This window comes from Stylophora pistillata, chromosome 2 (genome assembly GCF_964205215.1).
Source record: "Stylophora pistillata chromosome 2, jaStyPist1.2, whole genome shotgun sequence".
Lineage (NCBI taxonomy): Eukaryota > Metazoa > Cnidaria > Anthozoa > Scleractinia > Pocilloporidae > Stylophora > Stylophora pistillata.
The window spans coordinates 20,516,230-20,587,931 of NC_142520.1; the positions used below are offsets into that span (position 1 = coordinate 20,516,230).

The 71,702-nt window shown below is 37.6% G+C and overlaps 4 protein-coding genes and 2 pseudogenes across 9 annotated transcripts in view; 4 read left to right on the top strand and 2 right to left on the bottom strand.

The window, feature by feature from the left end:
• The first annotated feature begins 2,486 nt into the window (after positions 1–2,486).
• LOC148737682 (uncharacterized) lies at positions 2,487–13,784 on the top strand. The gene is made up of 3 exons (XM_088747417.1): positions 2,487–3,323; positions 3,428–3,531; positions 3,729–13,784. The coding sequence occupies exons 1-3, from the start codon at positions 3,286–3,288 to the stop codon at positions 3,905–3,907; spliced, it is 321 nt and encodes a 106-aa protein (XP_088603543.1). The 5' UTR covers positions 2,487–3,285; the 3' UTR covers positions 3,908–13,784.
• A 15,110-nt stretch (positions 13,785–28,894) lies between these two features.
• LOC148737683 (leucine-rich repeat and transmembrane domain-containing protein 2-like) lies at positions 28,895–48,851 on the bottom strand. Its single transcript, XM_088750016.1, has 5 exons — positions 48,679–48,851; positions 40,154–40,219; positions 39,347–39,406; positions 38,358–38,478; positions 28,895–29,489 (listed from the first exon to the last, which is right to left on the bottom strand). Exons 2-5 carry the CDS (start codon positions 40,197–40,199, stop codon positions 29,414–29,416), a joined length of 303 nt encoding a protein of 100 aa, XP_088606142.1. The 5' UTR covers positions 40,200–40,219; positions 48,679–48,851; the 3' UTR covers positions 28,895–29,413.
• On the top strand, positions 32,331–33,530 carry LOC148737684 (uncharacterized; annotated as a pseudogene).
• A 2,018-nt stretch (positions 48,852–50,869) lies between the features above and the next one.
• LOC148737685 (tetratricopeptide repeat protein 38-like) lies at positions 50,870–56,708 on the top strand (annotated as a pseudogene). Its single transcript, XR_015996177.1, has 4 exons — positions 50,870–50,986; positions 52,908–52,982; positions 53,826–54,806; positions 56,347–56,708. The product of XR_015996177.1 is annotated as a tetratricopeptide repeat protein 38-like (transcript).
• Positions 56,709–59,803: 3,095 nt separating this feature from the next.
• LOC148737686 (tetratricopeptide repeat protein 38-like) lies at positions 59,804–65,979 on the top strand. Of its 5 annotated transcripts, none has more exons than XM_088747412.1 (9): positions 59,804–59,888; positions 61,105–61,733; positions 62,100–62,170; positions 62,982–63,076; positions 63,776–63,854; positions 63,969–64,031; positions 64,128–64,203; positions 64,308–64,334; positions 65,387–65,979. In XM_088747412.1, exons 4-9 carry the CDS (start codon positions 63,006–63,008, stop codon positions 65,395–65,397), a joined length of 327 nt encoding a protein of 108 aa, XP_088603538.1. In that variant the 5' UTR covers positions 59,804–59,888; positions 61,105–61,733; positions 62,100–62,170; positions 62,982–63,005; the 3' UTR covers positions 65,398–65,979. The 5 variants fall into 5 exon arrangements, 4 of the variants coding, with proteins under 4 accessions (XP_088603538.1, XP_088603540.1, XP_088603541.1 ...); XM_088747413.1 differs by lacking the exon at positions 59,804–59,888 and adding an exon at positions 59,917–60,350; XM_088747414.1 differs by lacking the exon at positions 64,308–64,334.
• Positions 65,980–68,553: 2,574 nt separating this feature from the next.
• The window catches only part of LOC148737687 (uncharacterized), an 8,457-nt gene continuing 5,308 nt past the window's right edge, over positions 68,554–71,702 (bottom strand). The window contains exon 6 of the mRNA XM_088749331.1: positions 68,554–71,702. This exon is cut by the window's right edge and continues 270 nt beyond it. The gene's annotated coding sequence lies outside the window, so the exon portion shown is untranslated.

Genomic DNA, 71,702 nt, shown 5'->3' on the forward strand with positions numbered 1-71,702 from the left:
CTTCAAAAGAAACATTTGCAGCGAAAATAATTTTTCTTTTAAATTTTATATGATATTTCCTTGATATATCAATCCGGAAAGTAAACACAGTGAATTTCATTCAGGCGTACATGTATCTAGAATATAAATTTTCCTTTCGTCGGAGGGCACATTTGTGCAAGTGTATTTTCTTATATTTCCTGACGAGAATTTATTACACATTGTAACAGTGAGTTGTAATTTAATCAAGTAGATAAAGAGGTCACGTGCAAGAGTGTTCACCCCAGGTTTGCAGATTTAAGATAGTGTATACGGCTACGATAATTCCTACCCTTATAAAATGAACCCAGCTGCTGGCGATACTTCTGGAGGTGAGCACATTTGGATGACCCCGCGGAGAAGCTCTTACGGTTTAGAACTTATCGCCGATCTTGTAGATCGAATCTTTGTCAAGTTAAAGAGCAATATTGATACTAAACTTGGTGCCTTTAGATTCCTTTCCAAAGTATCATTTCCGGATAAGGATATCGTATCCTTTCCGGATACCTGCGGACATCGCCTTATTTTCCCCTTAGGATTTATGATTGCTTGACCCGTAATTGATTTAGGTAAACTTTATTACTTTGCGTCCTCACAGACAACAAAGTTCTGTGGAATCCTTTCGTGTTTGTAGTGCAAATGTAAATATCTCACGGAGATTTTCTTTAGGTGACAGAATGTATCAAAGAGTTGTAATTAAGGGGGAGACGACGTTAACTTTAACAATTTACGATGAATCGCTCTCTATTTTAATGGTTGATGATTTAATTCTAGGTCCTTGACGGTTGAATTTTATTAGGAAGATATCAAAACTTTCTGTTTTTTAACATAAATCATTTCTCCAGTAATTTTCAGATCAAGCCTTTCTCTGGAGAAATGCATTGAGGCCTGAGTCGAAGACCCTTGACAATTGTTAGATCCAAACAATCTCTTAATTCCTGTCAGCATAGTCACAGAATCAGATGGCGGAAGAGATTAAAAAGCTGCGGAGGATTACCGTACGTGAACACAGGCTCGCGCCTGCGCTCTCTTGCTCAAAATTAATGAAAATTAATCATGGGAAGGTTATGAAATAAATAAACCCCGTTCTGACTTTCTGCTATGTCGGCTGATAATGTCGTTGGCTGAGAGATTATCCTCAAAATTTGATATTTGCCCTCGATGCTTCGCTTCTCGGCTAAATATTCATTTTTCGGACAATCTCTCAGTCGCGGACATTATCAGCCGACATACCAGCCGCCCGAAGGGGTTTATTTACTAAATACCACAGGGATTTTTAAAATGAAGAATTGAATGGGGGACGGTGAACGGTGTACAATTATGATAAATTCTGAATGTTTCGTTCAGTAAATAGGCGTTGCCTATCATGATAGATATATTTTAATTAACACAACTCGTGATTTACATTAATTCCTCACAACGATTTAAAGTGTAAGCTCGTGATTTAAACCAGTTTTTCAGAAGAGTCATTAAGAGAGAGAAGTCGATTTTTGTATCTGTTCGCTTACCCGAATCTGCTAACCTGAAGTGAGAAACCTGTTTTTACGACCCGCCACAGAAGTAACTTTCCAGTCATGTTTTCTTGAATTTTGCCATGAGACTAAGACTAAATTTGCGTTTTCTGATTTCCAATTACAAATGTACTTCTCTTAGATTGAATAATCATTAAAGTTTGGATAATATTATACGGTTTGTGGTGGTCGTCTGAGCTGACCAGTTCCGAGTAAGGAGACACTGAAAAAAAAATGCATAAATGTTTCATATTTCGCACACCGTGCACTCTCGTACTATCCCGGTATCTATTTTATTCGTGAGCTTTTGTGCTTAAAAGATATTGGTGTGAAAAAAAAAAAAAAGATTGGAATAATTTTCAGAATTTTTAACCGGAAATATTGTAGTCGTTGCAAATATAAAGTAGTAAAAATAATCTTTGTTCAATTAATTAATTTATTTATTAATTATATAAATACGAGGATCGTTGCTAGGTCAAGTCCTCACGTTACTATCTTAGAGTTAGAGCTCACGTGACGAGGCGTTCACGGCTTGAGCAGATTCAAACACGAAGGCGCGCTATAAAAAGGTTGGCTCCGCCCCTTAATTTCAGCTCAAATGAAAGAATCATGCAATATTGCGACCAACGGTCCCACCATAAGAGAAACGGTGTGCATGGAAGACACTAAAAGTATTATTTTGGGTCAAAAATTAGAATATATTGAGTCTTGTTGACTCTCATTCCCATAATTTAGCTTATTTGGATTTTATTTGGCACCAACACATCGCTCGGCCGTTCAAAGTGCGATCTACGGTCGACTATGCAGTCGTACAGTTGTCTTTTCAAAATTCGCGCCGTGTAACTTCGGCTTACATCCCCAAGCCCCTTGTACACATCGGTTGGCTGAGCCTTCAGACTATTCCAATTGAAACTAGCGGCGTCATAAATACTGCATGCGCAATATTGTCTGTGACAATACATCTAAAGAATGAATAAGTTCGCAAGTAAGTGCGATTAGCAGCCAGAATTTCACAACTCTAGTGGTTGTTCGGCAACATTCTTAGGTGTCGCTGCTTGAAGGATATTTATTGTGGAATTTGTGCGTCAAGGCTGACGGAAATAACCCTTCTATGCCCAAGAAAAAGCGGCCAACAGATCGAGCTCTTCAGTTCTCTTTCAACATGGAGCTTCCTCGAACTCAAGAGAGCAGACTAGACGTCTTGGCGTCAAAGACTGAGTCAAAATGGCAAAATGCGCGTTAAATCTAACAAAAGCGACCTCAAGTACACATAATGTGGAGCTGATGGAGGCTCTTCTGTTAGCTTTTGAGGAGAAAATGGAGAGGAAAGGACTTGCATGGAGCCAACTGAGCTTATCATCAACTGGAAGCACAGCTAGTCCGGACCCCTTTCTTGTTTCTACACAATCTATCACACGCTTTTCTTTTCCTTTAGCGTCTTCCACTCCATCTTCGCGTATTTCTTTGCCTTTCTCTGATCCTGTTTCTCCAATTTTCACTCCACATGCAGAACATACACCACAAAGAATGTAGATCACTGCGACTTTAGCAGAGAACGACCCCATATATCTCTGCAGCGAGGGAGCTCTGCGAACTTTGCATTATTTTTTTTGGTAACACTCTCTCCACAGTATGCTGTTATTGTGGAAAACTCATCGATTGCGATTCACTAATCTTCAATGGACAAAGTCATGTTGTGTCCTTAACAGTTTCATGTGTATGTGGAGATTCATTCAAGTGGCCCTCCTCCTCTATTATGGAAGGATCTCCTCCAAAGTACTATGTAAATTTGAGGTAAGTACCTTTTCGTTTTCAGCGAGAAATTTTCTGAAATTCGCTCTCTCAGTATTCTTGAGTTTTGTTGTAACTAGTCACTTATCTGCCTCTCTTTTTCATAGATTGATTCATGGAGTATTGTCCTGTGGCGTGACAGAGCCACAGTACACAAGTTTCTCTCGAGTAGCCAACATTGGGTCAGAGGGAGAAAAAACCTTTGACACAGGTTATTAATGCACTTCTCTAATGCTCCTAAACTCGTGTTGTATTTCTTCTTGCAAGCAAATGGCAGTCAACAACAGTTTACAGGAAGCCAAATGATGATCTCTCCACCAAAATACCTCAAATGGACTGAGCAGTTTCTTATTTGGTTTCTCTCTTACCTGAATTCTAAAATACCTCTTTTTTAAATTACTTCAACAGTCTTGAAAAAGTATTGTTATGCAACCATTATGAATAGGGTTTGCAATCAGTCCATGTCTGCTGCCCAGGAAGAAGTGAAAAACACCCCTGGTTATGTTGCAAATGGAGAGGTACAAGTTGGTTTCAATTTTAATTTGTCTTTGGCCACATACTTATACACCAGTCTTTGTATTGTGTAATTGTTCCTTTCTGCAAGCCAGGATCTCTGCAAGCAGTCAGTTTGATGCATGGGATCTAGTAGACTTCTGCAAAGTTCTGCTGACTAGCACATCTAAGCATACAATATCTGATATCAAATTGCAAACCCTGAGAGATTTGTGAGTACAGAAATGTGTTCAATGTTATGTTTTGATATCTACCATTTCTTCCTGTAGTGTGTTATTACAGATGCCAGGCATGATTCGAGTAGATCAGCAGCAGACATGACGGTGTAGGCCTCTTTCTATTAAGATGCTTTTAAAATCTTTGTATGATATGTTGAACCTTGATACACTCAATGCTCTTCCAAAAAATATTTTTATTTTTACTGATTCTGTTTAGCACCAAAAAAGTTTTAGGGGTCGTAAACTGGAGTAGGGCGTGGGGACGGGGAGCGTTGCGTGACTCTGGCCCGAGCAGCTGCGAAGGAGACTAGTGAAACTTCAGCAGTGAGCAGTGAATTCCCTATGACAAAAGAGCTGCTGACTTTTCTAACGGAGACCCAAGGTATGATACATTTGCATCCTCAATAATATCCTACCATTGATGTAATATGAGTATGGAGGACAGGAAAATCTTTTATAGTGTGACTAAAGTAATTCTACTTTTTTTTTGTTTGTTTATTTATTTCTCATGTGAACTTCTGCATGAAGAATAGTCCACTCAGTGAGCAAGAATTCCATGCTAACCTGCTGATTGTTGCTGACCATTATCAGGTAATTTGAATGACTGTTTATTGAGAGAATGCGTAGTAGTCATAAGGTACAAATAGTTTTTCTCAGGTTCCTCCTTCAAAAGAACGATTTCACGAAACCAAAATTATTACTATTAATTTTTGTTGTTATGAACACATTGTGTTATGTAATTCCAACAAGACATAGCATAATTCATGAACTCAAAGATTACAGAATTTTCTGTAAAAATGGAAAACCAGAAGCATTATACTTACTATTATTAATACTGATCTATTAATTTGTTTTTCTATAATTTTCTTTATTTATGACTCAGGGAAATCATGTCAATTCCCATGCAAAGTCACGGTGCAAGCAGAATGGCTACGTAATGAGCAAAAGGTTTTACCTAAACCTGAAGCTGTAGCTGCATATAGGAAAGCCATTATGGGCACCTCAATATATAGAGATGCATAAATTATGATTACATGCGGGCAATTAATTGGCACATGCCACTGTATGTCTTTGTTTCTGCATGAAAAAGTTTGCCTTTTCCAAATTAACCATGTTGCAGTAAAGGATTTGAAAGAGTTGCAAAAAATGCATGTTCCAGTTACAGAAAAAGCCACTCAAAATCTGTTACCCTCTGCAGTGTAGGGAAACATACTGGATTGAATCTCTCCATTCAGTGATGCTCGTTTATGCTGCTAAGGGGATCTATTATGAGGATGACACGTACAACATGCACATGGAACTAGGCTTTCTTGATTGGGTAAAAGACTTATGCTGTTGTTAATTCTGCACAATTGCTTTGGCACTTTTTGAATGCTATGCTTACTCTTTCTTATTGACTTGTTTCTCTTGCAGAATGAAAATGTGAATAGAGAAGTATTGTCCCAGCAGATGTACCAACATGCCAGGCATCCGAATCGTCCGGCAGAGATCAGGGTGCTTACTGCAAAAACATTCAAATTTAGGGAAACCATCTGGTGTACCTTTTTTTATCTAAATAACTAATGTCCATTCTGCTTACCAGTGATTCTGACTTCCTGTGATAACTAAATAAATGTGAGCCCAATTGTCTTCTAAAAGGTGTGAAGTAACCAGGGAAGAATAATTACAGCAACTGCTGGTACTAAGTAGTGAAGCATTCATAAGTATTAGGTATTAGTCAAGGGACTTTCCATGCAGTTTTATTGATGACTGTGTATGTTTCATGAACTAATATTCAATTGTTATTTATAATTGCTCTCCTTGACATGGGCGTTTGTATGAGAATTTGCTTATTCCCTTGTATGCCCCATGTAAGGAATGCTTGGAGGGTTAGGAAACCTTGACCTCACGTCTTTTATAACACAATTGGGCATCTTTTCCCACGCTGCATTTACTTGGTCCCCAAGCTCCACTTTTCTGGCCTGGTAAAGAGGGTCTTTCCAGAGCCTACACTTCTTTAGAGATCTTTAATAGGTCTTATAATTTTAACGACGTCGCACGTGATTCTATGTGCGCTTCTCTATACTAAAGAGCTTTTTTCAGTCGTTTATTTCACATTGGATAAAGCTTCCCAACCTTTTTTTTTTAATATATATTGAGTGGCTATGGCCTTTCACTTCCATGGCAGAAGAAAGAAAAATCAGGCTTTTCGACTGACTGCTCCACGAAACGACTCCTCTACAATAGATACGCTATTGGATGGGGCATGGGATTTTTTGGCTGCCAATGCAAGCTACAAAACCAGTGACCACTTTCATAAATGGCTGCCGGATTAATATTCTTTTGTTTAAATTTAAATTAGCCTTTCTGGCCTCGCTTGAGATAATGTATTCTTTTGAATTTTGTACTGGAGAACGAGGCCACAAAGGCTTATTTAAATTTAAACGAAAGAATATTAATCTGGCAACCATTTATGAAAGTGGTCTATGAGGGGCTAATTTCTTCAGGGTATTTCTGAGAGAGCCATTAATGATTATCAATATTCAGAAGATGTACTGAAACAGTCTGTGCCACTTCAATATATAAATCTTGTCTGTAAAACACAAAGTTGATTTTTTAATACTGAAAAAGAAGTCTGGCTGGTACATAACATTAAATGTCTTGGAGTTGACTTAAGGTTACCCAAGCTCAGTTTCTCAGATGATAATGTTGACAAGTTTGTTAAAAGTTTAGACATTGGTCATGTCACACAGATCCCAGGGGCATCAGATGTTTCTCGCACAGTCACTGGCCTGGTGTTTATGATTATTGATTTGCACATGAGAGTTCCCCATCTTTCTTGTAAACTTGTCTGGTTGAATGAAAATGAAAATTATTTAATTTTTCAGTTCTCAGATGATGGAGCTCCTGAAACAAATGAGCTGACAATGTCAATTAGAAGTATGGTGTGCTGGAACTTTGGTGATCAGGTGTAAGTGTAAAAGACAAAGATCAAACAATGCATGACCTCTGGAAGCAGCTCACTGAAGAGATGAAAATGTTTGAAGGTAATGTTTTGACTGTTTGTGATAAAGGGTGCACTGTTGAATTTCAGCCAGGAACAGGCATGTCGTGGCAGAGCTGGGCTGCTAATGAACTCAACCAGGCAGCTACATATCCTTCTCCAAGTGCAAATGTTCATAAAGGAAACATGAACACTATGGGGGTAGCTTTGGAATGGGTAAAGATGACACCTGAAAACCTTGCACTAAGGAAATGAGAACCTCTAATACTGAAGAGGTAAACAATTTTCTTGCCTCTCTTCCCCCATACCTTTCAGAAAAAAAATAGAAATTCCAGAAAGTTACAGTTCACGGCTGAAAATGGCATCCAACAGTTTGGTCTTCCTAGGATTGGGCGTTTTCCAGACAGGTTAAGGCCAGAACCCATGCATTGTAAGATCAATGCCTGGCAACATTATATTGATCTCCTGTACTTAGAGGCAGTGGAAAGAGGAAAGTTTGATCCTTTTGTTTCTGCTCTGGGAGCAACTATAGGGAACAGAGACTCTTGAGAGTTTCTGGTACAGACAGTGTTGGGGAGCATGCTAGGAAGCAGGGGATGTTACAGAAATCAGAGGTGGACCTAAAGCAATACCTGCAGAAGAGAAGTCTTCCTCATGTAAGGCATGCATCACGTGGGGAGGGGGGCGGTGTGTAAACTAGGATACTGGACTTCAAGAGTAAAAGAACATTTAAGTGATGAAGCTAGAACAGGTATAACAAGTTACCAGTTAGGCTTATTGGCAATCAAGCCATTGCATTGGCTTGATATTACCATTATCATAGGTGGTGAGTATCTGAAGAATGCAGGGGGACTTTTTAATAGAATAGAGACCAATTCTGCCCAGGTTGCAGAAATGGAAGAAATGTGTAGTATGTATTTTAACTTGGTGTCTTTACTTTTTTCATCCAGTTGAATGGAAGTTGCATAAGCACACAGGAGATGCTTTCAGAGGTGATATAATGCGAAAGTTGCATAAGCACGTGTAGGCTAGATCACGAGGTTGTAACAGGAGACGCGTGGGAGATGATAAATTAGTTTTTGTGTGTGAGAGCAGAAATTAAGAGAGACATTTTGAAAACTAGGAGGAGAATAAAACAGGATTTGTTAAGGACAATTTTTGAATATGTGAGTTAGAGTGTACCCCATGAGTTTGGTACATTTGTTGTGTTAATGTCACAACATGGACAGTTGGATATGCTATTCCCTATCATGCAAATTTGGTGTTTACAAGGTATAGGGTGGGTTATGGCATTGTCTCTTTACAGGCTAAAGAGGCCAAACATTCTGGAGTGAGGGAAGATTTGACCTTAACTAACCAGTCAAATGTAAGCACCACCACTGGTAAATGGTGGCAAGTAATGCGAAGTAATTATGTTCACTCATTTTACCTCCAGTACATCAACCAATGCCCTCTTCTTATACCTCACACTACCAATGATGTTCTCCACCACACTGTTACCAACCAAATGTTTGAAATTGTGGTGGAAATAAAGAAAATGATCTGCTCAGTTGTCAAGTTTGTTTGTCTAGTAGTGACCTGGTGACTTGTGTAAGCAGCAGAGGCGCGACAGAATCAGTGATGTGTGCACTAAAACCCATTGTCTGTAAACAGTGCAATACTCGCTTTGCTGATAACTTATCACTGTGGTCTCATCTAAAGTTCTGCAATGCCACTGAGGTAAGAAGTGTAGCTATCAATCCAACTTTGATGACAGTACCTGGTTTAAAGGAAGCTTTACATAGAGGATTAAGCACTGCAGGTAATAAGGAAATTCTAGGTAAGCGCCTTGAAGGTGCATTGGCTTGGGAAGGGTAGTTGAATTAATTTTTAATCAACAGTGTAACTTTCCCAAAAATATTTGATGTGAAGTGTATTTTTCTTGGTCAAGTTGGTGCACAATAAGGCACACTTCCTATGAGAATGATAACTAGGCTCTCAACAAATTCTGTGTACCAGTAATGTGAGTAATATGCCAACTTACTAAGAAGATTATTTTAAAATTGGTGCAAAATTGTTTAAATTAGCTATGTTTGCTAGACAGGTTAAACCTGTTGGAATGCAAAAGTAATGTTGTCACTGATATCACTTGGAATGCACTGATATATTGCATACAAAACTTTATAAACCAATTTTTTTTTTTAATTGACTTCCATTTTAGAGGCAGGGTTTCTGCTCTAATGTATTTCTGGATTTGTGTACATAAAGGTTTGACCACTAAACCCTTGACATGCTAACAACAGTATGCATATTCTCCATACTGTTCTCAATACATTTTCCAAGGTGCTGACAAGGAGAATTTCTTTAACAATCAAGAGCTCCTTTAGTTAGTAATTATTTCCTGCATTCTTGTGACTTTGTTTAATTTGGGGTTAATATTGTAAGAAGAAATTAGATGCTGGTCACTGTTAGGGGCCAAAGGGTTAGTAACTAATGACTCAGCATTTTGCTTATGTTGACACAATGCTTCTCTTTCAGTAATGGATTTGTCTTCTATTGATAGTTTAGTCTGATAGTTTAATGATATATATTAATCATATCTTACAATATTACAAAAAATATGCACTGCCCGCAGTTAGCAAAGGCTAGTCGAGGGGGGCAGTGTTTAAAACGTATATTTTAAAATATAAAATAACAAGATTTACAGAGCAAGAGATTCAAAATTCTAGACAAATTACAACTACAATACATTTAAGATATGGCAAGAAAACAGAACAAGCTGGGGTCTTATAGTTGTGCTATTAAAGTAGACAAATCAATATAATTGTCATATTTTTCGAGTGTCTAGAGGAGGAAATCATGAATTTTACTCTTAAAGTTGTATTTTGATAGCTGGCGCACTTCACAAGACAAGCTATTCCAGATTCTAACACCATTTCTTGAAATAACTAAAAGTTACAAAAGGTTGCAGCTTGATAGTTTTAAGAGCAGGATGAAGTATACATAGATAAATGAAATTTGTATTTAAAATGAGTAATTCTCTACACTGATAGAATAATTGCATAGATGAATCAGACATCATTGTTAGTCAAATAATTAACAAGCTTTTAGCTGTTATGTTAAGGTAAAACCATACTTCTATTTATTTACTCCAGTGTATTTCTTTCTACAAGATATAAAGATTAAATTCTAAAATATATTTTTGTATCAATAAACATATTTCCTTCCGAACTTTGTTTCAGATTACATTCAGGGTTGTAATTCTTTTGCTATATGAAAGTTTCGTGACAAGGTCTTACCAAACATTAGCAAGTCTTGCTGTTACCTAATTAATTGTCAAGCTAGATCGTATTCAAATTCAATAGCTTTTGTAAATTTGAGTGTTTTCCAAATCCTTCTCGATCATAGCGTAGCACGTAAAACGAGGTTGTTACCCTTTGATGTTTTACTAAATAAATAATTTGAAGAGGCGTAGTTTGCGTGACAACAATAGGGAGTTTAAGCAAATCGCTACGGCTGGCGCTGCTACGGCTACCGGAAGTAAAATTGTCCAGAAACGAGTCATTGCGCATGTCAGTGGTTCCCATCCAGCCGTAGCGGGAAATCCTTCTACGCGAGTGTGAAGGTTTCGGCGTAGTCTGTGGTACGTGAACTTATCTCGCTTCTTTCTTCGCTTTATACATTCTCCTGAGCAATTTTAACTATTGAAATACACTTAACATCTTTAAAAATAGCTTATCGGGAATATTTATCAAGCTTGCTGTCCCTTACCGAGTGAATCAGCCTTTATTTTTGCCGCCGGGTTTGTCGAAGGATCGAAGCAGTGTGCACATGGAGAACGCAGCGAACGCAAAGTGCAATGCGTAGGTAGAAAGTCTAACTTTTCCTTTTCAAACCTCAAAGACTACTTGAAATTCAAATAGCTGAAGCCAAGGAATGACGAGGGTTATGAGGGACCGTGTAGAAACTTTGCTTTGGTGTTTATAAGCTCCAAACTGGCAATTTTACAACACGTAAGCTCAAATATTTTAATTCATTCATTCACTGTGCACAGGATCGCTTACAATTTTTTTTTCCAAACGTTGGAATCCCTCGTCCCTTTCAACGAAGTCATTTTGAGTTTTTAGACGTGCAATAAACTACCGCGAAGACAGTTAATTTATTGGTTTTACACTTCTCAGCCGTACTAGGTTTGTAGTTCGCGTTGCTTAAAGTTGAATTTTGGCGGGCTACGGCGACGTACTCTCCCCAAGCCTCGTCAACCACGATAGCCGTAGCAGCGCCAGCCGTAGTGATTTGCTTAAACTCCCTAATAATTGACTCGCCGCAACCTCGTTCCCAGGGTCTCTTATCTTCCCGCCCCCTGGAGCGAGCGAGGAGAGACCCTAGTTTAGGCTGGTCACGTGTTTAGAGAGCAAAGAAAATTCCTTAGGGACGAGTCGTTTGTTTCCTCGATTTTTTCCTCATATCCTTTGTCATCTTCAAATCGACGCTATCGTTACACAGGTCGCCACGTTTTATAGCAGCCTTCAACTCGCTATATCTCGGAGTTGGTATTGTAACCTTAATTTAAAACCCAAACAAGTCCAGTGTTTAGAAGCGATGTATTCGGGCAGAGATGTTGTGGCCGTTTTACCGACGGGATACGGTAAATCTTTGATTTTTCATCTTCTTAATTCTTCACTCTTCGAGAAGTTAAACAGTCAACGACCTGTACCTTCCTTGTCATTTCGTCCAGTTGTTTATGTTGTTTCGCCTTTGAATACCTTTCTTAAAGATCAAATAAGAACGAGCACCGGCAGCCGTAGGTTTTTTTGTGACTAAGGGCCTGATTACATGAGCCGGGCTGGCCCTGTTAGTCGGGCTGATTTGTTTTGTTTTGGTGTTCGCCAAAGCGTGAAAACAAAAGAAATCAGCCCGGCTAACCGAGCCAGCTCGGCTCATGTAATCAGGCCCTTAATTGAACACTGGCACGTCAAATTATGTAAACAAAGGAAACCGAACAGTTACGTGCAATCGCCTGCGCATGTTTTTCCTCTTCTGAAGGAAATAGGTACTAGAAAAAGAGAGATCGGTTAGACGAGCACAAAAAATAAATCTGTACCAATTTTCCTGGTCATCGACAACATCTTCGCAAACATATCTGACAGCGGCTGAGTCAATCGAAGGTAGCTCATTCTGAAAGAAATTTGTCACCTTTCTAAAAATACTCGCAACTCAGAAGCGGCAAAGAAGAATCTGGGACCGTCGAGACGTAGCAAAAAACAAATCTGGCAAAACACTATCGAAGATACAGTTGTTTACCTCTTTTCCAGCCAAAGACTGCATCTGTGTTGGTGCTTTTACGAAATTTAGACCGCGACGGCTTCTGTCAGATTCCCTTGCATCATAGTCTCCCTCGCAGCCGTTTTTAGTCTCGTCACGCAACGCTTCTCCCCACAAACGGCTGCTCACATTCGAACAACATTCCTTTCCCTTTGTTGTCTTTGCACCAATGAGATCGCTGACATTGTTTCTTATGCGACCAATCAGACAGAGCACAAGAGATTGTAATCACTATCGTTATTCCCGCGTTTTCAAATTCTGGATTTCATCGTAGTTTCTTGCTGGAGGAAACCCTGAAGAAGGATTTGCAAAGTGATCGTTCTTTTATTTGTTCCACCTCAGTTGAGACAAAAGAAAAAATTTATGTTTTTGGAAAAAGTTCTTTTGATTTTCCGGCGAATATTAGTTCCTGTCAGGATGTGAATGTGAGCTGCTATTCAGCGACCAGCGAGTTGTCGGTTTGTAAAGCTTGCTACCGACGATTGATCAAGTTCAAAAAGGCCTCTGTTCATCTTGAAGAGTTCAAAGATGAATTGAAGGGAATCTTCAAGGATCGAGAACTTCCCAGAAAGAAGTGCTTATTGAGCGTTGAGAGCGACGGTGGAGAAATCCAAGCTTCGTGCCGTGGGAAATCCTCGAAATGTTTACAATTCGATCCGATCAATACGACTTGTACCTCTAATGCTACAGCCAATTCTAATATTTCTACCACGATCAGCCAAGAGGGACGTTATACTCCGGCAAGATTTCCTGTTGGTTCTAATGGTGTATTGATTTAGATGCCTCAAAATTATCACTGGATAAACAAACACAAGAAAAACATGCTCAGGGGTATCAGAGCTAGATAAACAGTAAACAAAACATTTTTTTTGTTGCCTCATGGGAAATTGAATTCTGTAGTCCATGGCTTTTGAGAATTCACAATGTCTATTCAGTATGCCACTGCAGTGTTAAGTAGTCTATGAATAGTCTGGAACAACACAAATGTACAATATATGAGAGCCTAGTGACAAGTATGTGCCAATGATGACAAACTGTTACAGCCAAAAAATGTCAAAACAGGACCCTGAAAAAGTCTGTTAGCCCAGATTTTAACCCAAGAAGTACCCAGGTGCTGCAACTACTGATATAAATGAAGTTGATATAAATGTCTTCATACGAATCTGATCTATTTAAAAGTCTGAGAGATTTGCAATCTCACTGAATAATGACTAATAGCAGTCTAACATTTTGCTCAATATGCAAGAAGGATACAATTTGATACTGGCAGCAGCACCAATGAAGAGATTCAATTTTCAAAGAATCAATTGGTCAATATAACCCATGGAATCTTTCATAGCATTCTTAATCAAACTTCAGACCATTATCATAAATTACTTTTCTCTATTACATGTACATGTATACAGTATTTTCTTCACAAGTGAAATGTAACTAATCTCAAACAGATGTTCCATCTTTTGTGACTTCACATGACAAAACTTTCAATTGCTATGATAGAGTATGAGTAGCACACAATCTATGTCACTAATCAGACATTGAAATTGACCAGTAATCTGATTTAAAAATGTGATGAATTTATTAGATCACTCATTTTCTTACCACAATTTAGGAGGGCCAAAGAAGCTGTACTGTTCTCCCCAACCCCCTCCCCCACAGTGATTTCCACCACTCTGTAAAAGGACTCCAAAATGTTATCCTTATTGGTTTCAGGAGTGCAGGAGTGCAGGAATGCAACATTTCAACAAGCACATGTTTTGAATCATTTCCAATAAACATTAAAGTAGAACATTAATGGTAGCATAAAGTAAACCACATTATCTTATAGTCTGGCAATAAATAATAGTTCTTTCTGTTTTTTCCTGACTCTGTTTCAGTTCATCAGTAAGCCAGCCAAAATAGAATTCCAGTTCCATGTCCTTATCCATATACTGCACAACATCAGCAACATTTGATTTATTTTGACTTTCCTTAATTTCTACAGCATTTATCATGTTCAGAAGGTTGAAGTAAGACTCACAGAAGGCTTCCATTTAATTATCTTGTGATGTTCCCCAACACATCAAAAGGAAAATAGACAGCATTAATCTATAATGAAATTTCTAATAATAATGATAATATAATGAAAACTTTAGTAATTTTAATAATTTAATAATAATAATACTAATGTCATTCAGTGCTAAGGAACATGTAGAAAGCTGTAGTCTCTAGCTCCTTTAACATTGCCAGGACTTTCACGGTCCTATTGGACTGAGTTCTTCAAATGACGTTAGCTTCAAGCATAGGTTTTTAATAGGTTGATGGGACATTTATCTCCATTTTAGGGTCTAGGGGTCTACCATCTTAGAACTTTTAGGTTTTATTTGTGTCGGGACAGATTCTGTCAGACTAAGTTCCCTAAATGACGTTAGTTTCAAGCATAGTTTTAATAGGTTGATGGGACATTTACTTCCTTTTAGGGTCTAGGGGTATAAAATTTTAAAGAGTTTAGCTTTTATCTATGTAGTAGTGACAATCAAATAGGCTACACCATGGCACCCAATATCAATTTTATTGGTAATCTGAAGCACTCAGAAGTGTATACTGCGATGATAATGTCTTGTATTTAGACACAATATTTTTACAGGTGATCATGTGTAATATAACACAGACAGAATAAAATAACGATAACCAAAATAAGACCACAGTGTAATACTAATACTGACTAAACTATTTACATTTTCTATTTACAATATTTACATTCTTATTGTCCTTTCCTTTATACTGCTTAATTTAAAACATACATGTAAAATAACATTTTGCTGCAGACTCGTTTTTATTGAAACACTTACCACTGCCTTACAACATGCGCTTCATGGACGGCAATGGCACAGAGTTTTTTGGCATGGAATACACAGAGTTCGTCAGCATAAATCTCCAGCGTTCGTTCCTTAACCACGCTTCAGGGGAGCCGTAAACTAAGGAATATTCGCCGCTTTCGACACGAGTGCGTTTACCACCTCAAGTGAACTTATGTTACCAGCTTTTAGCCCTAGCTCCCTCAAATGGGACACTTGGTCGTTCATAAGGCTTTCCCCAATGGTGAGAAAACGACGACGATATGACCAGGCTCTTGTGAGGTAAGATCAAACACGAGTGGTAGTGCTTCATACAGGAGAGATTTCCCGAAACCAGTAGGAAGATTGACAAATACATCCTTTCTTTCCTCAACTATTTTCCTAATTCCAGTTTTTTGCTGCGCATTTAAACTAGAAATTCGAAATGTATTACTAACAACATTAAACGCTTCTTCAAAGGACGCCATTTTCAAAGCTTTGAACTCGAAGATGAAACAAATAATATGATTGGTTAGACTATTTTGGCGCGTACAGTTCTCAACATATGTAACCCAAATAGTGATTGGTTGAAGTAGCGAAAAGGAATGTTGTTCGAATGTGAGCAGCCGTTTGTGTGGAGAAGCGTTGCATCACGAGACTAAAAACGGCTGCGAGGGAGACTACTTGCATCATAGCCAGGGTGCGTGAAACAGATTGTGATATTTCTGTACATCGCTTCACCGTTTCGATAAAACTCTGACTTTCACTGATCACTGTTTTGAAAGAAATAAAAATTTGAAATCTCCAAAAAATCTGGGAGACACGTGACCAGCCTAAACCAGGGTCTCTCCTCGCTCGCTACAGGGGGCGGGAAGATGAGAGACCCTGGGAACGAGGTTGGACCCGCCGGTGTAACTTTGAAGCACGCGACCATCCTCAGGAATTTTCTCCAAGTACCGCTTCTTGAGAAAATTCTCTCCCTGAAATCTCGCCGGAGATCAAATTTTCTCTGCAGTGTCGAGCCTTTGGAAACTGAGCGTGATTTTCTCACCATTCTTGGTCTCTCATCCCGTAGTTAGGTTTATTTTTTTACAAAACGAACCCTCCTTACGCATTGTTTCTCCGCAGAATACTTCATCTTGGTATTCCAAAACCGGTCTCCTCTTTCTGTTTCAGCCTCCATGCCGAAATGCCTTTAACATAGTTTGTTTGATGTGTTCGCGCTGTCATTCTTTGCCGCCACTTTTAAAGAGGCCTTTACTTTTCGTGCCAACTGCCGCTGACGATTTCTGCGTCAGCGCGCATCAGAGTTGCGGGAGGAAACCGTAGGCAACTGACCATCATTTGCTTTATAAACTCATTTTTTTTTTTAACTGACTTCCATTTTAGAGGCAGGGTTTCTGCTCTAATGTATTTATGGAATTTTGTACATAAAGGTTTGACCACTAAACCCTTTACATGCTAACAACAGTATGAATATTCTCCATACTGTTCTCAATACATTTTCCAAGGTGCTGACAGGGAGAATTTGTTTAACAATCAAGAGCTTCTTTAGTTAGTAATTATTTGCTTCATTCTTGTGACTTTATGTTTAATTTGGGGTTAATATTGTAAGAAGAAATTACATGCTGGTCACTGTTAGGGGTCAAAGAGTTAATAACTAATGACTCAGCATTTTGCTTGTTATGTTGGCACAATGCATTTGTTTTACTAATGCTTTGTCTTAAATAAAAGCTACAAAAGGTTGCAGCTTGATAGTTTTAAGAGTAGGATGAAGTATACATAGATAAATGAAATTTGTATTTAAAAGGAGTAATTCTCTACTGATAGGATAATTGCATAGATGAATCAGACATCATTGTTAGTCAAATAATTAACAAGCTTTTAGCTGTTATGTTTAGGTAAAACCATACTTTTAATTATTTACTTGAGTGTAATTCTTTCTACAGGATATAAAGATTGAATTTTAAAATATATGCTTGTATTAATAAACATATTTCCTTCAGAACTTTGTTTCAGACTACATTCAGGGTTGTCATTCTTTTGCTATGTTAAAGTTTCGTGACAAGGTCTTACAAAACATTAGCAAGTCTTGCTGTTACCTAATTAATTGTCAAGCTAGATCGTATTCAAATTCAATAGCTTTTGTAAATTTGAGTCTTTTCCAAATCCTCGTTCATAGCGCAGCACGTAAAATGGGGTTCTAATTATTGGTTATCTAGACCTAGTGAAGCTAACGCGAGAGCCACCAAATCGATTTTACCGCCGTTCGCGTAAAATCAAAATGCAATGGACTTTAAAGTATTTTGTCAAAATATAATTCATCGAGACGGCTTTCATCGAGACGGCTAGGGGATTTTCAACTTTTTCATATTGCACACCTCGAGGCGCTATTAGGGAGGGCCGCTCTTAAGTAATTAAGTTTAATTTGATCTACGAAAAAATTCGGCCAAAGTCGCTCACCATGTAAAAGTTTGTTTAGAATTATGCTATTTTATTACTTTCTTTGTATTTATATCGCAAGTTATAACCTCAAATTTCTGAAAAAAGGAGCTTCTTCCTGTTCAATGTTGTACACTTTTCTCATCGACAAAATATTTCTATCAGATTTTAAAAACAATTTTCAACTAAAAGACTTGGAAAAAGGACAAAACGGAAACAACACACCAGACCCATATTGCACCCTAATTCTAGCGCATCCCTCAATCCAGTTTAACAGAAATATAGACGACGGTAAATGATAAAATTCAAGCACGGCTATAAAGAACCGGATGTCCTCTATAAAGGCCTTAGAGAATCCATGGGGGTTCGTGAGTTATCTAACACCGTCCTGTATTTTGTAATAATGTGCAGAGAAAAGAGCTGAGGTGTTCACCACTGGTATTTTGTTACTTAATTGAGATAAAGAAACGTGGTTCAGAGACACTAGAATATGGGGTCTGGATTTAGGAAGGACTACTACACGGGATTCGTACCTCCTCCAAAGTCTTGAACTTTTTTTTAAGATCAGCAAGATTTCTAAATTTCGCGTAAGGGATAAGGAGTGAGCAAATTAACAGCAATGGTTTGCAGCGGGAAATATTGGATTAGTCATATAAAACGTCATGATATTAAAAATAGCTTGTTGAAGATTACATAAAACCTGTTTTATTGTGCACACACAGATTCATATGATACGATCAGTCTTATTTCGCAGGACAGGGAGGCCGGAAAAAGATCTGTATCTCTGTTGAGGAATCAGCTGAAGCTTTTAAAAATCAAAAGAAACCTGACATAGTAGTCTTGCATTCAAGCTGTATTAGACAAACTTTGCATATCTTATGATTAGTGATGTTCATTCTTAAGGGTGGATAAGTAGGATTATTCGCAAACGGATTTGCCTGAATCGGAATAAGCTGAAAGTTTGAATGTTTTAGATAAGGCTGCTATCATATTCTATTCTATCCTATTCTTTCCGCTATTGGTTTTAAACAATTTTCTTAAAATTTTTACCTAAAATCTGAACAAAATATTTCTGGTTCAAGACTGAACACCTTTTTAATACGTTGAATGTTCCCACCGTCCCAGGCAAAATTAAAACTTAGAAGTAAAAAGCTTAGAAAACTTCAAAATAACTTGTAACAAAAGGAAACAAGGTAACCAAGTTCTGGTTACATTGTAACTGAAGAGTCAGAAAAAAAATGTCAATCAGAAGCTTTCCTCTTTTCCTTTCATTTTGTCAAGGAGCCTTTGAAATAGCGTAGCAAATTTTCGTAATAAGGTGCTGTGATGTAATATAAAAAGCTTAACCCTGTGGAAAGGAAGCTTTTTCTTTGGCATTATGAAATGTAAAGAAAGATCATTTTTCCCAATTTTTGCAATAAATTGACAAATGTCTTTCATCTCTTTTCTATGATGATGTACATAGCCAACGGATTTTTCTTAGCTACTGCATGTTTTTTAGAATTTCCTAGTTTTAAGTGTAGGTGCGGCTTTATAAAGATGTACAATCCACCCAGTTAGAAGAAGTGGTCCGGGTCATTTCGAGTCCAAAAATCGATTTCGTTAAAACTTTGCGCATGAATCTTTCCTACTTTAAAATTAAACGAAACCTCGTTCGCTTTTCAAACTGAATTGTCCATAATTGAATTTTTCGATCCGGGCGATAATCACGTAACCCCTAATGCGAAGTTCCTTTTTTAAGAGTGGCTATATGGGGTGATGGCTTTTACGGCTAACGGTTGATATTTTGACTAATTCATGGTTAACGGGATAATTCTTTTTTTTTTTTTTTTTCATTTTTAGCACCAGAACCATATTATTTCGCATAATTGAGTTGCAAAGCACGAAATAAGGACTCTAACCTTTCGATTTTCTATTGGAAATACGGAAGAAGGTTCTTCTCTTTTTTCCTTTCTTTTTGCGTGAGCGTTGAAAACTGTAATGAGTTTATTACAGCCGATCTCAAGTCTCTACATCTTCGATGATTTCCTTGCTCTATTATGCTATGTTATAGCATTTTCAATAATTTGAATCTTTTCCTAAATATCATCTCTCGAACCTTACTAAGGCGTAAATCTTCACAAATGATGATTACTCCCCTGACACACCACACCAAGCGATCATAAAATGAGGAAACTTATCCCCGCGACCCATGATGTGTTTTAAATGTCGGAGGGCACATCAGTATACAAGTGTATTTTTTTATATTTCCTGACGAAAATTTATCACACATTCTAATAATAAGCAATTACAGTGGAACCCTTCAAAACCGGACGCCCTTGGAACCGCAGGAAATGTCCGGTTTTTAGAGGGGTGTCCGGTGTATTGAGGTTTATGTACCCATAAGGCAATTTTATGCAGCAGAATGTATTTTCTGTCTGTAAGTACCAGTACATGGTACTTACAGTACATGGTAACTAGGCTAAGAACCTGTGGACTGGGTTGATATACATATATCATAAGGATTGTCTAATTGACGACTACAAAGTGTAGCCTTGTCTAACAATATTCTATTTTAAACAATAGTACATTTTTTTAACTTTGGTGAATATGTCTGATCGTTTCAGTGTAGTAACTATTACAACTATCTCTTCAACACTTTCGTTTTCCCTGTGCATTGTCCTTAATTTTACATTGCCTGCAGGATTAAAATTAGGAGGAATAGTTTTCACTTTTGACTTACAGAACTCTTAGGTTGGTATTCTTCATGAATATCTCTTTTGGTAAGTCCTCCAACTGGTTGTTGTCCAACAGCCTGTCAACAAATGACGGCAGTTAGTTTGTGTAACGGGCGTTCAGCTGCATTACTGATATAAATGCATTATCGTTATCATCAATACCTTCAAGTGGGGAGATATGTTTTGGGTAAGAAGCAAAGCTACTGATACTGCAACAGATTCATATTTTGAGAATGTGTCCACTGCATTATTACATTTCGTTGATCGTGCGGAGCCGATATATCAGACATCCATCCAGGCAACATGTATTAGCCATTAGCCAATCCTATTTCTGAGAATCCACAGGGCGTTCGTGCTTTCTTTGGTGGCATTTCCTTTACCATTAAGAAATGAACTCAGGACAAATTCATTTTGTCAAGGAGCATTTGAAATAGCGTATCAATTTTTCGTAAAGAGGTGCTGCGCAGTAATGCAAAATCAAAAGCCTAACCCTGGGAAAAGGAAGCTTTTTCTTTGTCATTATGAAATGCAAGGAAAGAGAATTTTTTCGCAATTTTGGCAATTAATTTACAAATGTCTTTCACTTGATTTCTATGATGACATTTTGGCCAATTTACGGGTAACGGATACCTATTATTTTCATTGTCGGCACTGGAACTAAATGATTCGCATAATTGAGTTGCAAGGCACGAAATAAGGACTCTAAGCCTTCGAAATGTCGCCCCATGCTGGGAAGTTATTCTTATTTATACCTCCCGTGGATCATCATATTTCAAAATGGAATTTGTCCGGGAGAGAAGAGATCTCAAATTAGATAGAAACTATCAATAGGAAGTAAGACTAAAATGGCCAAGAAATATTTCGGGACGACAGACTTATTCAAAACAGTTTTTGATTTGCTGTTAGAAGTGAAAAACGTACGAATTTCTTACGTGTACAAAGCCCACGCGGTAAAATTCATCATGCTTAGATAGTTGTTTACTTGCCTTCAAGGCCAGAATTTACGCAGCGTTATGTTGAAAATTCTAAAAAAAGTTCGATTTGACGTGAAATCTTCTATTAAACAATACTTTTTGAACACATTTTTACTCGAACATAATATTTACCGGGCCATCAAATCGTCAAATCGTCGCTACGCCCTGCTTGAAGTCCGAAAGTTCGGTTTTCACTTTTCGTTTGTCTTGGTCAAAGCACATTTGCCATATAAAGAAACACTTCTCACAAAAAGTTGGTGCCTTAAAACGTATGCGGAAATAAATTACCCCCTAAAGTATTAGATGAAATTTATTTCAAATCCATTATACCAGCAGTAACATATGCTGTAGTTGTGTGGGGAAATTGTAGTACTGCTATGCTCAACTCCTTAAATCCTATACATGAAAGAGCAGCTAGGCTAATTCATGAATAAGATAATCTTCAAAGCCTTAATAGGCTTCACATGTCATACTTCTACAATAGGCGTTTACTGCTGTTCATGTTTGATGTCATCAAAGATAATGTTCCTCACAACCTTGCATCTTTATTTACTCTAAAGTCCGGTCTAGATCTTCTCGAAGGGGCAGGCAATTTGTTATTCCACGTGTAAAATATGAAATTGGCAAACAATCTATTCAATACAGAGGACCAACAATTTGGACATTTCTTAATAGATTAATCAATATAAATGAGACAATAAGTAAAGACAATTTCAAGAAAATCTTACGTAGATTTTCCAAGGACATCAATAATTTCTCATTCAGAGCTCCCATTCTAGTTAACAAACATAAGGACTATGTATATATTTAACTTAATTTTATCCTCTACATTTTATGTAATCTTAACTTATTTTTCTTTTTACTTGACTATCTTTTACTACCAATATTGTTAAAATATTTGTGCATATGGACTTTTTATAAATTTTGGATGCAGGTCCACATCAGCCCTTGGCTGCTTTATCAAATAAATGTATGTATGTATGTATGCATGTATGTCTGTCTGTATGTATGTATGTATGTATGTATGTACGTCCATAATTCGCATCGCCTTAGAGAATCGTAGTGTCGTTGACTCGAGAGCTTATTCTGTTACCTTTAAGACCTTGATATCCATTCTTTTCCAAGCAGAATATTCTATAGCATTGTTACTTTACATTCTGAGTTCCACAAGGTCTAACTCGATCGCAAATGAACGAAAAATCCGACCTGAAAATTTTGAGGGTAAGCCGCTCGGACGTCATTTTCAAATTTGATCATATTGAATTTTCGTGATAGCATATATGACAGAGGGAAGGTGCGTACGTACGAACGTACACTCGGTCAGTCACCTGAAAACCAAACGAAAAGAGGTTGACCATATTCCATGGGTATGGGGCTCTGCCCCACGCGTGCTTCGCGCGCGTAGGAGTCCCGCTATCATTCTCAAGATATCAGGTGGCTCCATAGGTCTTGTAATGCTCTTATCCTTTTGGCCACTTGAACACCCAAGGGCGATGTGGTTTCCTCTTTAAAATAAAGTTTCAGTTCAGTTGAACAGAAATTTGAACAGAAACAGATAGCCAAATTCAAATACGTTTTTAGGAACTGGATGTCTCTATGGGGGCTTTAAGGATTCCATTAGAGTTCGTGAGCTATCTAACACTGTCCTGTATTTTGCGATAATGTGCAGAGAAAAGAGCTGAACTGTTTTTTCCTTTTTTTTTTCATTCCATCGATCGTGCAAAGAAGAATAAACAGAGCTGAGGAAGACTGAAACACAGACATAGAACATTGAACTACATAAAATATTCTTGACTTGATAAACCTTCGGGTTAGGGATAAGATTAGGGTTAGGGTTCTAGGGTTAGGGTCAGGATTAGGGTTTAGGGTTTAAACTTAAGGTTTAGTTAGCGTTAGGGCTGGGTTCAGAGGTTTAGGCCGTTAGTCTTATGGTTAGGGTAGGGCTAGGGTTACGTGAAACAAAAGAGTGAGTAGGGGGGTATAAATCTGCGAGGGGGAGGGGGGTCCATATTCGCTAATGGATATGGACTGGGGGTCCAAATTCAACTTCAAAATTATGAAATGTGGGGGAACATTAATAGTTATTGTTTTTTAAAAGAGCATTTGGAGTAGCTTTGCAAATGTTCCTAACTTTCTCAATTTATTTAATTCCATTTTTAAATGACCTTCACAAGTTTTCTATGAGAACGTTAAGTTTGTAGGGATGAAGTTTTCCCTGAACCAATACATTTCCTAGTTTAAGTGTTGATACAGCTTTTTTGTGATGTATAACCTAAGCTGATTGTCTTTTACTTGAGAAAAACGGGTAATCAGTAATGAGTAATCACAAAGGAAAGTTAAAATGTGAGAGAGAAATTGAAGATATGTAGACAATAAATGGCACGGGGTGTTAAACCAGATGAAGGAGAGAGATATATACCTAAGGGATATGGAGAGTTGAGAGAGGTCAAAAGGTTGCATTTTACTTACACCTCACCTCCCTCCACCCCTCCCCCTCAATTTTCCAACCTAAATGCTTCTGTTTGTAGCTGATAGATTGTTGCCCTGATCTTCTGGTATTCTCACATATGCGACATTCATTAGACGCGTTCCTTGAACAAATATAAAAGTCAGCGACAAAGTCCAGAAAATAAAGTACACTTGAAAAAGTTGTATTATTTTCTCAGGTACTGATATGAGATGCTAAAATATGCAAGTTATCAGACTCGGCTACCCAGTCTAAGAACTCATATTTTCTTTTTGGTTTGACATCTAAAGGACCCGGATAGGATAGAAAGCTGTGGCCTGGGACAAAACTAATTGAGGCACACTCGGTTTTTTTGTTTTGCTTTCTTTTTCTTTTTCGTCTAGTTCTGAAAAATCTTGATTCTTTACAGATGTTTTTTCTCCCACTCTCATTACCCGTTGTGGTAGTTCATTATCTCTTGGTAATATAAAGAGACTTTACATTACACACTGTCGCGTACTGCAATCCTCTTATTGAGCTAGGAAGCGCTGACTAGACGATAAGGGGTGGGTAAATTAACAAGGAATGTCTGGAGTTGGGAAATGTCGGAATAGTCGCATAAAATGTATCAATAGATGGTTGAAGATTTCAAAAATCCTGTTCATCTCTTCAGGCACATATTCACATGCTACGTTCAGCCCTATATTGCAAGGTATAAACAGGAAATACGACCTGCATATTGTGCTTGAAATTAAAGAATTTTATCGAAGGTTGTATAAGCAAACTTTGCATATTGTAGTAAAGTCCAGTCTTTGTGGTTTTGATCTCTCAAGGGTGGATGAGTTTAATTATTCGTACGTCCATATCCTATTCTATCCTTTTATTTTTTTTACTACTCGTTTTATACAACTTTCTTTATATTTACACCTAAGGTTATATACATATACAAAACCTCAGCAAACCTATTTCTGGTTCAATACTGCACACCTTCTTTATGCATTAAATATTCCTACTGCTCCACACAAAATAAAACCTCTTTTACCTAAAAGGCTGTGAAAACATTATATTACGCACATTCTACTCTGATACGGAGAAGAAAGATCTTTTGGCTCAGGTCCCGCAGATTCTTATTTCGCTAACCAGGAGTGTCCTCTTAAGCGCGTGGAATGAGTTGACAGACAGTTGTCAACTTTTAGGCATAACTCGTTTAGATTGGGCACGAGAGGTTTAGCCAACTGAAAGATATGTGACTTAAAATCGGAGAAGAACACTCCTCAGTTAGTATTTTAGCATTTTGATGAAGTTAGGGGAGGGACAGGCATTAAGCTCTACCGCTCTATCTCAGCGAGATAACAGGAAATTTTCCATATTAACACAACAGCAGCTCGATCTGGAACTTCCCTTGATGCTTGAATTTCATGGTTAAAGCGAACGAGTAACTATGTCTTGCAAAAAAGGAAAATCGATAATACTTTTAAAAATGATTAAAATAATTTATTTAACATTTCCGGATCCGTTAACCGTAACGGAAAGAAATTCACCATTATCCGTAAAACAAGTCAAATGCTTTAGCTGCTAGCCGCAATAGCCATCACCCCATCGTGACCCTCAGAGGTGAATCTGTGGACTCTCCATCATTCGATTTTGCTCATCTTACCTTTTTGTCTGTTTATACATCAATCCATGAATAGGCCATTGGTCAATCTTTTTTTAATGTTCAGCTAAAGGATTTCAATGCCGTAATGAGTTTATCAACACTGTGTTCGTGCTTTCCCAGAAAAGCAAAAAAAACCCAGTCGTTCACCACTAATATTCCGAAATAGTGAAAGACTGAGAAATTCAACGTTTTCCGATATCTGAAAACGTACGGAAAACTCACTGCTCATCCTCAGTAAAACTCAAGAAAAACACGAATTTCATCGCAAGTTGTCCAGCTCCAGGAAAATACCAATGAATAGCCCGTTCACATGAACGTTTTTCTACAGTTTTCCCGTGCGCACGAACGCTGCATTTTCCAAGTGTTTTCCCACACAATAACGAACGGCGAATCCCATAAAAACAGGATATTTTTCAATTTTTTTCCTGCTCCACGAAAACGCTATTGTATAGCTTGTTTTCCTAAACAATTTACCATAGTTCTCCCGAGTGCGCGATCGCTGCATTTTTTAAGCGTTTTCCCGCAGAATTACTAACCGAAAATGCCATGAAAACATGATGTTTGTCGATTGTTTTCCTGCTTCATTAAAACGCTAGTGTATAGCTTGTTTTCCTGAACGTTATTTTACTGAATTCTCCCGAGCGTGCGAACGCTGCATTTGTCGAGCGTTTTCCCGCAGAATACTCGATGATGTGTCAGCAAGCGCTGGATACAAAAAGTTAAAAGCCCTCAACTTTTTCAAAGAAGGTTAGAACAAGGATCTTCAACTTTTCCAAAAAGGCAGCTATGCATTTGTTAAAGCAGAGGTTCTGGCCTCTATGAAATCCCAGAAATACAAGTCTGTTTTGGCTTTTGATCGAACGAACAACTATATAGTAAAGGCAGCTTGCAAGTGTCCTGTGGGGTGAGAACTAGTAAGAATTTTTTTTATGATTTCAGGATAAAACTTGCCATTTGAGAGCCTCAAATACCTCGTCTATAATGGATGGGTTATTATCTTTCCAAAAGTACAGTAGTATTATTAGCTTTTCTTGCCTTTAAATGGTGCAAGTTTGACTTGGCCCAAAGAATATGTCTTTTCAGAACTTAGGTTGCTGTATTTCGATGTCTTCTTCACAAGATAATCCATAGAGTTGGACAAACGTAAAGGCGGGTAGTTCTCTCACGTCTTTGCTCCACACGCAATTATTGGCTTCCCTGATGATTACTTTATAAGTAACATCAGTTGTATAGGATGTAGAAGGCACAGAATCGTTGTTTGTATCACTCAAAGGACCGGCTTTAGATCGTTCGACAAGAACGAAGCAACGCAGGACAAGTTCTTCTTTTTTTTCACTTGTTGGCTCGCCAAAACTCCTCAAGATCACCTTCAGCTCTTCTACTTTGAGTTTTCTTAAATCGTTCGTAGCTTAGAAATGATTTAGATTGCTACGATTATCGCTTGAAGTCATGTGTGAAGTTCTAAACAACAGTTTGCTTGGAAAACTACACGAAGCACGCAGTGTTAGCCTCAATCTGACGACTCTGCCAGCCGTGAGGGAGACTGCGACCGAACTGTGGCGGGAATTCGAAAATGGAGTATTGCGAACGGTAAATGCCATAAAAAAATTAAGCTCGTCTATTGCTTTCCTGGTCCACGAAAATGCTAGTGATATCTTGTGTTCCTGAACGTCTTTCTATAGTTTTCCCGTGCGCGGCCGCTGCATTTTCCAAGCGTATTCCCAGAGAATTACTAATAGCATAAAAAACATGATCTTCGTGGATTTTTTCCTGCTTCATGAAAATGCTAGTGTATAGCAAGTTCAACCGAAAGTTTTTCTCTAATTTTCCCGAGCACGCGAACGATGCTGTACTCACAGAATTACTAATGACCGTAATTAAGCAATGAAGCCGTGTTTTTCGACTTTTGTTTTCCTGCTCTATGGAAACACTTCTGAACACCTTGCATTCTTTTCCTATAGTTTTTTTTTCCTAAGCACAAGAGCGCTTCATTTTCCAAGCGTTTTACCGTAGAATTACTAATCGCTAACGTCAAGAAAACACGATGTTTTTCAACTGTTTTCTTGCTCAAGGGAAACCCTAGCGAATTGTACGCCTTTTTTTCGATCTCAGAGTAGATCTGAAATCTCCACGGATTTAAACCCCCGGTCGAAATTCGCCAGCGGATTTTGACACCCCTTCGCAGATTTGGACCGCCTACCGAACTTTCCATTAAGCGTCATTTATATCATTTAGCCCTAACCCCATACCCCAACCCTAACCCTAAAATCCTAAACCCTAGACCCTAATCCTAACCCTAAACCCTAGACCTTAATCTTCAGCGCTTTCGCTCAGGTATGTAAGGGATGATGTTTTCACTCAGTTTTGTTGGGGGTCCAAATCCGCTTAGAGGGCGGATTTGGACCGGGGGATCCACAGAATATTGACTATAATTGGGTCATTTCCGCCAGGCAGTTGGGTCACTTGCATTTATTGGGTCATTTTCGCTAATGGCCACATGTCAGGCTCTGCTGTTTAAGAAAGTAAATGTCATTTGAAATGACTGGGTCATCTGAAACAGTTAGGTCATTGGACCCACTTTGGTCCTTTGAGGCAATTCAGTCATTTGAGGCAGTTGGATCATTCGAGGCAGTTGGCTTTAAATGACTGACTTGGTCATTAGAGGCAGTTGGGTCACTAAAAATAAAGAAACAAAACGCCATTTACAATAGTAAATGGCTTTTTCTTTACTATCTTATTGAATATAAATTATTTTTTTATTTGACAGAAAATGAAATTATTTCCTAAAGACAGAGTTCTCAATCGTATGTAGATCGGGAGTCGAAATAGAATCCAGTGCAGGTGGAGTGTTCATGGAGATGACCGATGTACTTGTATTTTGGTTTAAAGCCTGCCTTTGTTCAACTTCCTTCTAAGAATGGCTGCTTCAAGATACAACTCCTACTTTTTAGAGCAAACAGCATCTCAGTAAGCTATACCACTAGTACCCGAGGTTAATATTTGCATCACATCCAAGACAGCTTTAGTGAGAGCTTCGAACTAAGGCTTCTTGTCCCTCTTTGCTTCATAGAATATTCAGGAAATGATTTTTTTTTTGTTGAAAATATTTACTCTCTATGATCTTTTCGGATGCTCATTACCATACAGAACAACGAGTAAAAATAACGATGTGAGCTCTGTTCGTTTGACCCGACCCTGTTTTGAACTATTGCAAGATATCCATATAATGTCGCCTTAACGTCTAAGTTTAAGCGAGAAAGCTTTCTTTTAATGAAGCATTATGCGGTATTTCTCTGGCTTATTGGAAACTTATCGCAGAAAAACTTGTGAAGGGCGAAATTTACCAGTGCAGTTGACTTGGTAAAGAGACTAATCAGGAAAGAGGGGAGTGGTCTAAAGGAAATGTTTTCCCAGCATTCTTCTCTTTACAACTGTTTTCTTTGATAATGTATGTAACAAACAGCAAATTTTCCTGGTCAAATGCATTTTTTATAGAGAATGTCCTAATCCAAGGGTTAATCAAGCTTTATTGGGATGTAGAAACCACACTCTTAAACGCCTGTTTTTTTTCTGGCAAAGAGGGTCAGTTTGGCAAGAAAGTTTTTTAATGTAGGAAAGAAATGAAAGTTACATAGGTGATGACTAACACCCGATGTTGAATTGAAGTGGCTAGAGGTGGGGACAAAGGAAAGGCAAAATTTGTACCTTGCAACTGTTTTCATTTGGAGCTAGTGTATCGCTGCTGTGATCTGCTGCTATTCTTAACAATACGAGTTGGATTCGAAGCATTCATTACATTTGTATTTTAGAATATCCAAAATATTCCTGGATGTTCCGTTGTTTGCATGGGTAGAGAGTCATATTGGCGCATTTCACGCACCCCTCCCCCTTCCTCAATTTTTCGGAAATCATTACAATTATTGCTTTTGTTTGTAGCTGATAAATTGTTGCCCTGATCTCCCAGTATTCTCACAAATGCGATATGCATTAGACGCGTTCCTTGCACAAATATAAAAGACTCCAAACTTACAGCCACTGCAGCTGGGTATTGTTACTGAAAATGTCTGATGGTAATTTCTTCAACTTGTTGTTATACAAGTTCCTACCAAAAATAAATTAAATGTAGGATCAATTGCATGGTTTTCGACAACAAAATTCAGAAGTAAAGTATGCTTGAAAAAGTTGTATTTTTTTTTAACCTACTGTCATAAGGGACTAAAGTATGCACGTTATCAAACTAATGTTGTCCAAGAAGTCTTGTTTTCTTTTTGGTTTGACATCTAAAGTCCCCGGAGAGGATAAAAAAAAACTATAATCTGGGAATAAACTAAATGAGGCACACTGGGTATGAGGCGCCAAAGTGGACAAAAATATGAGGCGCCAAAATGGACTAAACTGCCGTTTAGCAATTTTTCTTTCCAATTACATAAATATGTTCTAAACTCAAGATTTTTGTCCTCAGTTCACGTATTAGATGCTAACTTAGTGAAATATTTATACTCTTTTTCGCATTTATTTTCTAAACTCTTCAGGACAGGTTAGGTTAAGTTTTAACCAAGTTTTCACAAGCGAAGGGAGTTGGTCGTGATCAGTCAAGTGTGACGAGACAGTGTTTGTTGAATTTGGCGGAGGCCGTGAGCATTTTCAAGTTTATCGAAGTTAGCGGAGGCCGTGAGTATTTTCGAGTTTATCGAAGTTGGTGGAGGCAGCGAGTATTTCTCAATGGTAGTCTGGAAATTCTGGAATCCTGAATTCCACCGGAATTCCGCCGGAATCCTGCCGGAATTTTTCAACGCCTGTTTTCTTATTTAAAACGGCTCCGATGGTTTTCCGAAGAGTGTATGAACTTCAAAAATACTCAGATGATTAACCCGAAGATTATTCCATAGTTTCCGAAGCTACCCGGAGATCTCTGATATTTTGAAGGATCGTTTTTTCAATTCTTCTTTCTTCTTTTTTCAAGATTTTTCGGAAGAGTGTACGAGCTCCGAATGTGTACTCCGAGGATTAACCGATGAATATCTGAGGGTCTCCGAAGTTACCCGGATATCCTCGAAGAACAATTGAACCCCCAGCTTAATCTTTTTTTATCTATTTTTTTAATTTCATCTTTTGTTTATCTTTCATTGTTAACTTATCTATTTTAACGGCCGTGAAACTAAATAATAAACAGCAAATCATTCGTCAAATTATAGGTTAACATGGTCAGCGTCCCTATAATCGAGATCTCGATCATTCATTACAAGGGTACAAAGAAAATATAACAATGCCTAAGTTAGTCTGCCATTTATTCAATTTCAATTCCGGGAAAGCACTGCCTAACGAAAGTGATGAGCTCTTCCGTTAGAGACAGCCCTTCCTCAGTCCTCCTCAACAGACCTTGCAGGTTTTCTGTCGGACTATCGACCGACTATCGACCGACTGTCGACCGACTGTCGACCGACATGTTTGTCGCCATGTCTGTCGCCATGTCGGCCGACACTACCTATAGTAACATTGATCCTTCCAGCTTACCTTTTCGAAGAGCGTACAAGCTCCGGATATGGAAAAAGGATATAGAATATAGACATAGATATAAGAATATAGACATAGGAAAAGGAACTTGCCCAGAATCCCTACATTATAGGGCAAGGGCCAAAATAAGAGCGGACGAGGATTTCAAAAAAGAGATCAAAAAACAAATCCGTAACAACGCGGAGCAAGAAACAGTAAAGGCGATCATGTGCTTCCATCAACATGAAATCGGTGGTTTTAAGACCGAAATAACGAAAAGAAAACGAGCCAAAACGGCCGGAACACTGAACACTAAGAATTGCAGTACGATCGAATCAGCGAGCGTGGCGCAAGCTGAAAGCAATCAAGACAATGTAACGATCGAGACAGTCAAAAACGTAGCTGTTAATCTACAGGAAGAAATCGCTTAGTTGGGCACTATGATGAAAAGATTAGAGACAGTGGAGAACAAAGAATTTGAAAAGTACACACGTGTATTCTGACTCCCAATACAAACATGGGCCAAAAAACGAATTCCAAAAAGGCAAGCGGCTAGCGACTAACAAGCGCAGGGAGCGCAGAGAAGTCAGACGCCAAACACGTTCAATTATCAAAATAGAGGCGAACAAAACGCACATAAAAAACCTCTCAAATAAAGAACTTACAAACGACCAGATTAATTTAATGGCAAAAGGGCTTAAATTCATTCCAACACTCGTTCCAAAACAAAAACAGAACAGCCAACAACTATTGCGTGACTTTTATCAGTTCGCAAGGAAAATGCATCTGATTTACATATTCCGAGAGGAGGACAAAAAAGCCCATCCCTACCACGTCAAATTTGCATGGCTACCACCAATACAAAAATCAGTCGCCCTTCAAAGCTATTTAGAAGAGGTTAAAAGTGACCTTTCAGAAATAGAAATAACAAAGTCAAAATATAATTTGCTTCCGGTCGAACGCAAGGCGCTCAGGGCCTTGCAACGCGACTCTGAGTTAAACCTCAAAAGGGCCGACAAAGGGGCAACAACCGTAGTCATGAACAAACGCGACAAAATTTTTAGAAGGCCAAACTCTACTAGATAACAAAGATAACTTCAGGCCTCTTGCATCACCCATGGTTAAAGAGACGGACCATAAGGTCAGACAAATTATGGCAGATCTATACAACGGTAATCATATAGACGTAATGACTATAAAATGGCTTTGTCAAACCCCAAATCCGCCTCGAATTCCAGAATTCTACACCCTAACAAAAATACACAAACCTTCCCCGGTCAGCAGACCGATAGTGTCAGGGTGTGATGGTCCTACAGAGAAACGGTCATCATTTGTCGACAAACTCCTTCAGGCGATAGCACAAAAACAAAAGTCGTATCTTAAGGATACTACAGACTTTGTCAATTTCATAGAAAATAGGAAAGTCCCGGAGAGAGTAATACTTGTTTCAATGGACGTTACGAGCTTATATACAAATATATCACAAGAAGAAGGAATAGACACTGTATGCAGAGAATGCGAAGTATTCTACAGAAACGGAACTCCTATCCCTACACAACGACTAAAACTAGTGCCTAGGCTAATTCTCCAAGAAAATTCTTTCCAGCTTAATGGAAAGCACTTCCTTTAAACACATGGTACGGCCATGGGCACGAAAATGGCAGTCGCCTTTTCCAATATTTTCATGAACAAGGTAGAGACAGAAATCCTTGACAAAAGCCTTTTGAAACCGTTTGTTTGGAAACGTTATACATAGACGACATCTTCTCGCTAAGGAGTACAAACAAAGTAACAATAGAGCGTTTCATCGAAAGAGCAAACAATCATCATCCAACAATAAAATTTACGCCTGAAATTTCCGATAAGGAAACAACGTTCCTGGACACCTACCTCAACAAAAGCGAACATCAATCCTTGATATGCGTACTCATTTTAAACAAACTGAGACATTTCAGTATACACATTATAGTTCCTGTCACCCACAAGGAGTTAAAAAAGGCTTCATAAAAGGGGAGACTTCTCAGAACTAACTCCTCTCAAACAATACTCGATCAGAAAATTGCAAATTTCAAAGGGCATTTGCTAAAGAGAGGCTACCCAGAGGACCTCATTGACACAACCCTCTCAGAGTTGTATTTCAAAAACAAGAGACTAGCTCTTCAACAGAAACAGAAGACGAGCCAATGAATCTTGCCTTTTGTTACATAATACCAACCATCAGGGCCAAACCTAAAGTAAATTCTCATGAGAAACTGGCATTTAATAGAAACACAATCACAACTGAGCGCACTATAAAAAATCCGGCCCTCGTATCTTACAAAAGAGGACGGTCGCTCAAAGACATACTCGTGAGGGCCAAACTTTGAATAGGCTGTTCTAAACACGCGCTGGGGGAGTCGTGTAGGCCTGTCGACCCCATTTTACATTGATACATATTTGGGTAGGCTGTGTTGGAAACTAGTAGTTACAATTGTGATTGCGTTACGCGGAAATACCATATTCGTCGATTTTGGTTCAAATTGCAACGAACGTGATCAGAAAGAGTGACGTAGCGGATATATTTGTCAGTTTTAGAAGTCACTCCCATAATTAGATAAGACATGTTAACTTTATTGTTCTCTGCGATGGACATGACCTTGACCCTTGCTTGGTCATGTCATTAGTGGCTAACTACCAATCAGATTGTTTAATTAAAATCAAGTATCAAAAAGGCGTTCTCTCCGTTTAGCTGTCAGAGTGGCTCTTTGCACACCCGTTGTAACAGAGTGAATACCTGCAAAGAATAAAACAGTTAAACTCAGTGGACTCTGCAGATTGAGATCAGATCGTTAGGGTTAGATCCACAGTAAACGAGGCAAAGGTTTACGAAAGCTGGAATACGAACAAATGAATCGTTCTCAAGGTTGAAAGTGTCCTCCTAAAACGTGCTTTCGCGCTACTAGAACTCGGGGTGAAAAATCAAGCCTTCAAAAACTCAGGGCTCTCCGGGTAACCATCGAGTCCGGAAACCATCCGGAAACCATCGAATAATATCCGGGTAGCCTCGGAGACCTTCGGATAGTTGTCGGTTAATCCTCGGAGTACACATTTGGCGCTCGTACACTCTTCCAAAAAGACTTGAAAAAAGAAAAAAGAGGAATTATTCACTCCTTTATTAGTAGCCGAATAGCCTACTGTAATAGTCTATTATACGGTGTATCCAAGTGCCATATTGACAAATTGCAGAGAGTTCAAAACGCAGCCGCCAGACTTGTTGTTATGCAGGGCAAATTTTGCCACATTACACTGGTGCTCCATCAGCTGCATTTGCTTCCTGTCTCATTTCGTATTAATTTTAAGGTTCTACTTTTAACTTTCAAAACCATTCGTAAATCCGCACCGTCCTATATCAATGATCTTTCAAAATGAAGCCTTTAAATTCAATATATGGACTGCGTTCTAATGACGGAATATTACTGTCTTACCCGAATTTAAAAATTTTAAAAAGCCTATGCGACCGTGCTTTCGTTGCTTCGGCGCCGAAACTCTGGAATGATTAACCTTCGGAAATTAGAATGGCTAAGTCTGTCGACACTTTTAAAAAACTCTTAAAGACGCATTTTTTTGGTAAGGGTTTTCATTCTTAGTTAGCTCAGCTTTTGATATTTTATACTACACATGATGTAACTGGTATCTGTTACAAAGCATTGTTGTAGTGATGTAATTAGTATTTATTTTATGCATTGTTGTAATGATGTAATTAGTATTTATTCCATGCATTGTTGTAATTCACAGTTGATCATCCCGTCATGGAAACTGCGCTATATAAATTCACAATTTTATTTATTTATTAATTTTAATTGAAAAAAACAAGCCTTCAAAAATTCAGGGCTCTCTAGGTAACTTCGGAAACCATCGAATAATCTTCGGGTTAATCATCTAAGTATTTTCGGAGCTCATATACTCTTCGGAAAATCATCGGAGTTGTTTTGAATTCCCATGACAGGACGGAAAATGCGTGTACTGTAAGTACCTTCCGTTGTCCTCATACAAAGCCTTACAAAAGTTTTGTAAGGCTTTGTATGGGGCGACGGGAGGTACTTAGAGTGCACGCATTTTCCGTCCTGTCATTAAAAAAAAAAAAAAAAAAAACAGGCGTTGAAAAATTCCGGCGGAACTAATTCCGGATTTTCCAGACTACCTTTCACAAGTTTATTGAAGTTGGCGGAGGCCGTGTGTATTTTCAAGTTGATCGAAGTTGGCGGAGGCCTTGAAAGTTTACTAAGTAAGGGGCTAGTGAAAAGTTTATCAAGTGAAAACTACGTTCATTTTGAAATAAATCTTGTTGCTGTTCCGATAACCCTGCGTACTATTTTGACTGCAAATCACCTTTCACTCAAACCTCGAACTCGTAACAGATTCCAAATTCCTCTCTTCGTCTTCTAAGAGTTCTCTCGTGATCAGAAATTCCCAGTAATTTAGAAATGCTAGCCCAGCGAAGGTGACCTTTTTCGCCACTGCTGCTCACTGGACATTGGCATTCACAAGAACAGGCACTCTCTGTATTTAAACCTTTGAGTCTCGTACAAAGATGATGTGTTCGTATATCGTCTAAAATACTCGTCTGGCCAACAACTGATATATTTGCAGCGCTATTAGTGGGTACACTCTGATGAAGATCGCCAAACGTTGTACAGATCTCGGTCATTCGATCAACAGCGTTTTCTAAGTCGTCCAGGTTTGTATTCTGGGTCTCCCATTGTTGACTGAAGCTAGCAATTTGACCGAGAACTGCTTGAGTATTTTCTAAGAATATCTCTAGCTATCTCTATGTCGCCTCTTCCTCGACGGTATAAAGGCATATCGTAGCTTTTCTGGATAGTCTTCAATTCATAGCTTGAAAATTAGCGCAAAAAGGGGGAAAAGTCAATTACATCGGCGTCCGTGACTCCCTTGCCCAAAACCGCTTTGTGTAGCATAAATTTGCATGTTAATTAGAAGCGTGTTTGAATTACTACGAAACAATTTAACTGAGAATAATTCGCATACTAATTACAACGTAGTTTTTGCAATTACCATGTATTTTCTGAATGAGAATAGGATAATTTATCATTCTTATGAGCAAAGTTTTTTTCAAACTTGGCATGAAAAGAACATTATTAGAATACTTTATTTTTTAAAATAGAATGTAATAAGAACATTAGAACATCTAAAACACATTTCAATTAGAATAATTTTTCTGTACTTGTAACGCATTTTCTTTGCAATTAGAATGCAACTGAAGAGTTAAGAAAATAAATGCGAAAAAGAGCATAAATATTTCGCTAAGTTAGTATCTAATATGTAAGCTGAGGACAAAAATCTTGAGTTTAGAACATATTTATGTAATTGGAAAGAAAAATTGCTAAACAGAATTTTTGTCCATTTCGGCGCCTCATACACTGTTTTTTTTTATTAATTTATTTATATAAACATATATTTTTAGATATATTCTTTTGAAATGCTTTTTCTTCCTCCTCTCATCACCCATCATCCTAATAGTACAATCTCTTGGTAATATAATGAGCTTTACATTATACATTGTCATGTACTATGGCTTTCGTAAAAAGCCGGGGGACACTAACAAGATGATAAGGGTTGGGTAAATTAACAAGAAATGTTGGAATAATCACATAAAATGTCTTTATCTTTATATATTGTTCAAGATTAAAGAAACCTGTTCCTTTGTGCAGGCACATATTCACATGCTACGTTCAGGCCTATATATTAGGTAGTGACAGGAAATACAATCTGTATGATATTTTGCTTGAAAGAATTAGTCGAAAATTGTATAAGGCAGGCTTTGCATATTTTATCTTACCGCCGCGAAAGGGACGCGAAGTACTTTATTCCAAAGGGTTATTATTCAGACTTAAACTTAACAACATAACAAGAAGTTAATATTTTCTGAGAGATAAAAGGATCATCTGCTAGCATACAAAAATTAAAAGCGGTATTGCATCGCGTTGTAGCGTACGAAGTTGCCGAAGCTGCCTAATTTTTCACTGCTTTTAGGGCGGGACAACAACAGCCATTTGGGCGTATTTTGGACTTTTCGATTATTCGGACGAAAAAAAGTACGATAAAACTTTTTTATATAATCTTCGAAAAAGGTTCATCAAATGGGTCATTTAGAAAATATAAAACGAGTTACGAAATTTTGCATCTGTCGGTGGATTCTCGATATTTATGGTCAGTGGCTCTTAAGGTTTCTATTCTCTGCTAGGATCAGGACTTTAATTTAGTCTCCAAACCTCATCTTTGAAGTCCTCTGTTTGCTACCGCACAGCAAAGTATTAATTTGTGACTGTGTACAACACCTTAAAATGAACTTGAAAGTAGAAAAATTGACCAGTATACTTCTTCAGTTGGTATGTAACTCGCTCACTCGGAACGAGAAATGAAAGTCAGATTATTTAAACCAAAGTTTTATCGATGACTTCTTCTGCTATGTTCAAAATGTCAACAGCCTGTCGATGAGCTGAAACTCAAACTCACTTAAAGACTCGTTTCTTAGATTTCAAAATTGTTGTATTTCGTGTAAATACTCAGGTACGGCTGTGTAAATTTCTTAGAGTTGTATTTTTATTCAGCTCCGGTTTTAAAGCGATGCACATTCATTTGATTTAAGCCGTTTTAGCCGTCGGAAGGATCTTTGAATTCGTTTTGGTATTAAAAAAGAAGAAGTGAAAAAAAATGAAAAATTAAGATACGACAGCATTATGGAAAAAAATGTAGACTCTTATCAATCATTCTGGATGAATGGTTAGTTAGAGCCAACGAGGCGTGTACCGTGACATGTCAAAAACGCGCTTATGGGAAAAATGGTTTTGATAAAAAAATACCAGACAAATTTCAACATAAATACATTCAGTTACCCTTTTCATAAACGATAGTTTATGGAAATATTACACCTTTTCAAATCAAAAGTTAAGACTACAATCAAATATGAAGTCACTGTCTCTTGCAAGATAATGTACAGGCCGCAGGGATTTGTTCGTGATAAGTGCACCGTTTGTTCCCTTTGTTTATCAAAAGATATACTTGTAATTCCTAAACTTCCAACCAAAACAAATTGTTGACGTCAAATTAGATACGTAATTTTGATTAAAAATCCAATGTATTACAAAATATTTTGAAAATTTTATCAAAAGCTTATTGACCATTTTGTAATCGTCTACCCCAGATAGCCAAACGACCTGAGTTAGACCTAGCAGTCCATGTTATTTTAACAAAGTTTTATGCGTCAAGAAAGATGTCTAATCGCAGCTTTACCCACTGGCAACCTTCGTTTCAACTCGAGTGTTCATTATGATTAGATCTCTCTAGATAGCACTATTGAAAGGTGCCTTAGTCTCCATCCTATTGACAATCAATCACATGTTTACGAGCCTATATTTTCTATTCACATATTTTGAGGGATATTCATTAACAGCAATTGATCCTCTTTTCTACTCACAGCTTGCCTGTGGTGACTGGAATCTTCCATGAGAACGACACTAATTCTTTTCCAGAGCAATCCACATGCTGCAGGTTTTCTCGTCCCCCCCAAGGACGGCACTTACAAGGGCCTGGGCAGTCTAAAGATTAGAAATTTGGAAATATAGGCCCCTGAAATGCACATTATGATGATGATGATGATGATGGTGGTGATGATGATGATGATTATTATTACTCTTATTGGGATTTTAAAAGTTGGAATATGTTGCAGCAAATTTTGCATCGCAAAGGGAAATTAGCTTGCTTGAGCAAGAACATTGCAATTTTAGGAAAATAGTCTACGAAGCAAGACGAACACCACTGATATTTAAATCATCGAAAACAGAAAACAACAAACAAACAAACAAAAAAGCAAGCGGATAACTCGTGATAGAGAATAACGGCAAAAATGCATGAAATGAAGAACATGAACTCGAAAGGCTACATTTTAACCCTTCAAATCCCAAGATCAGATCGCTAATTCTCCCCTCTAGCTGCTACACATTTCCTTGTAAATTGGCGACGAGAATTTGGCGTTAGATCAAAGTAACAACTCCTTCCTGATTAGTTTGAGTATTCTCATGACCTGTTTGCTGGATAATGTATGGATATCATAGGGAGAAGTTACTTGTTAATCAATTCTGGTAGCTAAAGGATTAAATTTCCGAAATCCTTCAAACGTGTTTAAACTTAAAAACTAGCAATACAGAGAGTGAAGTCACTTTGGTCTTTAGCGTACCGCGTTTATCTAAACCATTCAAAGCAAAATAAAGCAAAACAAGACGAACCGAGAAAAAACGGATCGAAATGAAAAAAGAGGATTGCGACTGAACGAAATACGTAGCAAATATTTTAAATGTAAACAGACGCGGGACAAAAGGAAAATTACCAGCCGACACAAAATATACGATATGCAAAATAAAACCGAAAAACAAAGCACGTAATATGAGACTAATTAAAAAAACCTACCTGGAGAATTGCCATGGACCCCGTCCCGTCCTTGTGTTCGTTGAGGATGTTTCAACAAAACTGCAACAAGTCAATTATATGTTATAGAAAAATGACCACGTTAGACCTGATCTGATCACTACTCCACAAATCAGAACTTACTGCATCGAATGTATATTCCTCAGCGGAGCAAGAGGAGCATATCTCCCGCCGATCGCGATTTTATTTATTCGGAGTACTTAGAGGATGTGGCCTTATTTAATTTTCATATAGAGTTAATCCTAAAATTGAACAATTTCATTGACCAAAAAATGATAAAATGGAAGGTAATTCTAAAGTTAGTTGCCCTTTTAAAGTATCTAGGTCTGTCTGGGCTGGAGTCTCCTATTCTAACCTTAAAATCCTTGACTGATTTAAGTCTCAAATACGTCATCCCATACCATGTAATTGTTGAGCACTCGAATGAGTCAGTGAAAAAACGCTGGTCATGATGACAATTAAACAACAGACCATTTTGTTTCATTTTCAATCGCTCTATGCTCGATTGAATCACCCCAATTTTCATGCCACCTCACCCCCTTTCTTTCCTCTGTTCGTTCCTTCTCACCCCGAGCAAAGGTGGTTGTGTGAGGCAAGAAAGAGGCTTTATCTGGCCTCCCCCGTCTCCTTTCCCCTCCCTAGCTGAATGTCACACATATTATCTCCATTCCCTTCCCTCCTCTACGCAACCCACGTGGCCCCTCTCCCAACCCGCCAACAACAAATTTTAATGTTCCTCCTAATAAGTAACCGCTTTAAACAACAGTTGTGTAAAGCTGCATTGCTTACAGAAAACGAGGATGAAACTCCACTTAGTCATATAAGGTACCATCATGATGTGTTTCAGTTTGTTTGCTGTGGAAGTAAAGTTAGGGAATTTTATATTTTTTTTCTCCGGTTTTAAAACAGAGAATTTTTTGTTTGAGTCGCTTAAAATTTTTTATACACGAGCTTTTGAGAAAATTTCTTGCGATGTTAATGCATTTGTCTCTGTCCTCCTATAAATCATTTACATTTTTTCCATCGGAGCCGAAAACTAGAAGCCAAATGAAAGTCAAGAGATGCACTTGTTTTTTGAGCTGGAAAGTTGACTTTTGAAAGTGGTCATTATTTCTCTTTGCTAATAACTAACATATTTGTTTGTCTTTGTTTACTTAAGCATTAATTTATTCTATCATTTGAGTTAAGCAATCCAAAGTTTTGCGAGGACTGTGTTAGTTGCCTCAATACTTGTGATAATGAGAGAATAATGGATGAGGTTTATTGGGGGTCTGGCCCTAATTAGTGCTAGACCTCTCGCAGATCTCTCGCCCGCTCACGAAGCTCAAGGCCTGATACTTTCCCGAGGGCAAAGCGCTGATAATGAGGGCTTACTCGCAAGCTACGTACGTTACTCGTGTTGAGCAAATAACGTCAAAACGTATGTGCTTTATAGAAATGAATCGACTTTTGCTAAAGCACCAAAATAAACTAAATAAATAATACCCAGTTATGACTAGAGTTTTGGCCTGTTGTAAAAATCAATCATACACAGCTAAAGATAATCATGTCCTCTTAAAGCAAAAATTGCATCCTTACAACAGGTTAAAATGTAAGGAATGGCTGCCTCTTTGATTACCTATGTTCACATCTGTAAGAAATTTAACATTTTTAGGTTTTTCAACATATTTAACTTAAGACCGAAATTTTGGGTAGTTTTAAACTTCCGAATAATTTTTGACTGGCGCCTTTTCAATTTTAATTACTTATGTACCGGCCACGAATTTTGTAGGACACTTAAAGTGCTACTGAAACGAAATTTTCGTATCTGAAAATTTTGCTCTAACCTGTAGTTTTGAATATGCTGATCATCATGAGATAATTTGCTTTGGCCAAAAAGAGGCGAAAGATATCTTTTTTAACCGTTCAAATCAAAAGTTTTCCACAAAACCATGTCCGGGCTCTGGTACCGAGCAAAATGGATTGATGACGTCACTGGTTGTGTTCACTCCGATAGCGTGGTTTATTTCACTCACGGTTTGTTTGTATTCGTGGGCGAAGGAGATGGCAGATATTGAAGTTTTGTCAAGTGAATCTTCTTCTGAACGAAGCGAAGTTGTCTCCAGTAGCGAAGAGGAAGATGGTGCCGTAAAATGAGGTTGACATGCCTACACGACTCCCCAGCGTGTGTTTAGAGTAGCCTATTCAAAGTTTAGCCCTCGCGAGTATGTATTCGAGCGACCGCCCTCTTTTGTAAGATACGAGCGGCGGATTTTTGTATAGTTCGCTCAGTAGTGGTTGTGTTTCTATTAAATGCCAGTTTTTCATGAGAATTTGCTTTATGTGTGGCACTGAGTACGCACATCAGGGATTGCGTCTTTTTCGAATCGTTCGCCTTTGTAGATGTATAGCTATTTTTTTGACTGTCTCGATCGTTAAGTTGTCTTGATTGCTTTTAGCTTGCGCCACGCGCGCTGATTCGATCGTACTACAGTTCTTAGTGTTCAGTGTTCCAGCCGTTTTGGCTCGTTTTGTTTTGTTTTCTTTATTTCGGTATTTAAACGACCGATTTCACGGTCATAGAAGCACATGATCGCCTTTACTGTTTCTTGCTCCGCGTTGTTAAGGATTTGCTTTATCTCATTTTTGAAATCCTCGTCTGCTCTTATTTTGGCCCTTGCCCTATATTGTAGGGATTCTGGGCATGTTCTGCTAGGCATTTGGTACAGAGGGATTTGTTCGTTATCCTCAGACTTGCCGGGTAGATCATCTTCAGTGGCGGTGTCGTATGAGGCTTCCATGTTTTCTTCATTCTCTGAATGGCATTGCTTTGGCCCGGGGTGTTTAGTAGCCTATCTGCCGTTATAATGTCTTTCGAAATTTTCTGTAGATGGTCAGGCAAGACCGCGGTTTCGATCCTAATCTTGTGGATCTCGTCAGTTGCCGATTAACTAAATAGACTGGTAGAGATTCGTTCTCGGTATCAGTCGGGAATTTTGCTCCCTATCTAGGCGAACCTCTCGCAGATAGCCAAGATGCCGATATGGCCGCCAATGAAGAAGACGAGGATGGCATTTTGCCCGAAATCCTCTTTTTCGGCTTCCCAACATGCAAGCCACACTCCATGCTTTTACCCTTCTTTCACAGAAGTACACAACCAGTGACGTCACATGGCTGTTTTGGCCGCGCCAAGATGGCCGCCAATTCTGATCCCAGCTGGTCAACTTCCAATGGTTGAAAATGTACTTTCCGCTCTGCGTTGGCCCAAAAAAAGTACACAGCGTTTGCAAATAACGTTCAAAGTCTATTATATTGCAAAAATCTCGGATATGAAAATTACGTTTCAGTAGCACTATAAATGTAATAACTCAAGATCGACTTTGTTTATTAATTATGATATTTTAATAACCAAGATATTCAAGTTTAGCGCGAAATCTTGGGTTGGTCTTAATTCCCGAAGAAACTGACGTTTGTGTCTTGCTTATAAATTGCTGCTTAAGGATGTCCAATATTCAAATTAGCCTTAATTATCTTGAATTTATAACGAAACTCACTATCAATATGCCACCGAAAAATTGAAAAAAATTACACAGGAGGACTCTAAAAGAATATTAAGGAACAACTACTTTTGCTCAAAGAAAAAAAAGTGTTTGCACGTATATTCTCTTCTGTCATGTGACTGACTTTTTCTCCTCTGTGCTGTTCTTGCTTTTTCGTTTCAATTCTGAAAATGTTGATTTTTCTCGTTTGCGAAGCGCAACATTAAAATGTTTAAAGTGTTAAACTATCGTATGTATATGAACAAGACCATTTTTTTTGGAAAAAAGCCTGACCCAAAACTAGAAAAAAAATAACATAAGATTAAACAAAACAAAATGAGATCCATTTTCGACACAATTGTTTTCATGAATAGTCATTGAGTGGTGAACGATGCAAAAATATAAAATGCAATGATTAGTGATTCTTTCATTGTCTTCTTTTCTGCAAAGCATGTGGCTATCAAGCTTATTATATGTTTTTTTGTTTTGTTTTTGTTTTTGAAATTAATCGAGCCTGGGGAAAGAGACTTGTCGTCGACAAAAAGAGTAGGAATGAAAAGTACACCTCTTACTTACCGAAAAAAAAGGGGTAAAATATTTATTATACATGTATCTCTGAGTTCAAACAGAGGGAGAAGATTTCAAGTCACACAACCTTTCAAACTTTTTTATTCCTGCCCTGTTATCATCTCACTTTCAAATTCAAGTTTCAAAAACAAGCTGATGATTTATATTTCTTCGAGAAATTTACGCTTTGGATGTAAAATACTATTTCCAAATAGAAACCCATTGTGCTGATTATGCCAATTTAGATTCGATGATCAGAAACCTGATCCATATGTGTTTGTCCAATAATTTCGACACTTTAGGGAGGGGATTCTTGTTGTTGATTCTCGTCAGTGGTTTGCTAATTTGAATGCAGCAGTATTTATGGAGAGAAACTAGATTTCGATCAGAAGCGTTAAGTTTCACTCATCTCAGGTTCTTTGATATGAAAACCACGGAGAAATACATAATAAAGTAGACTGTTCTGTGATTTTATAGAAACTGAAGTAACAAGACGGATCTAATAACAGATTATGCGTTTCGAGGCTGAAATAGTAAAGAATAAATATTGTATTAAGCTTTGTTGGAATGCAGAACAAACAGGTATTCATCAACAGCATCAACATCTCTAGCAGCAATAAAGCTATACGCCTCTTGACTTCCGGTATGATTATGCGCGTTTCGAATTCGGTTTTTTTTTTTATTTTTCCGGGCAGTATTTTTAGGCAGACATTAACTACGACCTCAAGTCTATAAATAACCTGTGGTAGCTGATGTTTCGTCATCAAAGTGGTTCACACGCAACCTAAAAAACGCTTGTACTTAATTTTCATCCTTTGCAAAAAGTAACTCAGAAACTTAAAACGTATAGTATTAGTTTACATTTGAACTAATCCATGGAACTTTTTTTTATTTAATAATATTGAATAATATTTGTATCTAATAATACTTAATAGCGTTTTATTCCATCAGTTCCGTCATGAATGGCAGGCATATTCTAATGTATCAAGCATTAAATATTTATACCATAATATCATAGGTGACAAATTACTCCTTAATTTTGGCGCGAAATTTAAGCGTTAATTTTTAATTTCACATGTGAAATTATATAATTGCGATGGTAACATCTCTTGTTTCTCGATCAGAGCCAAGAGGACTTCGAGATCTAAGACGGTGACCCTTAAAGAAGTTACGAAATTAAAAGAAGCGGCCGAAAATTTAAATACGCGAAAGAGCACAATTAACTTGGTGCGAGTTTTTGAGAAGTGGTGTGACGAAAATAGCCTTAATAAAAACCTGGAAATGATTCTTCCCGAGCAGTTGGATAAAGTACACGAACGATTTTACGACTCCATGTGTAAACAAGACGGAACCGATTACGAACCTGGGTCCCTGAAAGTGATGCAAGCAGCACTTGACCGCCATTTGAAAGAAAAAAGGTTGTTCTTTTTCAATTATAAAGGACAGAGAATTTTTCAGAATTTTTTTTTTTCTTGAGCATTTCGACTTGCGTGGCTGCCAAGAGCATTATACAATGAATGTGGAGGATTTCAAACTCAATGAATAAGACAACGGCAACGAGTTTGTAACCTTCGCAGAAAGCCCGAAAAAAACACGGCAAGGAAGTTTACGAGTTCAGCTCAGATCTGTACTACCCAAAATTTTCGCAACTGGTGAATCACGATGTCCGGTGGCTCTTTTTAAGAGTTACCTGTCCAAGAGGCGTAAAAGAGAGAAGCATTGATAGTGTTCTCTCTGATTGATGAACAGTACTGATGATTTCAACGTTAATTTACTCCCAGTTTACAAGTAGGTAGGGTAACCCTAGTGCTAGGGTTACCCTGGCAGGAGGGTTACCCTAACGCTCCCACATTTCTTCTTTTTTTCATCGACGTGTTTACAAGGCAGCTAGGGTTACCCTAGTATTAAGGTTACCATAGCACTAGGTTACCCTAGTACTTTGGTAACCTTAGCTGAGCGCTAGGGTTACCCTAGCGCCAGGGTAACCCTAGCTGCCTTGTAATGCTCTGCTGGGGATAACTCGCCTACCCGAGACAACTTTTTACTTTTTTCCAGACCCTTTGAACATTGATAACGATGTGTGCGGTTACCAAACATAGGTAAATTGTCCTGGGTGGTAGGGTAACCCTACCTGTGAAATTTTGCTTGTAAACCCGGGCTATCTTTGACCCGCCTGCTAGGGTAACTCTAGCACAAGGGTTACCCTCCTTGCTTGTAAACAGAGCCTTATAGAATCGGTTTTGGTCGACTCTTTAGCTCCCCATGTCCATTGTTCCGGAATATCCCAGAATGTTCCATATTGTATCCTGTTAAGTGCTTTATTCATACTTAGTTTTACATATAGAATATGATGAAAAAAGCTAGAATGTTGTTCGTTTTCGGCAGATCCCTTCTTGGAAATGTCCTAATACTTGAAGAAATGTAGATAAGTTGATCAATGTACATTACCTAAGGCTGGGAAGCCTGTCTTGAATTAAATACGAAATACATGGCCATCACGCCAACAAAATATTGAAAATATCATTCTGGAAAATTCTAGAAGAATTGTCTGGTATGACCATTTTTGTTCAAATAACAGCAGATGTTTGCACATATTTTCTCTTTTATGAGCTGACTGACTCATATTCCTTTTATACTTGTTTTTCAATCGAATTCTAAAAATTTGGATATATCAACAAAGTTGAAATGGTAAATTGGCGACCGTAACGATTACAAAAGGTGACGTTTCGAGCATTAGCCCTTCGTCGGAGCGAATAGGGGAATTGTGGGTTGTGTGTGCTTTTAAAGGTAGAAAATGGAGCTACGTTATTGGTGGGAACATGGCAATGAGAAAAACACAAATAAATTAGTGGAATGAAAAGCGTTCGTTGATCCCTGTGGGATTTAGACTGCCGGTTTGAAAGATGAGCTTTTGTTCAAGAGTTTTACGGCTTTCCGTGCTACCTAAGTGTAAGGAAAGACCGCAGATTGCCATATCTTGCTTAGAATGATTAGGTAAATTAAAATGTCTAGCGACTGGTTTCGATGTGTCCTTGTCATTCTTTTCCATGTCTCGAAGGTGTTCTCGGAATCGATCACTTAGTCTTCTGTCTCTTTCGCCGATGTATATCTTTTTGCAATAAGTGCAAGTTATGCAATAGATTACATTGGCGGAGGTGCACGTGAAGTGATCGGTGATCTTAATGGATCGTTTAGGTCCCGATATTTTATGAGTGTTGTGAATGAAAGACCGCATTTTGCATCGTGCACAAGCGCATTTAAAAGTGCCTGGTTGGTCATTAGTCTGAAAAGAACTTCTGACCAAAAAACTGCCTATGTTTTTGTCGCGTTTGAATGAAACGAGCGGAGGCTGCGAAAAGATAGTGCTGGTCTCTGGATCGTTTTGAAGTAATTTAAAGTTTTTAAGAATGATTGATTTAACCGAGTGGTTGTGAGGGTGAAACGTGAGAGTGAATGGAATGCGGTCGGAATCTTCCTTATGCGACGTTTGTAGTACTGAATGTCGATCAATAAGTTGGGCGCGGTGGTAACCCGCTTGAACGACAGAAACAGGGTAACCACGTTTATCGAAAAACTGGTACATTGTCTCTGATTTGTGGTGGAAATCAGAGTCATCACTACATAAACGACGAAGTCTAAGAAACTGAGAAAAAGGAATGGAATTCTTAACGTGAGATAGACGCGAAGACGAACATAACAAGTAATTATGCGAGTCTATAGGTTTGTAATACACACTAGTGCATAAACCGTTACCTTCAATTGAAACTTTGATGTCTTAAAAAGGATAAAGAATTGTCAGGAATTTCCCAGGTATATTTCAGGGCCGGGTGAAAAGAATTGACCGCGGTTATGAATTGAGTGAGCTCCTGTCTGGTAGAGGAGGTAGCGCCGATACAGTCGTTAATGTAGCGACCGTAGAGTTCAGGTTTGGACCCGTTGTAATGGCTGAAAAATTGATGTTCGACAAAACCTATAAAAAGATTGGCATAGTTAGGTCCCATTTTGGTGCCCATGGCTACACCATTGATTTGTTTGAAGAAGTTGTTTCCGAATGAAAAACAATTGAGTGTGAGCACTAGTTCGGCTAAGCGTAGTAGTGTTTCAGAGTTAGGTTCCTTATCAGTACGTTGATCAAAAAAATGTTTAAGGGCCAGAAGGCCTTCGCCTTTAGGAATGACAGTGTAAAGAGACGTAATATCCATGGTGAAAAGAAGTTTGCTTTGGCCAATTCTGAGAATGTTTGATGTTTTGGAAATAAATATAAAAGATTTAATCTTCTGTTCTGTTAGATCCAACGCGTCAATCGGGACCAAAATCCTTCCCTTTCAGCACGATGCTTTCAAAAATGTATTATTGAATCTGGTTTCTTCCAATATACCTTCTTCCCTGAAAAAGTATTGGTATTGTTGAATATAATTATTGTAGAGTTTTAAAATGAACGCTTATAAAGTACAAGAATCTATTATGATCTGGTAACTACTGTGTATTCCTCGCTAATCAGCACATGGTCAATACAAGTTTTTTTGTTCTTAGCTTCTTTTCTTTTAATTGATCTTGAAGAAAAAAATGCAAACGTTGCCAATAAAATGAGAAATGAGATATTAATATTTAGTGCTACTCTAGATATTGAAAGACTGTTTAGCATTTAGAATTGAAATTCAAATTAAATTTGAAAACATTTTTTTCAAGCTGTCAAGTATATTTATAAAGGAGAGAATGTAATTACAAACGAACTGCTTCTCAGTTTCCGCCTGGCGTTTTGTGCCTTTTGAGCAGGAAATATAGTGTTGCATTTAGGATGTTTGGAAAATTTCAACAAATCCAGTCGTCCACAAACTGACCTCTTGTTTCTGCTACAGTTGTCATTTGACTTTCAAATTCTTAGAAACTAACCGCCAAATTCTCCTTTTTATTTTCTTTTGTAGTTATGTTTTTGAATGCAAAACACCAATACAAAGAATAGGCTCTCACTTAGAATTTTTCCTGAGTATTACGATCTTATAACTAAATCCCCATGCGCATTTGGACATTTTAACGAGTTGATTGTTGTGCTTGTTTCTCGTCAGTAATTTACGCATCATTGTGGTAATGTTCGCGAAGAAAAATTAAATTTTGATCAGTTTTACAGAAGTGCCATGTTGCACTCATTTCGTTATCCTTTGTTCTAAAACTAAGTCGCAGCAAATACATTGTAGAGTTAAATAAAACGGATCGTATAACAAACTATACCTTTCAGAGATAGAGGGTGTAGAATAAATATTCGGTTAGAATACAAAACAGACACAACATCATCAACAGGATCGACATCTGTAGCGGCAATGAAGTTATTTTGCGATACACAGAACGAATAAAATATTTTTACCGCATGAGGGAAAAAATGTTTAACTACAAAGGGAAGAAGGGAAAGCAGCAAAGCTACTACATTAAGTACCTGAAAATTGATGGTCCCTTTTCACTTTTACACTTTGCCCGATCGAATTTATCCCCGTAAGCAGCAGAAAATTAATCCACAGAAAAGTTAAGGTTTTTACATCTGTTTTTTAATTACAGTTTTTAGGAATAAATTCAAAGTTAAGACAAGAATTTCCTTCACGTAATTTGTTAAAGACATGCGTCTAACAAACATAGAAAAGAGAATTTACTTTAGTTTCGAAGGAAGCGCTGATGACTGCACGGAAAAATAACTGGAATGACTGGACAAGTGCAAATTAAGACTTTTTGACCCAAATTGATCCCTAAAGACCATACTAAAAGATGGCCATTATTCAGTAACCGAAATTTTAATTTTTTCGCACCAGTACTCAATTTATAAACACAGATTATCCCATCATTGACGCACACATTTTCCACATCAAATATTTCTGTATCATTAAGCTGTTTTTATTTTTTTAAAACAGATCTCAAACCTGGAAATAAAAGATATTTTCCTATGGTTGAAAATATTTTTTCTACCTCCGTCACCCCTTCGATAAAACAAAAAAATTAAACCAACGGCGGATTGAGTTTGAATAATTATCATTACCATTATCATTTACATCACTACCCCTATGTTATGAACTGCAGCGTACCATGTATTCTAAAATGCTTTAAAAATGGCCACATTGGGTGCAAAGCGTAACCTATGTTGATTTATAGGAATTTAACGCTAAAAAATTTGATGTCTTAATTAACTCTTGGTTAGCTAGAATCATCTTAAAAAAAAGAAAAAGAAAAAACTCTCCTCAGTCAAACTTTTACGTATACGTTTCGCGCTTTAATTCATCAGTCGCGCAGGGAAAATAAGCTTCACCAGCGAACCAATAAGAGATAAAAACAAACATTCAAACGCGCAAACAAACAAAAACCTTAAGAGATTTTTCATACAAAAGGATGCTGTTTTTAATTCTATAATACTGCCAAGAACCTCAACAAAAAGTAAAACAGAAAGTATTTCTGGAAGTTAAAAGGATATTTGTTTACATTTGAATTAATTGATGGAACTTTCACTTATTTAATACCTGAATTCAATTATCCCTAACTATTTGTTCGTTATAAAACGGTGAGCGACGTTTACTCGACAAATAAAATTTCGGTAAGCCTTTTGGACAAACTGCGCCCTGTTTGTTGAGTATCACCCTCGGCCAACGACCTCGACCTCGCGCTAGAAATAAGCCTAGCGATTCTGCAATTTGTACAAGACCATCATCATTCGAGTTTCCTCCAATTAAACCTGAGCAATCTTTGCCACTGCAATGAGAGCTTGCTCTCACTCCAGCTTGTTTTTCATGGGTTCCACGGCCTCCCCTGAGCACCCACCACCTCTGCCTAATACACCATATTCTTCTGATCCTTCTCCCCCACCACCAAACCCTCCAACTGATCCTGGGACCAGCACTTGACCTCCAAAGCAAACTTCATTTGTCGTAATTGAGGCAACAGAGTATGCAACAGGAGACTTTTTCCGAAAAATAGATGTTCATAGTTGACAAAATTGGGAATATAAAAAAAATAATAATAGTAACAAATAAATAAAATAATAAAGGCGCTAGTGCAAGCATCTTATTAGGGCGAATAAAGCGTGCAATCGTTTATTAAACTTGCCATATTTGATTTGGAGTTAGAGTCAACGGTGGGGAAAAGAGATGGGGAATGGGGAAAGGCGAAAAATATTCGTTGCCGCACTGACATCCCCTCTCTTTTTGATCGCCGCTCGCTCGCCCCCTTTCGTAAATATTTTTTTCTCTGTCCAACCTTCCGTTGCTGTAAAAAAGTCAAAGATAATACTGAGCACTCGCCCGCCAAAATTACGCCTGCTAGCTATATAAAAGGCAACACTGAGAGCATATTCCGTTGTTCTTACTTCACGCTTTCCGACACCTGTTTTCTGTTTCCAGATTTTGCTTCCTGCTATGCACCGCTGACTTCATTACAGTGGGCCGCACTTTTTCCGTGTTCTGTAATGTGCAGTTATTACAAGTAAAGGAACATTAAGCACGCTAAAACTGCATTTTTTTCCCTCGGAATGTCTTATATGCGCAGTAACTGGAGGGATCTTGACGTAAGTGAAAAATATTGGGTTTTATCTTTAAGCAGGAAATTTTGTTAACACGAGTCAACGTGTTATGCACAGTCATGGTACACTAAATAACGTTTCAGTCGTCATTTGATGTAGGTAAGTGTGTCCTACCTCGTTTATCATTAGTTGGAAGATTTTGGGAGGAACAAACTGACAACAAGTTGAATAGACCTTAACTGAAATAAATGCGTTATTTAACCCCCGGTTCAGCGTGTCCGAGCTCCCCTAGGAACTCGGAGCGAATATATTTTGTTTATGTTTTGTTTTTATAGCATCTTACTCTTCACAGTTTCACTATAATTTATTTTACAATGTGCATATTATGATGTCAACTCCTTGCCGAAAGCTTCTTTCAAACTCCTTAAGAGACTTAATTAGGTGGTTGTCTTACGTACGAAGTCAAGGGATCCCAAAAATTTCAAGTTGTCGGTGTTTTTAGTTGAAGAAATGTCATAATTTGGGCATACCATGCAAACACTGATGTCAAATATTTCTTGATTTGGGAAGGTTTGTCCTCTGATGTAGTTTTTAGAATCCCTCTGCATTTTTTGAACAAACGTGGAATACTATTATTAGGTTTGCAGTGCCAGGCATTTAGCCTTTTTGGACCATTTGTTAGACCATGCCTTATGTAGTCATTACAAATGAAAACACCTTGTTAATTTAATTTAATTTTTTTTTAATTTTTTTTATTTTTGGATGAAGACAGGCCACTGTTCACTGCATTATAAACCCACTTAAATGATTGACTACTAGTTTGACCTGCTCAATTGGCTTATGAAGTTCAATTATGGTACTCATTTTTTATTAGCATTTTGATGGAGTGTCCAAATAACAAAATCAAAATAATGATAACAGACATTCAGAATATTCAGTTAAAATAGACCATTTTAAAGTTGTGTACTAATGGTTGCCAAGCCTTTGATTTGCAATGAGGCTGAAGGTAACCTTGTTGTGATATAGACCAGTATCTAGTTAGCATGATAACAAAAGATTAATTTTCATTTGAAAAGTGCAATGTCTGTAACATAACAAGGTCACCCTGATGACTATTATAAGTTCGACATAACCACAGTAAAGTGTGTGCTCTGATTGGTCAACTTAGTAATTGCACCATTTGCCCATGGGTGTACGCTGCTGACATGAGCAAATGTAAAGACTAGTTTTCCACATATACGTGTTATTTTTTTTCGGTTTCATGTGATTTGCTAATTAAAGGGGGCTCTTTGTTGAAATGTATCAGTGTTAGGTTATAAAACAAGTGGTAAACACCACAGCGTACATGTTGGAGGTTTGCTTAACCCAGAGTCTCTCTCAGCTATCACCTCACATGACTCTTATGCATCTTTTGTGCATAGCAACCTCCTGTGTGCATCAATAATTAGAGTGTATGCTGTGGTGTTTACCATTTGTTAAATGGCAATGAACTATTGGCTAGGGGTCAATGAGAGCTCAAAGTAAAAACAAGCCAGTTACCGTAAGGGCAAGAATATGGGAGTGGCTGAGTTGTGTAATGCTTTTAGATTTTTTAGTCTTGTTGATGGAGAACATGGAACAAGTCTCTAGGACTTATCCCAGAGTGGGGTTAAGTGAAAGCAAAGTGATAGGGGAAACTCACATGAAAACTGCTGCATTTTTATGTATCACTTTTTAAAATAATTTCTGGGAGGAGGTGTGTTTCCTTACCACTTAAAATCATGGAGTGGTTGCCAGGAATGAAAATGTTGGTCACCCAAAAAAATTGACACAGCATTAAATATTACTTGACAACTGAACCACACTGCTAATAGCCTAGAGTAAGTAGTGTAGTTGCTTGGATTTTGAAACTTGGAATAAGGAAGGTTTCAGTTATGAATTGGAAGCATGAAGATAATAATAAACCATTTGTTCTCTGTTTTTGTAGGCTTGGAGAAGTGAAGGATTACCACTGACAAGTAGCAATGATGCAGCAAAAATATTTGATGCTACCCTAACACAGGTTGGCTTTGGTTGAAAATTTATACAAGTGTCAGGGCAAAAGTGAAATATCATAAGAATCAAACTAGTAATTTTAACTGATACAGATATCTTAATTTTTATTTATTGTGCGCAATTCTAGTATGGCAAGATATTAATTTGTTTTTATGATCAACTTGAAAAACCCTAATTAATATGTATGATTATCAATGTGGGAGAAGTGTAAATCTAGCTTTGCCCTGCCTGCAACCATTAATTGATAGCTACAAAATGAATAACAAGGAAAATCTTTATGAATATATGAGCAACTATATTTTTCTAACTAAAAATTAAGTTTAGGTGGCTACCATAAAATTCCGAAAATATTAAGCCCCTCTGTGTTCAAACCCCTCCATGTAGAAGCCCCCAAATTTGAAATGCAAAAATACCTCGTATGATAAGCCCCTCTGAATATAACCCCCTGGGATTTGTATTTGGAAATTTAATCATTGACAATACAAACTAAAGCAAACTACACATAACCACTCTTATCAGGAAGCCTTTTTAGTCATTAAAGAATGATTCCATGCCCTAACGCAATGTGGTCAACAAGTCTTCACTCGCGCCTTGAATTCATTTGGTCCGTAGACAAAGTATTTGTAAGAAAGTTCAATCCCGTCATTACAAGATAGATTGGTTTTAGTCAACTGAGTTGATCACCAACGGTAACTAATGATTGGGGTCATACCATATCTTCCATGTAGCTTTTTCCTGAGAAATATGACAATTAAGCCTGGTGACAACTAACGTCCTTGTGGGAAAAAATGTATCTGGTTTATTTATTTGTTTGTTTGTTGTTGTTTTTTTTTTCTTTTGGTTTAATTAGTGCACAGGATGGTATGATTGACAACAGTGCAATGGAATTGAGGAGTGTGTCTCAAGGATATTAGCAGCAGATCCCAACTTTGGCCGGTGAGAACTTTTCTATTCAGCACTTTGAATAACAATTATTGTGCAACTTTTTATTGGCATGGACTGAAGACAATTCTGGATGGAATAGTCTATTGTTTATTGAAGAGATAAGATTTAGGTAGATACTTGTGTCAAGGACATTGAATATAAAAAGAAATGTGAATTATTATCGTAATCATTTAAACAAATATTGAGTTAATTGAGTTGTTGAAAACTAATACCTCGTATGCAAAAATAAATATTCTTCCTTGGATATTCCCATTGCCATTTTAGTGATTAAGTCTTTGCACTCCTTTTAGTTCCTATCAGTAAAATTGACTGCTTGGCCAAAGTCACTATTCCTTTCCAAAAATTTGAACAACTTAGATTATTCAGTTATTGCCATATTAGTGACTGGGTGATTTAAAAATGATTTGTGGCGACTTCTAGAGAGCAGTAGATCTTGGTTATAAAGGAATATCTCTCTTATTTTGTCTATGTACATGAAGGTGCTTTTAACTTTGATTATCCTAATTGGCTAGCAATAATTGTGCTCAGTGGATGTCACATGAACCCAGAAATGGTGTAACAGATTCGAGAGAGTTTCTGTCATTCAGTGCAAGGGAAGTATTTGAGAATCTGGCTTCAAAGACAAACCAGACCTTCATTCTAAAAGAGTATTAATTCATGGTATCATTTTTGTGGAGTGTCCCATTTAAATGACATCACCTGTTTTTATTTCTGTAATGGGTCATGTGATCTTGTGTGGCTTAGACCTGATCTCATCTGGAAAAGGAATCCACACAGATCAAGAGCTGAAGAGCAGCATGCTGTCCCTTGAAGGGTTAGCTGCCAGGAATAACATCACAAACAGAGAGAGACTGCATGTCAAGGCAGTCAAAGAATGGGCACAAGGGTGAGTGTTACAAGATGTCATGTCAATCACTGAGACAAAATTTTGACTTTTATCAAGTATTTGTCTGTTCCTTTCAGTCGCGTCTATCTAAATGGGTGACTAATCACATTTTTAATGATTGTGAAATGAAATCATATACGTGAACTGTGGATTAAGAATTGAGCACTACAGTAATTAAGCGGTAATAAAAATAAAGCGTTTACAAAAATTTCTACGCCTGTGCGGGCTTTGAATCCTTGATCTCTGAGATACTGCAACGCTTTAAACAGATTGTTCCTTTTGAACAACGTCTTTATTTATAATCACAATTTAAATTATAAATTAAGACTACCTGCAATATAGTGAAGCTTATCGAAGCAGGTAGTATGGGAAACGTGTCAATTACATATTAATATAATATTATTCTAATGACAAATAAATAAATAACAATTACAAAGGTACAGATGTCAATTACAAAAGTAAATACAAAAACATAGGTATATTAATTATGAAGCCACGAGCACATAATTCAAAACAGGAAAAGCTCAAAATACTCTTTATTTTAACGAAATCTAGTTTCTTGCCATTTCATTTATTAATATATCAATATCAGGATTTAAGAATCCTGGTCTAGAAGGATTTGAAGTAAGGATTCGGTTATTTTTTTCTTGAAACTATATTTTGGGAGCTGTCTCAAAACATCAGGAATACAGTTCCAAATTTTTGTGCTCATAGAGGAAAAAGAATTAATGGAGTGATTTAGTCGAGAGTAGTTTATATAGAAGTTACCAGTGGTAGAAGATCGTGTGTTATAATGATGAGCATCTTTAATGGGTCTAAAGGGAGCAGAAATGTTAGATGGCACGACTTTGTTATAGACATCATGCATTAAGATAGAGCAATTTTTAAACTAGATTAAAGGTAAAGACAGAATATTGGTAGAGATAAAAAGTGGAACAGCGTGAACATTTAACTTAGAGAAATTCATCGAGCGGGCTCCCCGTTTTTGAAGATGGAGTATCTTGTTTAGGTGCATTTTGGTTGCCTGTCCCCAGGTAGAGCTGTTTACAGTTATCTATGGTACAATAGTTTATCTCACAAGTTTATAGTTGTGAGCAAGAAAATATGCAAACACATCTCTCACACCAAGAATTCGCTACTAATTTTTATGCCTAAAAAGTAAGGGCGGTCTAAATTATCATCACCACCTTCGTCACTTCTGGAAGATTAAAAATATCTTCGAAGGCAAAAATTTCTTATTTGTTTTGCCTACCCACCATTATACCTACACCTACAAATATGAAATTGTCATGTACAAAACAATTTGTAAAATTTCTGCTGCAATGAGTGGCTACTGGAAATTTCTCAAATAATCCCTCTACCCTTCTCCCTTGTCATCAGCGCTACACCTCAAGAGGGTGAGTGACAAAAGGGGTACAATTTGGTTGGACAAAGAGGCTGTCCTCACCATATCCCCTTTTCCTTCACAGAGGAGCCCCTTATGGACAGCAATATGAGCAATTGATTACTGACAATATACTTCCATTCTCATTTCTCTCAGAAATACTGTCCAAGCATATCTAACGTGTGAAGATATATTAATGGAAAACCCAACTGACATGTTTGCGTTGAAGATGGCTTATGACTCCTACTTCTAGAGATTCAATCGCAAGGGTGATACCGAAATGGAAAGAAAACATGCCACTCTATGGGTAGATGGCTTAGTGCTAACTGTTCTAAGTTCTTTCAGTATTCAATCAGTGTTTAGTCTGTCTTGTGTGGAGGATCCTGCCTTTCTCTCCGAAGTAAGAGGCTAGTCAATCAATCAATATCAAAATCAATCAATACTTTATTTACCCATGTAGCGTCAATGAGCTCACAGAGCTCGTTCAAAATACGTACGTGCCAGAGAACTTGAAAATACTTGCGTGTCAGAGAGCTTGTTCTCATAAACAGCCCTGTTTGTGTCTACCTTAAAAGGTTGTTAAGTTAAACTTCAATTGAATACTGTTTTTGATAACCGTAATGACTCGCTTTAGAGCCTTAACCCTTGCAAACTGAATTCCAAGGAATTCTCAAAAATTCCCAACTATGCAAATCAGCTGTAATATGAAAAGCTTGGAATTAGTGGGAATTTCTGGGAAAGGAAGGTTCCAGTTTTGTGAGGACTTGGAATTCTTAGGAATTCCTAGGAATTCTCAGCTATACAATTACCACCTTTAAGTTAAGAAGGGTAGAATTCTTGGGAATTTCTGGGAATTGAATTTGAAGCAATATAAATAACCCTGAAATCCAAATAATTCAGAGAAATTCTCAATACCTTGAATGTGAAGGTTTCAAGACAAGGAGTAATTTTAGAGGCTTAAAACTGGTTCAATAAAAGATATGCTAAACAGAATATACCAAGACTGAGATGTATATACCTGTTCATGTTTATCATGAAATTTATTATTTAAACTAAGTTTTAGTAAATCTCAATATAAATATGCACTTTTCCATAAAGCAGCAGTCAGTTACATAAAGTGCAAATTGTCAATTTAAATCCAATGTACCCATATCACAGATATGCTCTCTAACCTCAAAGGCCTCGTGGATTCCAGTCATAAAAGGTTTTCTTGTGATGCAAAATGTCTCATGTCCGGAGATGCGCCAAAATCATAATACATAAACATAATCATAAGCATGGGTCAACGCTTCGGAATGTGCACATTAATTTGTAGGCAAAAATTCTACCGTACTATAATCGCTTCCTTCTCTTGTACAAATGTTTCTTCGTTATGAGACGCAATTGACTCTGTTGGCACCGCTGCTAGCTCAGTAGAAGCGAAACAGGAATCGAGATGGCTGTGTTGGAACGTGTCGCTGAGCCCTTGTTACAGTCAAACTTCGTTGATTTGGGTACTGGGACACTGTGATTATCTAGGTAGCTCTTATACTTCCTAAGGTGGTATCCATCTGTTATAATAATGATGGTAAAACACGTTTGTAATCACATTTAAAATTGTGATTGCCTTCTGGTTGTTTCTCAACTTTGCCGTGAACACAACTCAAGTCAGGGTTTCGAGTCTTTGTTTCCTCGACGGTTTCCGGCCACAAATCTTGCATTTGTAGTACATTCGATTGTTCTCCATTATGTTTACGTATAGTGAATTCACATCATTATTTAGTTCATCTTCAGAACATGGATCCAAGGTAAAACCATCGTCAACATCGCCGATCAGCTCAATAAAACCTTGCGCGTTCTCTTAAGACTGCAATTGGGTAAGCCAGCGGATTCTATTTACAAGGCAATGGCAATTCCCAAAATATCCACGTGATCTTACTCGTGTTGGAAACAAAGGAAATTCCATTTAGCGCTCATCTTTGAATGTACTTTTCATCCATTGATCGCTCGTGCGTTAAGTTATTCTTCTCTCGACTGTTTTGCTTAATATGACATCTCTAAAGATGGGTATTACCGTCGAGCACTGGGAAAATGAGAATAGCGTGAGTGCTGTAAATGAAAAGCAAGTCGTTGGCGCCGTGAAGTTGAAAGAAGGGACAACTTGCAACCATCAATTGGCCGGCACAAGGATCGAGCGGCCATTTAATTATAACACTACGGATTCTGAAAGTTTGTGGTGAGTACAAATTGCGATGTTTGGTACGTGATCAAACCTGATAATCGAATCGGTCACATGCGTGCCACAGTTTCTTAAACTCACGCTTTTCAATGAAATAAATCTATCAGTAGGCTAAAGGTTTCAGGATTAGTTTAGTCGCGTTTGGAATTTCAATGGCAACTGAAGCTGCGAGCCCAGCAGAAAAAGACAAACGGCTGCTTAGTCTGCAGTTTGGGATAACTTCATTGCAATTAATTATTACAGTTACAACAAGAATTTAATATTAAAAATCAATTACTTAACTGTAATAAGGCCCTTCACTCCCAAGAGTGTTCAGTCAAAATTTAGAAGAAATCTCTCAATTTCAACTTGCAGAATCGACAAAAACAAACAACATAGCATGAAGATGCTGCTTGACAGCTTACATTTGAATTTTAACACACGAGTTTTATCCAAAGAAGTTACAACTACATTAAATTAAGTCAAAGCCTGACTCAGGGAGGAAAGGATAAAATGTTATTTGTATCATTATCCCAAATTAAATGATTCCTTTCAAGACTATTTTTTGACTGATAGTATTTATTGCAATAAACATAACCCAAGCTATTGCATTTCATGAAAAAGAATCAACAGATTTTATTCACAATTTGTGTCAAACCAAAATTACTGATTCACTAGGACTATTTTAAATGAATAGCTGTAGTTGAGGATAATTAATACGAAGTTTTCAAGAAAAGAAGAAGAAATTTCATCCTAATATTTCTGCATGTTGTTGTTAATATACAACAGCAAATAATTAACATGTAAACCTGAGTTAGCATGTAAATAAATTTGATTGACTGCTTAAATTTATAGTTGGGAGTTAATACACATATTTATTTGATATTAGTTGCCTTGAAGTATTCCTAAAATTCCTAGTAATTCCTTGGAATTTCCAGCAAGTTTTTAGATTCACAGTATTTCAGGGAAGTCATAGGTACTCTGAGTTGGAATTCCTAAAAATTCCCAGGAATTCCAAGTTCTATTGGCTTATGAATCTGGAATTTTTTAGAATTTCTAGGTTTTTTTGGGGAATTTCAAGGTTTTTTTGGGAATTTCTAGGGTTTTTAGGGAATTTCTAGGTTTTTTTGGGAATTTCTAGGTTATTTGGGAATTCCTAGGAATTCCCGGTCGAATTACCGTGAAAATTCACACCTCTTATTCCCAGTAATTCCTAGGAATTTCTAGGAATTCCAAGATCCATTTCGCAAGAGTAGGCCGCGCTTGTTTACTTATTGTACCTCAAGGAAAGGCACTTATTAGAAATAGGGCGTTTATTTAAAAAAAAAAAGTATGAAAAAAAAAAGAAAAGAAAAACAGCAATGAGTTGAGTGTTAATCTGACAGTTTTTGAGGAAACATTAAATTACCTTTCTATCAACAGCAGATATCCTCACGGAATGTACGCGTTTGGCCTGATAGGAACGGGATTTTACAGAGAAGCGCAGAAGCATGCACTTAAGGTTAGCTTTAAAACTTTGTTGATAGCAATTTTGTGATATTTAACTTCTTAAACAATTTAGGAATAGCCTGTCGTGATCTTCATTCTGAATCATGGCTGGGTAGTGGCCTTACAGTCTACATTTCCTTGTTGTGCTTCACATGATACTTCAATGATGTGGTTGTGTTCATTGCTTGAAGAGGCAGACTTCACCATTTTGCAGTGAAAACGCTGCAGTGATTACCACATCGGAAGTGGTTACATCCTAAAACAAACAATGGTATTCCAATGGTAGTGTTTTTTTTTTTTTTTTTTCTTTTTTTCTTGCAGTAATTTTATCTTGCGAAGGGTCTTGAATTGAATCCAAGAGATTGCTGGAGCACTCATGCAGAGGCCCATGTTATAGAAATGGAAGGACGTTAGGATAAAGGAATTAAATTCCTTAGCACGACCTTGAATGACTGGACTGTAAGGCCTACATACGGTGAATTGTACGTAACGTTAGCACCGCTGTCTTGCGCATGATATATAAATTTTTCGAATTTTACCTAACGTTAGAACCGCTGTCCTATGCATAATATATAAATTTTCTGCTGTTGCTGCCATTTAGATCTGGAGATTGAAAGTAATTGGAAGGGTCGCAATAAGTTAGATTTAGAAGCCTTGGGCTCACATACCGAGATAACAGTCAAGTTTTTTTTTTTTTTTTTTTCAGCTTGTATTGGCTCTTTATACCAAGAGTAAAGTTACAGGAATTTTTCCTTCAGGGGATTTACAGAAAAATAAGCTCACACCCATACAATAATTCCGCGAGACACGGCCTTCAGTTTGAGCCCCATTGAGATTTTGGGCAATTGTCAGAAAACCCTAGCCTCAGATAACGGTACTACAAAATACCAGCAGGAGTTCTTTTTCTTTCCCGTGGTATGCAGTACGCCCTTAGTATTCCAGCACATGCTGTGAGAGACATCGAGCCGTTTCAACACACTTACTTCTCTCTGCCCTCCGATTGAAGCTTCCCCAGCAACAACAACAATAACAACAACAACAACAACAACAAAAGGACCACATTATTCCGTATGAAATTACACAGACCCGAAACCGGGATGATTAGAGAGAAAACAGTTGGGAGCGGAAGGGTTGGGGCTTATGGCCAATGTTCAGTTCTTCATTTGTAAAAGTTAAAGATGTTCGTATTTCTTCCTTTCTTTCTTTCATCCTTCAATAACCCTGTGTAGATGGGAGCTATGCTAGCCTGTCACAATTACTGGCACTGGGCGCTATACCACATCGAAAAGGTTGTTATCTCTTTCTTTAAAGTTAATATAATTATGGTTTTTGTGTTTGTTTGTTTGTTTGTTTGTTTGTTTGCTGCTTTGGTTTTCGCATTTGTGTTTATTTTTTTTAGCCATGTTTACGATTAAACGCCAGCTTTTCTTTATTAGGGAGAACATAAGCCGCATTGGACATTTATGACGAGGAGGTGTAGTGTAAACATGATCGATAACCTGTGTTTTATTTTGTTATTTTTAATTCTCATCCGATCACATCTTATTCGTACATACATGACCATGTCAAATTAAGGTTATTTTTATGCCAATTTGTTTTTTAATTCGCACATTACTTGGCGATTAAAATTATAATAATATTTTTTTTCTCTAGAAATGCGAAATACTTCATGTGTGTTTGTACAGTATCGTACACCTAGAGGGTAAATGCATGACAGTGACCTCGTTATGGCACTATTTGAATTAATTTTAACTGTGTAGCTTTTCTTTCTTGGTCAAAGGTTGGGAACGTTGCCATTCTGGTGCCATGCTTGACTTAGTGGATGCTTCCTCACTGCTCTACACACTTCAGATGGAAGGTAATGAGATAACACATACCTGCAGATGTGTTGGGAATATCATTATTTGTTATTTTGTCGATCAATCGTTTGATCTATCAAATGATTCATAAATCAATTCATGGCACAATCAGTTCTACTAATCATTTGGCAGTCAGTCTACTAATTATTCAACCATTCAATCAATAATTTATTCAATAGATAGATTAAGGTATTATTCACATAATCTATGAATCAATCGAGATTAAGCCTTAAAAATTAAGCATTATTAGTCATTGTAATGCAATTATTGTATACTGAAATTATTGGCATGGCTGAATTAAACGCGCGACGTGATCCATTTTGTTTTACGATGTTTTTTGTTGTTTGTTTGTTTTTTTCCTTGAGGTGTTGATGTTAATGATTGGTAGAGAGAGCTGTTTCATTTGTGGGAGTCACACACAGATAATCACATTCTGGTACGTGCCATACGTTACGCGGAGGTGTAGCATACAATAAATTATCATCTTCATATGCAAGTTGGGGAAAGTCGCAGGTGGTTACTGCAATGTCAGCAAACCTTGCAAAATGCCAATTACAGTCCCTTTTGAGAAAGCTCCGATGTGACATTTCTTAATGGTTTAAGGGAACCTCCACTCTTGTAACAAATAGCACTCAAACTATTCCAAATATACTTTTCAATACATCTGGTTTGAAAAGAGTTGTCTTACCAAGCATTCTGCCTTTTTTCTTTTTTCTAATCTTTTACTTGTATGCGAGGTGGGAAATGTGTATGACAGTGTCAGTTACTCCTGAAGAGATTTTGGCCATCTCCTGGAACTCCTTGTATATGTTTGAGCGCCCGACCTCTGTATTTTGATAGTAACCGTTGGTTTCAGTTCTCAAGAGTTTCAAAAGTAATCCGGGACTACCTATATTTTGCCTCACTCTGTTGGGTGATTGGTCTAGAAAACCCTGTACACCTTTTCAACCAATCAGATGCAAACCTAGAACCAATGGCAAACTGGGAACTCCTGCGTTTTCCCGCGCCTCGGGCAGTTCTAATTTTGAGTCCCCGTTGGTTCTAAGTGATAGTTCCTTTCCTTATGATAGGCTGATGTGATTACTTTGGTTTTCGTTGACGATACCCAAGAGAGAATCACTCTCTTTTCCTGGCTGGTCTTGGACAATGAAAAATACAAGCCGTTGCTCTCAACCAGACCTCTCATTAGCTATTGTTTAATTGATTGTTTTACATATTTTATTTAGCTATTAACTTTTTCTACTCAGGTTTTTAATGATGTTCATGCGTTGATGTGTGCACTGGGAGCTAAGAAGGGAGATGCAACACTAACTCTAATGATGTCACTTAGAGACTTTGTGAGGTAATATGGGAAAAAAAGTGTTGAAGAACGCTCAGATCAACAACCTGTCATTCAGTGAAAGAGTGTTTAGTCATCTCTGAAACGTCGATGGATTTTTGGCATTCTGATTAACTTACTACACTTCCTTCGATGTTAAATACCCGTAGACTTCAGTTATAGTTATTTGTAACCGACCATATGACCAAGCACTTTCCCAGGAACTGAAAAGGAGACCACGAGGAGCGAGCGGCAATTTTATTATCACTATCTGCAAACGAGATTTGGCTGTTCCCGCTCGTGGTCGTAAAGTTATTTCAAGTGACTGGTTTTCAGTGAGAGGGTCTCATAAAAAGAAACTAACTGAGAGCGGCGATATATTCAAACAGTAGAAATATTCTTGAACTATCGTACTAGAAGCGCGTTTCGTTAACCTTAGGTTAAAGTTTGTTCACGTATTTAAGCAGGTGACTTTCGTATCTACTAATATAATTATCCTGAAATTCTTCGTCTCTATACGAGACGTTTTCAAGGGAGAAAGGGACCTTTAGAACGGGGGAATCAAGCCCTAAGTTATTTGTCATCTCGATTAATTTTTTCATTAATGGCTCATGTTCTACTAAGACATTAGCTCGATCGTTATTATGACTTAGCCTTGCAATGTCTATTTTTTGTTTTTGGTTTTGTTTTTTGTTGTTGTTGTTGTTGTTTTTTTTTTCGCAGGGATGGCTCAGGAACAAATTGCGAAGTATCTAGAGAGGTTGATTTGACCCTCTGTGAAGCATTTGAACAGGCAGACAAGGTATATTCACCTCTTTTACGCTCTCCCAACTTTACTTCACTAAACACTTAACGAACTTATGACTGGAACAATGAAATTCTTGAGGTTTAATTTTGTGTCTTTTCTTTTTGAAAGGGAAACTTTGACAGAGCTGTAGACATTTTAAAGCCCCTCCGTTATGACGTTGTCAACATTGGGGTCAGTAACGTACATGTTCGTGTATTTCATTACAATTCATTGTCGTTAATTAGTGCAACTTGTGGCAACGTCTCTTTGGTTTCTTTTCTTTGACAGAGCGGGACATCTTCAACTTATTCCTGGTTCAGGCTGCTCTGCATTCATCGCGAAAAGAGCACCATCACTTGGCAAGGTAAAGTGCAGTTTCTTTTGTATAAACCTATATCTTCTTCATATCTAAGTTAGATATCTGTTTATCCTAGCATATGTTAATAGGTTTTTTTTTTTTTTCTGAAGAATTTGGTCACAAAGATTCAAGTTATGGTAAGATATTCTGGTAACCTGTTATTCTCCCCCAAACCTGTTTGAGTCAAGGCTTTTGAATTGTAAAACACCCCACCCAAGGCTCGACACTAGCCAAGTGGCTAGTGACAACTTAGAGTGTTGCAACAATTTCAGTTCGTTTTCTAGCTCAACTGGTCTGTGGAAATTGAAAACCACTTGCCAAAACTAAATTTCTACTAGTCTGTGGCTAGTGAGCTACCGTCAGTGTAGAGCCCTGCCATTGGAACCAGTTAGAATAAGGTCGACACGCAGGCGTGATATTCAAAAGTTATCACTTCTTTAATTTAGATCTAATGCGTGAAATATAACCCATAACGGAATTGAACTGAATACTATTAAGCGACACCTGGGCTGAGTCTTCAGCAAAGTGAGATGATTTCTGTTGACACAAACGTCAAACTTTTCGTTATTGTTGAGACCCTTGGGCTAAAATCAACTCTTTGAACACGATTCAGAGATTAAGTGTGGCCATTCAGACGAACACTACCCAGCTCCCAGTTCAATTTCTTTGGCTCAAGCTGAGAGTGATTTTTACATATCTATAATCAAGTCAGAAAGACGGGGGAATTTATGGCACGGGGTCACGGGGGGGATAGGGTGGGGTACCATTTGTGTCTCAGTTCCTGACCTTGCTAATGCATTTTCTAAAGTGTACTTTATCATCTTAAACAATTCCGACAAAAATTTTTTTACGCACGCTAGCGGTTTTGTTTTGCTCCAAACAGCTCTCATTACTGGATTTGCGATTGAGAACGCATACATTTTGAAGCGTAATCGCCTATCATCCAAAATAAAAGAAGAACGTCCGAGAACGCAGAGGGCAGCCACAGTATATGTTTGGGACCTTTTGTTAACGTGGTCAAAGGTCCACCTTCTCACTTGTGTACTCAAGAAACAGCTTTTTTGTTGTTATCGGTCCCTTGTGTTGATGCATTCATGGTCACGGAACATCCGAAAATTCCAAAAATACGACTTTTCTTAATAAAACCCTGCAAGATTAACCCTTAACGAAAAGGCGTGTCTTCTTTCAGGAGCATATTGACAGAGAGAAAGGCAATGAAAGAAAACGCTCCAATGACAGACCGACTCATGGGGCAGGCCCTTGCTTTACATGTGGAGTAAAGTCGGAAACAGACTCTTAAAAATTCAAAATCGGATGGATAACGCCAACACAGTCCGCGTCAAAATAATGGCTCCATAATATTCGTTTAAGGAATTCAGTTCACGATAGGAATTCACCAGCTGGCCTGTAATTTCACTCTACGTTCATTTGTGTGTAGGAATTTTCCATTCAGTAAGTCGAAAGTGGTCCAGAGCTGAGATTAGTTCTTACGATTCTCTACTCACTGTTTGATCCTCATTGGTTGTCAATGGTTTTCTCGTGATCACCTTCGTTCTTAGGATACTCTCTCTTACCAGATAACCCTGGTAACAAGTTTGCTTTTGGATTTGATTTCTCGACATTCAGTCAAAAAGTACTCATACGTCGTAGCTCAAACTTTGTCGCATAACCACAATCATCTAACACCTTGTACAGTTTCCTGAGACATAGTAAAATTTTATTTTGGTTGAGAAATCAGCGAACTCGTCGTATAAAGGATTATTAAACTAAAAGGAAACAACATCTTTATCTCTTTCCACATAAGATAAATGGTTTGGTAAATAAGAGAATTGAACCCGAACGTTCCCATGCGTCCCTTGGAGCGTGGTGTTAAAAGATGTCTTGAACCCCTGTTAATTGGAGGTCTGCGGCCAAAGTCTAAAACTTGACTTGAATTGCTATGGTTTCATTAAGACCTTGTAACAAGGATTTTACAGCTTATTAGAGGAGTAATTTCCTTACCATTATTTTGGTTTGTGTAGCTCTGACAGCAAAACCATGTTTTCGTGCTAAAAGTAAAATGCTAAGGTGCATTCAAGTTCCGCATTTAATTAGCATCGTGTGGAAAAATTTTGCTGAAATGCAGTTTAGTCAACTGGTCGCCGCCGTAGCTGATTTAATTAGGTTACTTAGTAAGAGACATAGAGTCACTGAAGTCCTAATGAAAACATCGCAGTGCTTCTGCGATGGGGTAGTTAGATACATATTTTTGTATTCCTTCGTGCCCTTTTGTGTCAAGTTTCTTCTGTAGCTCTACAAGCAGGATCAGCTTTTATGCCCTCTCGGCTTAAGTTGTGCAGGCCTGTTATTCACGTTTACACTTATTCAAGGAAATACTTATTAAGCATTCCTTAAATGTTACAATAACAAGCAATTAGATAAGCTGTGCAAATTATGATAAGAAATTAATTGGCAATGGGGTCTCTGAACGTTTACGTCAGAATGCTCAGTCTTACCCCAAGCCCACATGAAACCAATGAGACGGGGTAAAATTTCCTGAACATTTTAATGCAAAGTAGGCTTGGACCGTCATTTTTCAACAAATGACATCATCGCACATAAAAGCTATTCTGTAATATTCCTCATCTCCTAAGATGAAATATCAAAAACTTCTTGTAAATACGTAGATAAATAAAGTAAAATAAGGTAAATAAAGTAATTGGGCAAAAGAGGAAATGATTATTACTGATGCAAGATTGTAAATGATACTTCACTATATATGGTCATTTAATTGAAAGGGACCAAACGCAGTGCAGTATAGTAACTTGATATAAATGTACTGTACCAAAATATTGAGTGCCTTGTCACGTTCTATTACACTAATGTCAACAAATACTAGTAATTGAGTGGTCTTACCCTCTGTTTCCATAACCTGTGCTTAGACCGTCTCACGTTAAAACTCACCTCTTTACTTATTACTTTGAATCTTTGTTAAAGCCTCAATGTACATGACTTCTTTGAGGATCGTCCTCCCCTTTCATCTTAGGTATATGCCTGACTCGGATGCATGTCTAAGCGAATTAATTTTAGTCTATCTCGATCATCGATACGCAAACGAAGTGCTGCGAAGTATATAAGTTACTATTTGCGTTAATAAAAATTTACTTAAAACCTTTTTTAGGCTTTGAACCAGACTGAGGGTGAACTAATAATAGCTATATCCTTCATGCAGTTCGCTCATGTATAGCTATCTTTTATACTATAATTTGGACAAGATGCCGGTACCACTTTTTCCCACGATAACATTTACGGAACGAGGTACTCGCAAACTTTAAGTTCCTATTTGCTCATAAGAAGCGACAGGGAACATGATTGGTGGTTGAAATGATGTATAAAATTGGTTCAAATACCTGTTTTACACTTAGCGTCGTCCTGCAAAATTCTTGTCTGCCTAATCCAAAGTGGCGATACCGTAATTTACATTTACATCGATGTCAAACTGATAGACAGGGCCACTAGTTAATGTGACTTTCTTGGTAGTCCTCTCAAGTCACATTAAATTAGCATTTTTTTTTAAAGGTATCAATATGTAACTCAATTTATTGGTTAATCCACTTGTGACCCCATCCAGGGTATATCCCCATGAGCCTATTACGAGGAACTTTTTTAGCGTCCCCACCCACCACGCCCTCCTCCTCATTTAAATCTCATCTTTTATGACTGAAAGACCTTGGTCTAAGAATGCAGTTCAGCCTAATTGTGGAGAGCAAAAGTGAAAGCTATTACGAACTTTAGAAAACAAATCTAGCCTCCTGGCCTATGCAGGTTTTGTTGTACAACGTGCAACGGATTCCTCGTAGACTGCAGACCACTCCGTGTACACGTTTTTAGACATGTAAGGCGAACTATAGAGCAATAAGTTTTTAAGCATTGGATAGAAATATGCCGGTTCGAGTAATAAGTAAGGTGACCTCTCGTAAGTAGCTATTTTGCCGCGTGGTCCCTTTAATATCTATTTGTAGAGAAGTGAATAAATCTACAAGAAATTGTATGAGATACAGTGAAATATATGAAGTTCATAAATTTCATTGTATATATATGAAATATATATTATATTATATATATATGAAGTTCATATATTATTATTATTATTATGAACTTCATATATTTCATTGTATCTCGTTTATCACTTTCACGGGTTTATTACGAGTCAACTTAACGGCCTGCTCCCAGTTGGCTTGTTAGCTCAATTGGTAGAGCGCTGCACTAGTATCGCAGAGGTCAGTGGTTCGAATCCCGTACAGGCCTGATTTTTTCAGGTCTGATTTTCGCTATTGCTTAAATAGCGCTAATCTACTGCGAGGATCGTGCATCATATGTAAGAAATTGTATTTGACATAAAAAGTTTATTTCGGGATGAATTGTGCTTAATCTAGTTTAGAATCAATCAATACTTTATTAACCCACGTAGCGTCAAGGAGCTCATATGGCTCGTTCAAAGTACGTACGTGTCTCTAAGATTAAGAATCTAAAAACCCTAATACATACTGTCAAGACCTAATTGATTAGAAATAGAAATAACTAACAATTAATATTAAAATTTAAGTTGGTACAGTAAAATTTAAATGAAATTTAGGTGCGTACAAATTAATGCTGGTTCCTCTTAGATTGTACATAGTTTCCCTAAAACTAAAAAAATCTCTGATATATTTGGGACCGTCGTTATGCAAACATTTATATAACAGAATAAGGGGTTGTTGTTTCCTTCTCTGGTCTAACGTTTCCTTATTCAAGATTCGCAGCAATTCATCATAAAGGGTAGACTTGCGATAACCTAGCAGTGATCTAAGAATATAATAGTTGGCATCTTCTAGCCGATTCGCTTGCACTTTCCCCAATCCAAGAAAGAGGGGGAAACAGTATTCAAAATGAGGGAGAATGAAAGTTTTATAGAGCCTTAACATAACATTGCCAGGGACAAAACGCCTGATTCTCCTAAGTGCGCCACTTTTAGCGTACACCTTTTGAAGCTGTTTAGTAATGTGATCCTTGAAAGATAGCATGCTATCAAGAACATTAATAGAACATTAATACATTTCATTGTTAGAACATTAATACATTGCATTGTTTCAATGCAAAACGGCCATTATGCCGTGACAACGGTTACCCTTCTAATAGTCTCGCTATTTTCTAATACCAATTCTTTAATGGATCCTACTTTCTTCACTTTTCTTGTGTATTACCTAACACGAATAACAATTTATCAATATCCGAATGGAACAAACGGCCCTTGTAAAACTATTTCGGCCCAACAATATTAACTTAATGGTGGCTTCAAACAGTTTCATCGTTTTCACACACTAATTCTTCAATGTATCATACTCTCTGAACTTTCTCTATGTAGTACCTAGCAAATTTTTTTCTGCAAAAGTTGCTATCGTTTTAATATTTAAGGTGACTGCAAAGAAACAGTGTCTTGAACATCTTAGAGAAAAACTAAATTTCAACTTCATGTACCCACAGTCAAAATAAATTATAACAAAACCAAAGTAAAGCGCGCGCTCTGATTGGTCAAATTAGCGTCCCCCATTTGCCCATGGGTGTACACTGCTGACGTGAGCAAATGCAAAGACTATTTTTCCGCGCGCGCTTCTTTTTTCTGGTCACGTAAGATTAGTTCACTAAAAGGGAACTCTTTAGGTAAAATGTATCAATGTTATGTTATAAAACAAATGGTAAACACCACAGCATACACTATTGAGTTATGGACGCACTTAGGAGGTTTCCTAAGCACTCAAAAAGCTAGAGTCGCTCTCGGCTATCGCCTCGTGCGACTCTCACGCTTCTTTCGTGCTTAGCAACCTCCCGGGTGCATCCACAACTCAATAATGTACGCTGTGGTGTTTACCATTTGTTAAAAAAAGAAGCTTATTACTTAGTAATTGTCCTATAAGTATTTCATTTTATGCAAGATTAAGTATGAAATTACTAGAGTTTCGAAGCCACCATCATTCTGATACCTTAAAGTGTGAAAATATTGATCCATTCAGAAATTACTGTTCTAAGAGGAACAAACAGATTTTGATCCACCTTTATCCGTAAAGTTACTGATGAATGGAATTGACGACAAGAAAACTTCAATTACACCTAAAACAGTGATATATTACATATATCTTATTAACCGAGCGCGAAGGCGATACTGGGAGAATATCGGCCCGAGGTCTTGACAGTACGGACCGAGCGCAGCGAGGTCCGTACGAAAAAGACCGAGGGCCGATATTCTTCCAGTACGGTCCCGAGCAAGCTTGGTTAATAAGAGATTTATTATACGACTGAAGTTCAAAGGGACACAAGTGCGGTATCATTCGGGACCATTCGGGACAGTGCCCGGTCCAATACTTAGAGAATATTGGACCGGCAATAGAGCATTTTGATTGGTTGATTTTATCTATTGGCCCTCTGACTGCCCGAGTCGTGTAATAAAAAATTAATAATGACTCAGTCAAATCTGTGTCAATGGCCAACACAAGGCATTTTTCAAATTTACACGGCCATCACGTAATAGTCTATTTACTTTATGAACGTCAATGAAATACCAATCAGCTCTCTGGTGGGATTTTCTTTCATTGCTTCTCTCCTTTTTGTACCTTGCAAAAAGTTATATATTAACAAAGTTGAAGTCATAAATAGCCTTTTTCTTCGCAAGAATGTCAGTGGTATCGTCCGGCATATCTGTAAATCTGGACATAGGATTCTCTTCCACTACATGGTAAATAATTAGATCCGGTTAAATCGTCTGCCATTCAGAAATTGTGCAAAAGGCGCGAATAATTTATTAACAAAAAAGTATCATTTCCATTTTTATCTGAAAGCTTACCCGGTATTTCATCGGTGTTTCTATACCAAATTTAAAAAAAAAATAACAAAAACAACAACACATCTCTATATCTGATAAATTCGTTTTATAAATAGTCTAGATATTGTGAACTGGTTACTATCAGAAACGCAAAAAAATGATAGAGCTGTCGTTTCGAACGTTCGTTAATCGTCAGCGCTAAGAACTGAAAATTTTCTAACAAAGGGCTAACGCCCGAAAAGTTGACTTAAGAAACTTTTTTTACGGTAGATGATTCACACTATTAACTCAGTTGATAAAACCAGATTATTTTATAATAGCCCCCACCGACGCAGCACCACAGTTCCTTCGAAAAGCTACCAACTTTATAAATCTCTGTGTGCTATGTTAAAGCCGACAGAGAGCGATCTAAGTTCTTCCACCAAGATCGGCATCCAATTGAGACATTTCTGACCAGGGCGACACCAAAAAGAATATCTTTCTTTTAATGAAATCCTATCAAATTGTAGCTTATAAAAACACACAGGTTTTGTTTCACATGACAATTAGAGAACAGACTACTCAAGGCGTGTGTTTGATGAAAGAACGCCGACAGCCGATTTCAAAGGAACAGGATGACAGCGGCAGAAAACCCGATTGCTCTAACTGACATGGCCTTCTACTCAATGCA

What these genes read in the sequence shown, in the direction of transcription:
- LOC148737682 (XM_088747417.1), top strand. Translation starts at nt 3,286, where the DNA reads ATGGAAGGATCTCCTCCAAAGTACTATGTAAATTTGAG. An exon ending in AAGTACTATGTAAATTTGAG is followed by an intron (nt 3,324 to 3,427) that starts GTAAGTACCTTT and finishes TCTTTTTCATAG; the next exon opens with ATTGATTCATGGAGTATTGT. An exon ending in AGAAAAAACCTTTGACACAG is followed by an intron (nt 3,532 to 3,728) that starts GTTATTAATGCA and finishes TTACTTCAACAG; the next exon opens with TCTTGAAAAAGTATTGTTAT.
- LOC148737686 (XM_088747412.1), top strand. Translation starts at nt 63,006, where the DNA reads ATGTGTGCACTGGGAGCTAAGAAGGGAGATGCAACACTAACTCTAATG. An exon ending in TCACTTAGAGACTTTGTGAG is followed by an intron (nt 63,077 to 63,775) that starts GTAATATGGGAA and finishes TTTTTTTCGCAG; the next exon opens with GGATGGCTCAGGAACAAATT. An exon ending in GAGCACCATCACTTGGCAAG is followed by an intron (nt 64,204 to 64,307) that starts GTAAAGTGCAGT and finishes TTTTTTCTGAAG; the next exon opens with AATTTGGTCACAAAGATTCA.
- LOC148737683 (XM_088750016.1), bottom strand. Translation starts at nt 40,199, where the DNA reads ATGATGGTACCTTATATGACTAAGTGGAGTTTCATCCTCGTTTTCT. An exon ending in GAGTTTCATCCTCGTTTTCT is followed by an intron (nt 39,407 to 40,153) that starts GTAAGCAATGCA and finishes GACTTGTTGCAG; the next exon opens with TTTTGTTGAAACATCCTCAA. An exon ending in GGTCCATGGCAATTCTCCAG is followed by an intron (nt 38,479 to 39,346) that starts GTAGGTTTTTTT and finishes TCTAATCTTTAG; the next exon opens with ACTGCCCAGGCCCTTGTAAG.